The sequence below is a fragment of the Coregonus lavaretus genome (assembly GCF_964263955.1).
Source record: "Coregonus lavaretus genome assembly, chromosome: 1".
In the NCBI taxonomy this organism is placed as follows: Eukaryota; Metazoa; Chordata; class Actinopteri; order Salmoniformes; family Salmonidae; genus Coregonus; species Coregonus lavaretus.
The window spans coordinates 68454367-68526455 of record NC_139988.1 but is presented as its reverse complement, the minus strand read 5'-3'; the positions used below and the strand labels follow the sequence as shown (position 1 = coordinate 68526455).

General features: G+C 42.7%; 1 protein-coding gene across 2 annotated transcripts; it reads right to left on the bottom strand.

Annotated features, from left to right (window-relative positions):
- Window positions 1–11934: 11934 nt before the first annotated feature.
- LOC311136000 (signal transducer and activator of transcription 5B-like) lies at window positions 11935–49534 on the bottom strand. Of its 2 annotated transcripts, none has more exons than XM_084170053.1 (19): window positions 49297–49534; window positions 47406–47547; window positions 46248–46404; window positions 45002–45091; window positions 44612–44792; window positions 43966–44096; window positions 42727–42878; window positions 42292–42447; window positions 36040–36219; window positions 30130–30217; window positions 26750–26872; window positions 26240–26332; window positions 25735–25941; window positions 25032–25126; window positions 22878–23020; window positions 22072–22227; window positions 21929–21980; window positions 21522–21629; window positions 11935–12231 (listed from the first exon to the last, which is right to left on the bottom strand). In XM_084170053.1, exons 2-19 carry the CDS (start codon window positions 47531–47533, stop codon window positions 12108–12110), a joined length of 2364 nt encoding a protein of 787 aa, XP_084026179.1. In that variant the 5' UTR covers window positions 47534–47547; window positions 49297–49534; the 3' UTR covers window positions 11935–12107. The 2 variants fall into 2 exon arrangements, with proteins under 2 accessions (XP_084026179.1, XP_084026178.1); XM_084170052.1 differs by having other exon boundaries at window positions 12023–12234; window positions 49297–49382.
- Window positions 49535–72089: the final 22555 nt, after the last annotated feature.

The window sequence follows — 72089 nt, the reverse complement described above, 5'->3', positions numbered from 1 at the left end:
TGCCCGGGCGGTGTGTTTGGGATCATTGTCATGCTGAAAGACCCAGCCACGTTTCATCTTCAATGCCCTTGCTGATGGAAGGAGGTTTTCACTCAAAATCTCACGATACATGGCCCCATTCATTCTTTCCTTTACACGGATCAGTCGTCCTGGTCCCTTTGCAGAAAAACAGCCCCAAAGCATGATGTTTCCACCCCCATGCTTCACAGTAGGTATGGTGTTCTTTGGATGCAACTCAGCATTCTTTGTCCTCCAAACACGACGAGTTGAGTTTTTACCAAAAAGTTCTATTTTGGTTTCATCTGACCATATGACATTCTCCCAATCCTCTTCTGGATCATACAAATGCACTCTAGCAAACTTCAGACGGGCCTGGACATGTACTGGCTTAAGCAGGGGGACACGTCTGGCACTGCAGGATTTGAGTCCCTGGCGGCGTAGTGTGTTACTGATGGTAGGCTTTGTTACTTTGGTCCCAGCTCTCTGCAGGTCATTCACTAGGTCCCCCCGTGTGGTTCTGGGATTTTTGCTCACCGTTCTTGTGATCATTTTGACCCCACGGGGTGAGATCTTGCGTGGAGCCCCAGATCGAGGGAGATTATCAGTGGTCTTGTATGTCTTCCATTTCCTAATAATTGCTCCCACAGTTGATTTCTTCAAACCAAGCTGCTTACCTATTGCAGATTCAGTCTTCCCAGCCTGGTGCAGGTCTACAATTTTGTTTCTGGTGTCCTTTGACAGCTCTTTGGTCTTGGCCATAGTGGAGTTTGGAGTGTGACTGTTTGAGGTTGTGGACAGGTGTCTTTTATACTGATAACAAGTTCAAACAGGTGCCATTAATACAGGTAACGAGTGGAGGACAGAGGAGCCTCTTAAAGAAGAAGTTACAGGTCTGTGAGAGCCAGAAATCTTGCTTGTTTGTAGGTGACCAAATACTTATTTTCCACCATAATTTGCAAATAATTCATTAAAAATCCTACAATGTGATTTTCAGAATTTTTTTCCCTCAATTTGTCTGTCATAGTTGACGTGTACCTATGATGAAAATTACAGGCCTCTCTCATCTTTTTAAGTGGGAGAACTTGCACAATTGGTGGCTGACTAAATACTTTTTTCCCCCACTGTATTACGTTATGTTACATTACATTACAAATGGAATAGTGGTCGTACAATATCATACGAATTGGAGGTAGAGGTCTTTTCGGATCTCATATTTGAGATCCAAACCGAATTGGATCTGTGAAATTCCCATTAGAGACCGACAGGACCCAGTCATTTTTCCCCCAAAATCAGTATCGATCCGATTTAGTTCTGAGGTATACTAGATCCCGGTGGCGATTTTAGAATGTAAATCTTGGTGGGGCAAAAACGTTTTGTTGTTGTTGATGCATGCCAGCAAAGCCACAACACAACACTAAACAGTACATTAATTGCACTATAACAGTGACAAACGAGGCCACAAACTGTTAGGGCCTACATAAAGTTGTCCCAACAGCAGAGCTTTCTTTTCAGCACCATGGAGTGAATCGTTACCACCGCTACACCTGGCTATCAGCGGAGACTTGTCTGGCAGTGAAACAGTTCATTCAGCCTCATTCACTGCCTTTTTAAAAACCATAGCTAAAATGGCTGACTTGCTTAAACAAATGTGATTACTACTGACTCCATGTGGATTTGTGTAAGTCGATAAGAACCGCATTGTCCTTAAATAATAACGAACGCCGAAATGAGTTTTGACTTTTGAACCATACACAAACATGATTACATTTATGTTCAGTAAATTCATGTTTATTCTTATATCATTAACACTTAGCCCTAAGTATAAGCAAGTGCAAGCAAACGAGCTGCGACGAGGTAGGCCTATTCGTTCAGCACTTTCAAAATGGACACCAACAGAAATTCAGATAGATGTTAGTTCAGATAAATTGAAGATGTTGAGGCCTTAACTACTCTTCTTTAAATCGAGAGAGAGTCTAGGTTAGCCTACCATTTGAAGTATTTTATTAGACTTATGTGGTCTAAAAAGGAAGGAAAATACAATCATGAGGATCCACTTTTATATACAATATACCGACGCACACAGCACATTGCGCAAACAAAACAAACCTCACAATAACTGGAATTATATGGGTCTATTACTGTACTTTTTGTTGAAAACTAATATTTGAATGGGAAGAGACTGTCACTGGCAAACATGGTTACAGATCCAACAACATTAAATACATTGCCTTGCAAAAGTATTCATCCCCCTTGGCGTTTTTCCTATTTTGTTGCATTACAACCTGTAATTTAAATTGATTTTTATTTGGATTTCATGTAATAGACATACACAAAATAGTCCAGATTGGTGAAGTGAAATGAAAAATATAACTTGTTTCAAAAAATATAAAAAAATGTATAACTGAAAAGTGGTGTGTGCATATGTATTCACCCCCTTTGCTATGAAGCCCCTAAATAAGATCTGGTGCAACCAATTACCTTCAGAAGTCACATAATTAGTTAAATAAAGACCACCTGTGTGCAAACTGTGTGTCACATGATCTCAGTATATATACAGTGGGGAGAACAAGTATTTGATACACTGCCGATTTTGCAGGTTTTCCTACTTACAAAGCATGTAGAGGTCTGTAATTTTTATCATAGGTACACTTCAACTGTGAGAGACGGAATCTAAAACAAAAATCCAGAAAATCACATTGTATGATTTTTAAGTAATTAATTTGCATTTTATTGCATGACATAAGTATTTGATCACCTACCAACCAGTAAGAATTCCGGCTCTCACAGACCTGTTAGTTTTTCTTTAAGAAGCCCTCCTGTTCTCCACTCATTACCTGTATTAACTGCACCTGTTTGAACTCGTTACCTGTATAAAATACACCTGTCCACACACTCAATCAAACAGACTCCAACCTCTCCACAATGGCCAAGACCAGAGAGCTGTGTAAGGACATCAGGGATAAAATTGTAGACCTGCACAAGGCTGGGATGGGCTACAGGACAATAGGCAAGCAGCTTGGTGAGAAGGCAACAACAATTATTAGAAAATGGAAGAAGTTCAAGATGACGGTCAATCACCCTCGGTCTGGGGCTCCATGCAAGATCTCACCTCGTGGGGCATCAATGATCATGAGGAAGGTGAGGGATCAGCCCAGAACTACACGGCAGGACCTGGTCAATGACCTGAAGAGAGCTGGGACCACAGTCTCAAAGAAAACCATTAGTAACACACTACGCCGTCATGGATTAAAATCCTGCAGCGCACGCAAGGTCCCCCTGCTCAAGCCAGCGCATGTCCAGGCCCTTTGAAGTTTGCCAATGACCATCTGGATGATCCAGGGGAGGAATGGGAGAAGGTCATGTGGTCTGATGAGACAAAAATAGAGCTTTTTGGTCTAAACTCCACTCGCCGTGTTTGGAGGAAGAAGAATGATGAGTACAACCCCAAGAACACCATCCCAACCGTGAAGCATGGAGGTGGAAACATCATTCTTTGGGGATGCTTTTCTGCAAAGGGGACAGGACGACTGCACCGTATTGAGGGGAGGATGGATGGGGCCATGTATCGCGAGATCTTGGCCAACAACCTCCTTCCCTCAGTAAGAGCATTGAAGATGGGTCGTGGCTGGGTCTTCCAGCATGACAACGACCCGAAACACACAGCCAGGGCAACTAAGGAGTGGCTCCGTAAGAAGCATCTCAAGGTCCTGGAGTGGCCTAGCCAGTCTCCAGACCTGAACCCAATAGAAAATCTTTGGAGGGAGCTGAAAGTCCGTATTGCCCAGCGACAGCCCCGAAACCTGAAGGATCTGGAGAAGGTCTGTATGGAGGAGTGGGCCAAAATCCCTGCTGCAGTGTGTGCAAACCTGGTCAAGACCTACAGGAAACGTATGATCTCTGTAATTGCAAACAAAGGTTTCTGTACCAAATATTAAGTTCTGCTTTTCTGATGTATCAAATACTTATGTCATGCAATAAAATGCAAATTAATTACTTAAAAATCATACAATGTGATTTTCTGGATTTTTGTTTTAGATTCCGTCTCTCACAGTTGACGTGTACCTATGATAAAAATTACAGAGCTCTATATGCTTTGTAAGTAGGAAAACCTGCAAAATCGGCAGTGTATCAAATACTTGTTCTCCCCACTGTACATACACCTGTTCTGAAAGGCCCCAGAGCCTGAAACACCACTAAGCGGCACCATGAAGACCAAGGAGCTCTCCAAACAGGTCAGGGACAAAGTTGTGGAGAAGTACAGATCAGGGTTGGGTTAAACATTTTTTATCCAAAACTTTAAAACATCCCACGGAGCACCATTAAATCCATTATTAAAAAATGGAAAGAATATGGCACCACAACAAACCAGCCACCAAACAAACCACCCACCAAAACTCACAGACCAGGCAAGGATGGCATTAATCAGAGGCAACAAAGAGACCAAAGATAACCCTGAAGGAGATGCAAAGCTCCACAGCGGAGATTGGAGTATCTGTCCATAGGACTACTTTAAGCCATACACTCCACAGAGCTGGCCTTTACGGAAGAGTGGCCAGAAAAAAGCCATTGCTTAAAGAAAAAAATAAGCAAACACGCTTGGTGTTCGCCAAAAGCCATGTGGGATACTCTCCAAACATATGGAAGAAGGTACTCTGGTCAGATTAGACTAAAATTGAGCTTTTTGGCCATCAAGGAAAACACTATGTCTGGCGCAAACCCAACACCTCTCATCACCCCGAGAACACCATGAAGCATGGTGGTGGCAGCATCATGCTGTGGGGATGTTTTTCATCGGCAGGGACTGGGAAACTGGTCAGAATTGAAGGAATGATGGATGGCGTTAAATACAGCGAAATTCTTGAGGGAAAGCTGTTTCAGTCTTCCAGAGATTTGAGACTGGGACGGAGGTTCACCTTCCAGCAGGACAATGACCCTAAGCATACTGCTAAAGCAACACTCGAGTGGTTTAAGGGGAAACATTTAAATGTCTTGGAATGGCCTAGTCAAAGCCCAGACCTCAATCCAATTGAGAATCTGTGGTATGACTTAAAGATTGCTGTACACCAGCGGAACCCATCCAACTTGAAGGAGCTGGAGCAGTTTTGCCTTGAAGAATGGGCAAAAATCCCAGTGGCTAGATGTGTCAAGCTTATAGAGACAAACCCCAAGAGACTTGCAGCTGTAATTGCTGCAAAAGGTGGCTCTACAAAGTATTGACTTTAGGGGGGTGAATAGTTATGCACGCTCAAGTTCTGTTTTTTTGTCTTATTTCTTGTTTGCTTCACAAAAAAATATATTTTGCATCTTCAAAGTGGTAGGCATGTTGTGTAAATCAAATGATAGAAACCCCCAAAAAATCCATTTTAATTCCAGGTTGTAAGGCAAAAAAATAGGAAAAATGCCAAGGGTGGTGAATACTTTCGCAAGCCACTGTACATAATTGTCATGGCTACAGCACTGGATTTAGGGGAGAGGCGCCAGGGGAGGATGATATACTAGCCATGATAATCTCCTCAGTCTTCGTGGTGAGTTCAAACTCATCTGTTCAGAAAGATCACATGTATGGTTTATTGACATTGGTGTCCTGACAACGTCATTGTCAATTTTCAAATAAGAAGAGTAACACACACAAAATAAATAAATAAAACATTGAGAGGAAATTATAGTAGGAAAGCAGAAATGGAATGCTATCTACCATCTGTGTGAAAGTAAACTGCAAAAAAAGTGGAGCAGACAACCTGCATCGCCAAAGATTTCCTCACAGACACAAACTCATGAAACAAAGGTGTTATTGTAGTTACATAGACATAAGGGCTATGTGTTTATATAGGTATAAAGTGTTTCAGAATATCTTAGTACTGTTGTTTCAGATACAAGAAAACAATGAATTATAGCACAGTGACACACTACAACCTCTGGACTGTGCCATGTTCCCTGCATTAGACTATACCAAAAGTATATACTAAAGGCCCACTATCCATGAAAACCAGTACACAAATACATTCGACATAAATACATACACAATGTTGTTTACAGAACACTGCACCGCAGGCCTGCTCAGTTCAGAATCATAGTTTCACTTGCACTTATGAAAAGGGTTGTGCGAGTTTATCTGGTCGCTTCACATCGTGACTAAGCAGTGTTATTTACGATAATCAGCGGGTTCTGATGCCTTATTGCCGATTTACGATGAGGTTGAATGGCGACTAGTGTAGGCGGACTAGAGCTCCGACGTTTTTATAAAAAACGACATTTATCAGCACCCAAAGAATAGCCCGCAATTACACACAACATTGTTCTGTGTAATTAAGGGCTATTCTTTGGGTGCTGAAATCAGTAGTTTTTGATAACTTCATTTCATGTGACGGAGATCCAGTCCGCCCACACTAGTCGCCGCTCAACTCCATCGTTGAGTTTAGTAACTTTTTTGTTGATGTTATATTCACACACACACACACAAATTGTCACTCAAACTTGATTTTTTAAAATTATTTATAAAACTTTTATTTCCGGCTCCTTTCCCCCCCTCCCCAACTTCAATGTAGGGCCCTGAATTTCCTGGTCTTATTACACGGGAAAAACTTGTTGCCCTATACTGTGTATATATATATATAAGCAAACACAAGAAGGTAAAACACAGGACAGATTACATCTATTTCACAAAGCAGGATCAATGTTAGTCAACTAAACTTTGTTTAAGGTATATCTTGTTTGTTGAGTATTCAAAATTAGGTACTGGAGTTTCTTCCATTTTATACTGTAAACAGTTTATTCCATGCACCTGGAAATACTCAATGGGTCGGTTTCCCAGAAACAGATTAAGCATAGTCTTAGAATTAAAAGTAATGTTTCTCCATTGAAAGTACTTAGTCTAGGAGTAGGCTTAATATCGTCTCTAGGTGCACAAACAACAATTTTTTCAATAGTTATGTTATAACTGTAATGATTCTCAAGAACCCATAGTGAAATTTACCTTAACCAGAAAATTGTTATTCCTTTGTTAATCAAGTTAGCTTTCTGACTTCTGGGTTCTACCTTGTGTAATACAACCCAAATATTCAAGACTAAAACACACACTGTTAAGAAAGAGGTGAATTACAAATAAAAGGACAATTTGTACAGTACTCTCCCATATAAGTCTCGACTTGAACAAGAAAAACAAAAAAGGCTGAGAAAAGACTTAAGCAAAGCAACAAAACAAATGGTGTCGTGCGTGGAAAAGCTCATATCCACTGCCCATTTTACATTTGTTAGTAAACTTTTCTAATTCACATATAAATTTGCATGCCAGATATTGGTAGTAAAATAGCATTATGGTGAGAAAATAACAAGAAAATAGCTAGCTTTGAATATATGCAGTAAATCTAGACAGGTAGGCACTATTTCTTCTCTGCCTAACGTGTGGTCACCTCAAAATCGCTGGGATGAACCCTATACCAAAGTATCTTTTCCTGAGACTAGCCACATAGTAGTGAATTGTGATCGATGGGGAGGGTAATAAGGGGTTCAATCTGGGCTATGTTCAGTAGGCAAATGTGGAACATCGCAGACAAAAATGTAATCAATAGAGCTGACATGATTCCTTATGATAAACTGGGTGGTTTGAGCCCTGAATGCTGATTGCTGACAGCCGTGGTATATTAGACCGTATACCACGGGTAAGGAAAAACATTTATTTTTAGTGCTCTAATTACATTGGTAACCAGTTTATAAAAGCAATAAGGTACCTCGGGGGTTTGTGGTATATGGCCAATAATACCACGGCTAAGGGCTGTATCCAGGCACTCCGTGTTGCGTCGAACACAAGAACAGCACTTAGCTGTGGTATATTGGCCATATACCACATCCCCTCGGGTCTTATTCCTTAATTCTAACATGTCAGAGAGGCTTGGGTGTTCTTCATCACATATTTTTTATCTGAACGCTCCACAATGTTGCCCTGCTGAATGCGGCGCTGTAAAGGCGAGGAAGAGCATACTAAAAGGGATGTGGTTATACAATCTCTTGCCTGGACGTTGGTGTTGCCACTTGACAATCGTGGTCAGTGTCTTAAGGCACAGAAAGAGAATGAGAAACGCTACGATACTGCACAAGTGCTTCTGAATACGCAAATAAATAAGGTAGTAGCTGTATGTGGTACTTGAGGAGATAATGGGTGGGTGGTTAAGTGTCACAAACAGGGGTTGCGTTCCTGCAAATATAGGTAACAAAGAACGATTGTATACACAGTTTAAAAATGTCAAGACATGATCACACAGACCATTCAAAATGGATATTCTCAGTGAACGGGTAACACTATTAACGTCTTAAACAGCAAGGTATGATCCGGGCAAATGGTTAATTCCTAAACCTTTTTTTGTTTTGTTTTTAATTCATACTAAATTAGCCAAGCAAAAATAATGCAGGTCATTGGTTATCGCTGGGTTTTATAATGTAGTCTAATTAATTTATGAGTAGCATTTCAATAGTTAATAGTTGTTACTATTTACCAGTTAATTTAAGCAACATGTACTGATACACTAAGTGAAACTAGTTCAGTGTAATAAGAAGCAAGAGGAGTTTGAATTAAGGCTAGTAAACTTGACATTCAAAGGCAGAAGATAGTGTACATGCATTATGCATGTTGTGAGGCAGAATGTACATTGCACATGGCATTTCAAACCAACGGCCCCATTTTGAGGATGCAAAGGGCCAAAATACTGTATTATCATACTTCAAATACTCAGTGATGGAATTTACTTGAAAAATTTTAATTCAGAGGAATCCATTCTGAATGGCAATTTTGTTACGTTGATTTTGAATTTAACAGTGAAGAGATGCAAGTTTCAAATCACTTAATTTGTTACATTCCAAACCTTTAGAAACAAATGCAGCACTGAGCATTTAAAGAAATGTGGTGTGCTTTGACTATAGCGCCTCTCTTTTTGACAATGCCAAAATACCAACCTGAAGAGTGAAGAGCTATAAGGCAAATTGATGCTGGTTTGAGAGACAAGGTAGCTTTCCCTGAAAAAGAGCCTCCCTATCAGCCAATAAAGTTGCATACACAGGATCTGTAGTACAAAGAGTGACTATGACAATCAAGTGCACTGTCTGGATGAGCGCTTCAGACAACAGGGTTACCCAGATGATTGGCTGTATGACGCATGGGACTGTTATAAAAATATGACCCAGCCTCACTCCCAACCATCCCTTCCACCGATACCACGTAGCACCTTCCTAGACAATGTGCCGGACGGTAATTACAGATGTGGCCGATGTACCCAGTGTAACTTTACGAACAAATGCAAATCGTTCAAATCACCCCATCACAGGCAAGGCCATTAAGATTAAGGGTATCATCACGTGTTCTACAAAAAATATGGTTTACCTGATCAAGTGCATTTGTGGTCTATGCTATGTAGGAAAAACTGAACGAGCTCTGAAAACAGAACACAGGAGTAATATCAGGACTCTTGATCAGAGAAACTGTGGCTGCACATTTCATGGAGGCTCGTCACAACAGCTCTCTTAGATACATTGGTACTGAATTGTATTGGAGTCACCGTTTGTCCACCATGTCTGATAAAGGTCTGAACAAAGAGTTTGATATCAGACCATGTCTTACATAACGTAACATATTTATGTAAGACATGGTCTGATATCAAACTCTTTGTTCAGACCTTTATCAGACATGGTGGACAAACGGTGACTCCAATACAATTCAGTACCATATATTACCATTGGTCTTGCCATCCAGGTCTCAAATTGGTAATTTTGTACATATGTACAGTACCAGTCAAAAGTGTGGACACACTTACTCATTCAAGGGTTTTTATTTATTTTTACTATTTTCTACATTGTACAATAATAGTGAAGACATCAAAACTATGAAATAACATATATGGAATCATGTAGTAAGCAAAAAAAGTGTTAAACAAATCAAAATATATTTGAGATTTTTCAAAGTAGCCACCCTTTGCCTTGATGACAGCTTTGCACACTCTTGGCATTCTCTCAACCAGCTTCATGAGGTAGTCACCTAGAATGCATTTCAATTAACAGCTGTGCCTTGTTAAAAGTTAATTTGTGGAATTTCCTTCCATTTTTACATTTTACATTTTAGTCATTTAGCAGACGCTCTTATCCAGAGCGACTTACATGAGCAATTAGGGTTAAGTGCCTTGCTTAAGGGCACATCGACAGATTTTTCACCTAGTTGGCTCAGGGATTAGAACCAGCGACCTTTCGGTTACTGGCACAACGCTCTTACCCACTAAGCTACCTTCCCAAAGAGAAACGACAGTCCATCAATACTTTAAGACATTAAGGTCAGTCAATACGGAACATTTCAAGAACTTTGAACGTTTCTTAAAGTGCAGTCGCAAAAACCATCAAGCGCTATGATGAAACTGGCTCATGAGGACCGCCACAGGAAAGGAAGACCCAGAGTAACCTCTGCTGCAGAGGATAAGTTCATTAGAGTTACCAGCCTCAGAAATTCCAGCCCGAATAAATGCTTCACAGAGTTCAAGTAAAAGTCACATCTCAACATCAACTGTTCAGAGACTGCATGAATCAGGCCTTCATGGTCGAATTGCTGCAAAGAAACCACTACTAAAGGACACCAATAAGAAGAAGAGACTTGCTTGGGCCAAGAAACACAAGCAATGGACATTAGACCAATGGAAAATCTGTCCTTTGGTCTGATGAGTCCAAATTTGAGATATTTTGTTCCAAACGCCATGTCTTTGTGAGACGTGGAGTAGGTGAACGGATGATCTCCGCATGTGTGATTCCCACCGTGAAGCATGGAGGTGGTGGTGGTGTTTTGCTGGCGACACTGTCAGTGAATTATTTACCATTCAAGGCACACTTAACCAGCATGGGACAATCATTTGTTTTTCAACAAGCCAACGACCCAACACACCTCCAGGCTGTGTAAGGGCTATTTGACCAAGAAGGAGAGTGATGGAGTGCTGCATCAGATGACCTGGCCTCCACAATCACCCAACCTCAACCCAATTGTGATTGTTTGGGATGAGTTGGACCGCAGCGTGAAGGAAAAGCAGCCAACAAGTGCTCAGCATATGTGGGAACTCCTTCAAGACTGTTGGAAAAGCATTCCAGGTAAAGCTGGATGAGAGAATACCAAAAGTGTGCCAAACTGTCATCAAGGCAAAGGGTGGCTACGTAGAAGAATCTCAATCTAAAATATATATTTGGATTTGTTTAACACTTTTTTGGTTACTACATGATTCTATATGTGTTATTTCATAGTTTTGATGTCTTCACTATTATTCTACAATGTAGAAAATAGTAAAAATAAAGAAAGAACCTTGAATGAGTAAGTGTGTCCACACTTTTGACTGGTACTGTATATATTATATTTTCTGTGACTGCTACATGTGCCCATCTCATTTATATCTAATTATTAGGAGGTACACAATTGGTTTTGAAATAGGTCACTGTAATTATATCTATGGCCACCGCGCCTCCTGTGCGTAATGGACATATGCCAACGTGATCTTTTTTACTGTTGCCTAGGTTTTAACTCAGCCCGATTTGTATGTATATAATCCTTTATGACCATATGTACCTCTGATTAACTAGGAGCAAAAGTTAATTGAATTGTTTCCACACCCACCATGTGTCATGGTCATGTGAGGTGAAATGTGTACATTTTGGGATGTGAGCACTCCGTCTATTTGACCTGACGAAGACCCGGTTTGGATCTAAATGTTGTCAATAAAGCGGTGAACTGGGATCATAAACAGTGTGCGGGCCTTCCTGTTCTTTAAACATTCTCAGAGTATGGCCATAAGCAGCATAGCTAAACATTTTTGTAAAAAGATAGCTGTATATCGTAACACACCTTCCTACATTTTTCTCAGTACTTACTTCCAAACAAACCTTTCCTACTATGCTTTTTCTTCAACAGGTTTTTTTTTTTTTATATAATCAATTGCCACGTCAAGAAGATCAGAGAAGAATCCAATAGCTCATATATTACTTACATTTCACATTTGGGAATTGACAAAAATAGACAATAAACCAATGGAATCAAAACCATTGGATGTTTTCTGGGTGCTTGCTCTTGTTGGGGTGCAGGGGTCAAAGGTGAAAGTTCAGGACTGTTGGCCGTCCCACTGGTTGGCCATGGGCCGCCGCAGGAGCTCCTCCACGTGTCGGGCCACATCCATGGTGTCTTCCAGGTCAAACTCTCCATCTGCGTCCATCATGGGGTCACTTCTGCTGGGGTGGGAAGGGAGACACACAGACCGCTATCAGTAAGGCATAATGTCTGATAGAATATCTGTACCAAAAGCCGGACATGTAGAGAAAAGGAATCATTAGTGATGGGGGAAAGAATCTATAGTAGCGCAGGGGCATTGAGCTCCGAAGCCTGCTGGTTCTGTTCTACCTGATAATTAATTGCACCCACAGGGTGTCCCACATCTAAATCAGTCCCTGAATAGAGAGAACCAATGTAAAAATGCAGTGGAACTGGCTTCGAAGTCCAGAGTTGTATGAGGGTAGTATGGTACCGCAATATATATATTTTTCCTATTTTATTTCGATACTGTGACTCCAAGTACCGATTTGCCACAGGCAGTATTTCTCATCATATAGCTTGTTCTCCTCTTCTTTTTAAAAATGGTGAGCCAACAGGTTATCTCCATGACTGATCAAAACTTGTTTTTTCATGGCTCTCTCTTGTCCCTCTGCAGCAGACATAGTGAGCAATGTTTGGAACATCGACTCAAAAAAATTGCAGTATCGAATCACAATACATATAGAATCGAGTTACAGTTGAAGTCGGAAGTTTACATACACCTTAGCCAAATACATTTAAACTCAGTTTTTCACAATTCCTGACATTTAATCCTAGTAAGAATTCCCTGTCTTAGGTCAGTTAGGATCACCACTTTATTTTAAGAATGTGAAATGTCAATAATTTTTATTGATTTATTTCACCTTTATTTAACCAGGTAAGCCAGTTGAGAACAAATTGAGTAGAGAGAATGATTTATTTCATCACATTCCCAGTGGGTCAGAAGTTTACATACACTCAATTAGTGTTTGGTAGCATTGCCTTTAAATTGTTTAACTTGGGTCAAACGTTTCGGATAGCCTTCCACAAGCTTCCCACAATAAGTTGGGTGAATTTTGGCCCATTCCTCCTGACAGAGCTGGTGTAACTGAGTCAGGTTTGTAGGGCTCCTTGCTCACACAATCTTTTTCAGTTCTGCCCACACATTTTCTATAGGATTGAGGTCAGGGCTTTGTGATGGCCACTCCAATACCTTGACTTTGTTGTCCTTAAGCCATTTTGCCACAACTTTGGAAGTATGTTTGGGGTCATTGTCCATCTGGAAGACCCATTTGCGACCAAGCTTTAACTTCCTGACTGATGTCTTGAGATGTTGCTTCAATATATCCACATAATTTTCCTTCCTCATGATGCCATCTATTTTGTGAAGTGCACCAGTCCCTCCTGCAGCAAAGTACCACCACAGCATGATGCTGTCACCCCCGTGCTTCACGGTTGGGATGGTGTTCTTCGGCTTGCAAGGAACCCCCTTTTTCCTCCAAACATAACGATGGTCATTATGGCCAAACAGTTCTATTTTTGTTTTATCAGACCAGAGGACATTTCTCCAAAAAGTACGATATTTGTCCCCATGTGCAGTTGCAAACTGTGGTCTGGCTTTTTTATGGCGGTTTTGGAGCAGTGGCTTCTTCCTTGCTGAGCGGCCTTTCAGGTTATGTCGATATAGGACTGGTTTTACTGTAGATATAGATACTTTTGTACCTGTTTCCTCCAGCATCTTCACAAGGTCCTTCGCTGTTGTTCTGGGATTGATTTGCACTTTTCCCACCAAAGTACGTTCATCTCTAGGAGACAGAACGTGTCTCCTTCCTGAGCGGTATAACAGCTGCGTGGTCCTATGGTGTTTATACTTGCGTACTATTGTTTGTACAGATGAACGTGGTACCTCAGGTGTTTGGAAATTGCTCCCAAGGATGAACCAGACTTGTCTACACATTTTTTTTCTGATGTCTTGGCTGATTTATTTTGATTTTCCCATGATGTCAAGCAAAGAGGCACTGAGTTTGAAGGTAGGCCTTGAAATACATCCACAGGTACACCTCCAATTGACTCAAATGATGTCAATTAGCCTATCAGAAGCTTCTAAAGCCATGACATCATTTTCTGGAAAATGTCCAAGCTGTTTAAAGGCACAGTCAACTTAGTGTATGTAAACTTCTGACCCACTGGAATTGTGAAACAGTGAAATATTAGTGAAATAATCTGTCTGTAAACAATTGTTGGAAAAATTACTTGTGTCATGCACAAAGTAGATGTCCTAACCGACTTGCCAAAACTATAGTTTGTTAACAAGAAATGTGTGGAGTGGTTGAAAAACGAGTTTTAATGACTCCAACCTAAGTGTATGTAAACCTCCGACTTCAACTGTACATATAGAATCGCTAAACATATCGTATCGGCACCGAAGTACCATGATAATATTTTGTTGTGAAGTCCCTGGCAATTCCCAGCCCTAGAAATCACGTCAGTCAGTCTGAAAAAGACCATATTAGCAAACCGGTGACTTAGCAAGCATTATGACTGGGCTTCTGGTACAGTTTGTAGTGTGCTAGCCTTGAAACCCAAGGGTAGGGAGTTTGATTCCCACCTGACTTTTTCAGATTTCAAGAGAGAACATAACGTTTATATTGGATTTTCATGACAATTACGCTGGCATACACTATGCTGTCTATGTGAATTTGCGCACGCTACTCTCACACACACAAAATTCACAAGGGTGTCAGTGGGATCCAGCTACAGCAAGACCACTGAAGGCATGACCCGGGAATCGCGTGAAGTGGAGATAGCGTAGCAACCACGCAGTTAATAGGGCTGGGAATCGCCAGGGACCTCACAATTTTATCACGATACTCAGGTGCCGATACAATATGTATTGCGATTCTCACGATTCTATATGTATTGCGATTCGATTGTGATATGATGTTCCAAATAAATTGCTCACTATATGCTGCAGAGAGACAAGAGATAGCATGAGAAAACAAGTTTTGATCAGTCAGGGAAATAAGTCCTGAAAACATGTTAGCTCACTATTTAAAAAGAAGATGGAGAAAAATATATAGGATGAAAAATAGTTCTGGCGCAGGTACAACAGACTAGCGTTAACGAACGCTACCTACAGTAAAACAAATATGTACAATGAGCGTACAAAACATTAAGTACACCTGCTCTTTCCATGACAGACTGACCAGGTGAAAGCTATGAAAGGGGGTGCAACACAATATTAGGAAGGTGTTCTTAATGTTTTGTACACTCAGTATGTGTATACAATATTGAGTTGCACCCCCTTCTGCTCTCAGAACAGCCTCAATTTGTCGGGGCATGGAATCTACAAGGTGTCGAAAGCAGTCCACAGGGATGATGGCCCATGTTGACTCCAGTGCTTCCACAGTTGTGTCAAGTTGGCTGGATGTCCTTTGGGTGGTGGACTATTCTTGATACACACGGGAAACTGTTGAGCGTAAAAAACCCAGAAGCGTTTCAGTTCTTGACAAACCGGTGTGCCTGGCACCTACCATACCCCGTTCAAAGGCGCTTAAATCTTTGTCTTCCCCATTCACCCTCTGAATGGCACACATACAATATGTCTCAATTCTCTCAAGGCTTAAAAATCCTTCTTTAACCTGTCTCCTCCCCTTCATCTACACTGATTGGAGTGGATTTAACAAGTAACATCAATAAGGGATCATAGCTTTCACCTGGTCAGTCTACAGTGCCTTGCAAAAGTATTCATCCCCCTTGGCGTTTTTCCTATTTTGTTGCATTACAACCTATAATTTAAATGGATTTTTATTTGGATTTCATGTAATGGACATACACAAAATAGTCCAAATCGGTGAAGTGAAAAAAATAACTTGTTTAATTTTTATTTTTTATTTTTTTAATTACGGAAATGTGGTGTGTGCATATGTATTCACTCCCTTTGCTATGAAGCCCCTAAATAAGATCTGGTGCAACCAATTACCTTCAGAAGTCACATAATTAGTTAAATAAAGACCACCTGTGTGCAAACTAAGTGTCACATGACCTCAGTATATATACACACACCTGTTCTGAAAGGCCCCAGAGCCTGCAACACCACTAAGCAAGGGGCACCACCAAGTAAGCAGTACCCTGAAGACCAAGGAGCTCTCCAAACAGGTCAGGGACAAAGTTGTGGAGAAGTACAGATCAGGGTTGGGTTATAAAAAATATCAGAAACTTAGAACATCCCACGGAGCACCATTAAATCCATTATTAAAAAATGGAAAGAATATGGCACCACAACAAACCTGCCAAGAGAGGGCCGCCCACCAAAATTCACGGACCAGGCAAGGAGGGCATTAATCAGAGGCAACAAAGAGACCAAAGATAACCCTGAAGGAGCTGCAAAGCTCCACAGCAGAGATTGGAGTATCTGTCCATAGGACTACTTTAAGCCGTACACTCCACAGAGCTGGGCTTTACAGAAGAGTGGCCAGAAAAAAGCAATTGCTTATAGAAAGAAATAAGCAAACACGTTTGGTGTTCGCCAAAAGGCATGTGGGAGACAGCCCAAACATATGGAAGAAGGTACTCTGGTGAGATGAGACTAAAAATGAGCTTTTTGGCCATCAAGGAAAACGCTATGTCTGGCACAAACCCAACACCTCTCATCACACCGAGAACACCATCCCCACAGTGAAGCATGGTGGTGGCAGCATCATGCTGTGGGGATGTTTTTCCATCGGCAGGGATTGGGAAACTGGTCAGAATTGAGTGAATGATGGATGGCGCTAAATACAGGGAAATTCTTGAGAATGGCCTAGTCACAGCCCAGACCTCAATCCAATTGAGAATCTGTGGTACGACTTAAAGATTGCTGTACACCAGCGGAACCCATCCAACTTGAAGGAGCTGGAGCAGTTTTGCCTTGAAGAATGGGCAAAAATCCCAGTGGCTAGATGTGCCAAGCTTATAGAGACATACCCCAAGAGACTTGCAGCTGTAATTGTTGCAAAAGGTGGCTCTACAAAGTATTGACTTTGGGGGGGTGAATAGTTATACATGCTCAAGTTCTGTTTTTCTGTCTTATTTCTTGTTTGTTTCACAATAAAACATATTTTGCATCTTCAAAGTGGTAGGCATGTTGTGTAAATTGAATGATACAACCCCCCCAAAAAATCAATTTTAATTCCAGGTTATAAGGCAACAAAATAGAAAAAATGGCAAAGGGGGGTGAATACTTTCGCAAGCCACTGTATGTCATGAAAAGAGCAGGTGTTTCTAATGTTTTGAACACACACATATACACATATAAATACAGTTGAAGTCGGAAGTTTACATACACTTAGCTTGGAGTCATTAAAACTAGTCTTTCAACCACTCCACACATTTCTTGTTAACAAACTATAGTTTTGGCAAGTCATTTAGGACATCTACTTTGTGCATGAAACAAGTAATTTTTCCAACAATTGTTTATTTCACTTATAATTCACTGTATCACAATTCCAGTGGGTCAGAAGTTTACATACACTAAGTTGACTGTGCCTTTAAACAGCTTGGAAAATTCCTGAAAATGATGAAAACAGATTGTTTCACTTACAAATGACATCATTTGAGTCAATTGGAGGCGTACCTGTGGATGTATTTCAAGGCCTACCTTCAAACTCAGTGCCTCTTTGCTTGACATCATGGGAAAATCAAAAGAAATCAGCCAAGACATCAGAAAAGAAATTGTAGACAAAATAAATTGTACACCTCCACAAGTCTGGTTCATCCTTGGGAGCAATTTCCAAACGCCTGAAGGTACCACGTTGATCTGTACAAACAATAGTATGCAAGTATAAAAACCATGGGCCCTCGCAGCTGTCATACCGCTCAGGAAGGAGACATGTTCTGTCTCCTAGAGATTAACGTATTTTGGTGCGAAAAGTGCAAATCAATCCCAGAACAACAGCAAAGGACCTTGTGAAGATGCTGGAGGAAACCGGTACAGAGGTATCTATATCTACAGTAAAACGAGTCCTATATCGACATAACCTGAAAGGCCGCTCAGCAAGGAAGAAGCCACTGCTCCAAAACCACCATAAAAAAGCCAGACTACGGTTTGCAACTGCACATGGGGACAAAGATCGTATGTCCTCTGGTCTGATGAAACAAAAATAGAACTGTTTAGCCATAACGACCATCGTTATGTTTGGAGGAAAAAAGGGGTTGCTTGCAAGCCGAAGAACACCATCCCAACCGTGAAGCACGGGGGTGGTGCTTTGCTGCAGGAGGGACTGGTGCACTTCACAAAATAGATGGCATCATGAGGGAAGAAAATTATGTGGATATATTGAAGCAACATCTCAAGGCATCAGTCAGGAAGTTAAAGCTTGGTCGCAAATGGGTCTTCCAAATGGACAATGACCCCAAGCATACTTCCAAAGTTGTGGCAAAATGGCTTAAGGACAACAAAGTCAAGGTATTGGAGTGGCCATCACAAAGCACTGACCTCAATCCTATAGAAAATGTGTGGGCAGGACTGAAAAAGCGTGTGCGAGCAAGGAGGCCTACAAACCTGACTCAGTTACACCAGCTCTGTCAGGAGGAATGGGCCAAAATTCACCCAACTTATTGTGGGAAGCTTGTGGAAGTCTACCCGAAACGTTTGACCCAAGTTAAACAATTTAAAGGCAATGCTACCAAATACTGCCTCGACACAATCCTTTGACCGCATGGCTTGGTTTCTGCGCTGACATGCACTTTCAAATGTGGGACTTTATATAGACAGGTGTGTGCCTTTCCAAATCATGTCCAATCGATTGAATTTACCACAGGTGGACTCCAAATCAAGTTTTAGAAACATCTCAAGGATGATCAATGGAAACAGGATGCACCGGAGCTACATTTTGAGTCTCATAGCAAAGGGTCTGAATACTTATGTAAATAAGGTATCGGTTTATAATTTGTAAGACATTTGCAAACATTTTTAAAAACCTGTTTTTGCTTTGTCATTATGGGGTATTGTGTGTAGACTGATGATGATTTTTTTTATTGAATACATTTTAGAATAAGGCTGTGACGTACTACAAAGTGGAAAAAGGGAAGGGGTCTGAATACTTTCCGAACGCACTGTATAAAACACTGTGCTTGCCAACTTGGTTAGCTATGTTACCGTTTTCAACACATCAACTGTTTTAAAAGTATTTTATTTAACCAAGCCATAGGAAAAAAACGTTTAAATCAGTACAGAGTGAATGAACAAAACACTGTGCAATGAAAGCTTCCTGTCAACATCAGACGTTCCATTTAAATGGTATCAAGATAATGCATTCATGACAGGGTTTGTAGCGTAGCGGTTAACGTCACTGCCCTGGGATCTAAAGGTCCTGAGTTCGCCTCTTGGAGGAGAGATTTTGACCCTTCTCTTTTGTGTATAGTTTTGACACCCCCTCCTCCCAGTCCCAACACACACACAGACCTGGGCGCAAACTCAAGCACAGTGTGTGCTTATTTTCAATTATTAGATGGCTCTAATCGACCTGGAGTCGATTGACGTACATTGTAGAATTATAGTGAAGACATCAAAACTATAAAATAACACATATGGAATCATGTAGTAACCCAAAAAGTGTTAAACAAATCAAAATATATTTTACATTTGAGATTCTTCAAAGTAGCCACCCTTTGCCTTGACAGCTTTGAACACTCTTGGCATTCTCTCAACCAGCTTCATGAGGTAGTCACCTGGAATTCATTTATATTAACAGTTGTGCCTTTTTAAAAGTTAATTTGTGGAATTTCTTTCCTTCTTAATGTTTTTGAGCCAATCAGTTGTGTTGTGACAAGGTAGGGGTGGTATACAGAAGATTGCCCTATTTGGTAAAAGACCAAGTCCATATTATGGCAAGAACAGGTCAAATAAGCAAAGAGAAACGACAGTCCATCATTACTTTAAGATAAAAGGTCAGTCAATCCGGAAAATGTCAAGAACTTTGAAAGTTTCTTCAAGTGCAGTCGCAAAAACCATCAAGCGCTATGATGAAACTGGCTCTCATGAGGAACGCCACAGGAAAGGAAGACCCAGTTACCTCTGCTGCAGAGGATAAGTTCATTAGAGTTAACTGCACCTCAGATTGCAGCCCAAATAAATGCTTCACAGAGATCAAGTAACATCAACTGTTCAGAGGAGACTGTGTGAATCAGGCCTTCATGGTGGAATTGCTGCAAAGAAACCACTACTAAAAGACATCAATAATAAGAAGAGACTTGCTTGGGCCAAGAAACACGAGCAATGGACATTAGACCGGTGGAAATCTGTCCTTTGGTCTGGAGTCCAAATTGATTTTTGCTTCCAACCGCCGTGTCTTTGTGAGACACAGAGTAAGTGAACGGATGATGTCCGCATGTGTGGTTCCCACCGTGAAACATGGAGGAGGAGCTGTGATGGTGTGGGGGTGCTTTGCTGGTGACACTGTCAGTGATTTATTTAGAATTCAAGGCACACTTAACCAGCATGGCTTTCACAACATTCTTTAGCAATACGCCATCCCATCTGGTTTGCGCTTAGTGGGACTATCATTTATTTTTCAACAGGACAATGACCCAACACACCTCCAGGCTGTGTAAGGGCTATTTGACCAAGGAGGAGAGTGATGGAGTGCTGCATCAGATGACCTGGCCTCCACAATTACCCGACCTCAACCCAATTGAGATGGTTTGGGATGAGTTGGACCGCAGAGTGAAGGAAAAGCAGCCAACAAGTGCTCAGCATATGTGGGAACTCCTTCAAGACTGTTGGAAAAGCATTCCAGGTGAAGCTGGTTGAGAGAATGCCAAGAGTGTGCAAAGCTGTCATCAAGGCAAAGGGTGGCTACTTTGAAGAATCTGAAATATAAAATATATTTTGATTTGTTTAACACTTTTTTGGTTACTACATGATTCCATATGTGTTATTTCATTGTTTTGATGTCTTCACTATTATTCTACAATGTAGAAAATAGTAAAAATAAAGAAAAACTCTTGAATGAGTAGGTGTGTCCAAACTTTTGACTGGTACTGTATATCTGGGCTAATAACTTGCAAATTTGTGTACACGCGACTATGCACTTTGTTCTGATAAGCGCACCCACTCGCGATAGTGGAAAAATAACGCTCGTAGGCTACCTGACAGAATTATCCTCTGATGCGCTCTACCTACAACATAATTACTGAATCAATCTTGCAAAGTTAGATTTGTTTTGTTTGTTGCATTCAAAGATATGTTGATTCGATCACAAGTCCCATAGAGGGAAACATTGATATAAATATAGTGTAAACTAACGGAGTAATCTCGTGCATCTCTGTGTGGGCTGGTATTTCTTCTGCGCGACAGTCCTGGGGGAGCTGGGTAGCCACAAACAAGCGCATCTTAGAAGGAACTTTATGTAATCTAATGACTATTCACTGCTGTACATCGATACATTCTCATCTGTAGTGTACTTACATGGGAGGGAAAATTGCAAAGTTGTTGGGGTGAGCTACTGACGGGGAGGGTGCCTGGTCCATGTAGGTGGGGTTCCCACTGGACGGCTCAGGGTTGGGAGTAGTGAATCTACAGGGAGGACAGGAAGCATAATCACATTAAAGCTACAGCCTGGGATTTAGGAAGTTGTTTAATGGTTGTTAAAATGTTGGGTATTTACCCATTGATTATTGAAGAATATAACTTAGAAATGCTTCATGAGCGTGGTCTTTATTATAAACCCAAAGTAATTTTTACACAATTGCCAAATTAGAAATCGCCATTGGATAGGGTAGAGGCTTGCGCCAGATTTGGAATTGGGTATTATCAGTTCAGTGTGTGGGTTTAGAAATAGTAAGAGATTGTTATATGCATGACAGTATACGTACTCTGGCACAACCTGCTTGATCTGCGGTTTGACGTAGCCATCCACTGCTTTTGCTGAGAGATAATGAGAACAGAGCCAAGTTTGAGATTAACAACTTATTTAAGAAACAAAAATAAAGTTAAGGTGAAGGATGAGGGTACGTACAGAGAGGAGGGGTGTAGTACTTGGAGAAGACCTCGTCCTTGGGCCGGTCAGGATAGAGGAACATGAGGTGGTTGAGGTCACTGATGCGGTCGGCTAGTGAGCGGATGGAAAAGTCTTTGGTTGTGTACGGCATGAGGTTCCACACCAGCCTCTCCCCTTGAGAACAATATCAGAGAAAAATAAAATGTCAACCTCTATTTAGCCAGATTAGGCTCATTGACATCAATCATTTTTTGAGGGAGAGACCTGGACTACAGCAAGAGAACATCTTAAAAGTCCATTATGTAGCTTTGTGTACAACCCGACATATTACAGATAAAAATGTGAGTTATAGATCTGCCATTGTCATTGAAAGCAAGTGTAAAAAACAGTAGATATATTCTATGTGATATTTCTATGCTTCCACTCCTTAAATGTCATGTTTGGTTCCTCAAGAGCTTTTGAAGGTGATTTAGTGGTCTCCGGAACTGAATAGGTCGGGAACCGCAGCTCTGTACTACAAATTGCTTATTTTGTTTAAAAAAACGAAGAATCCGTTGAACATTTTAGAAACCAGGAAATGGTGGAGCTATTTCCACATATTGCGGCAACAGTTTCACAGATAATTTTTTTTACATCAAGTTACACATTAACATCATATCTATCTGCATTATGTTAGCCGTTTGTCAACCAAATGAATATCGGCAACAATGTTTTTCCTGGCTCAATTACCTACACTCGATCACGATGTGGACAACCATGCATGGGCTCATGTTTTGGTCCGAAAACACTCTGCCTACTCCTAGGTGGGTAGTATAGTACAGTACCTGCTTTATTGGGGTTCTCTGCCACCCAGGCGATGGTGATGCCCCCGATCTCAGAGTCACTGAAGCGGAGCAGGAAGGTCCCGTTGGGCTTGGACATCAGCATGTCCTGGGCCTGCTGTTTGTTCACAAAGCCCATGATCGCCCTGCATATCACATACACGCAGTATGTAAACATACACGCATAAGTGTACGCAGTACATGCACACACACACACAGTATGAAAGTTAACGTGCACGCACACACACACACACACACAAACGGGTGTGTAAACACACACACACACAATATGTAAAAAACAACAGGCACACACACACGTTGCGCTATTTCATTCCACAATTCTTAAGATGTGTTTCACAATAAGACTATGGTCAAAAGGCTGCTCATCCAACCCCTTCCTTTCATCAACACCAACAATACAGTCTAATAATCGGGTTAATGGAAAGGCTGAGGCTGCGCGAGCGAGCGAATCGAACCGCCCCACAGATGTTACAATGTGTATGGGCTGTAAATCCGATTGCTGTTTATTATAGACAGCTTACAACAGAGAAAGGCAGTTTATAGTTACAGTTTGTCAAAGTTTGTACACCAGACAAAGACGGCCGATCATGTGTGGGGTGAGTGAGAACAGGAAGGAGGGGAAAGCGACAGAGCGAATAGCAGGTACGTACAGTGAGGGAAAAAAGTATTTGATCCCCTGCTGATTTTGTACGTTTGCCCACTGACAAAGACATGATCAGTCTATAATTTTAATGGTAGGTTTATTTGAACAGTGAGAGACAGAATAACAACAACAAAAATCCAGAAAACGCATGTCAAAAATGTTATAAATTGATTTGCATTTTAATGAGGGAAATAAGTATTTGACCCCTATGCAAAACATTACTTAGTACTTGGTGGCAAAACCCTTGTTGGCAATCACAGAGGTCAGACGTTTCTTGTAGTTGGCCACCAGGTTTGCACACATCTCAGGAGGGATTTTGTCCCACTCCTCTTTGCAGATCTTCTCCAAGTCATTAAGGTTTCGAGGCTGACGTTTGGCAACTCGAACCTTCAGCTCCCTCCACAGATTTTCTATGGGATTAAGGTCTGGAGACTGGCTAGGCCACTCCAGGACCTTAATGTGCTTCTTCTTGAGCCACTCCTTTGTTGCCTTGGCCGTGTGTTTTGGGTCATTGTCATGCTGGAATACCCATCCACGACCCATTTTAACTGCCCTGGCTGAGGGAAGGAGGTTCTCACCCAAGATTTGACAGTACATGGCCCTGTCCATCGCCCCTTTGATGCGGTGAAGTTGTCCTGTCCCCTTAGCAGAAAAACACTTCACGGCGTAGTGTGTTACCAATTGTTTTCTTGGTGACTATGGTCCCAGCTGCCTTGAGATCATTGACAAGATCCTCCCGTGTAGTTCTGGGCTGATTCCACACCGTTCTCATGATCATTGCAACTCCACGAGGTGAGATCTTGCATGGAGCCCCAGGCCGAGGGAGATTGACAGGTCTTTTGTGTTTCTTCCATTTGCGAATAATCGCACCAACTTTTGTCACCTTCTCACCAAGCTGCTTGGCGATGGTCTTGTAGCCCATTCCAGCCTTGTGTAGGTCTACAATCTTGTCCCTGACATCCTTGGAGAGCTCTTTGGTCTTGGCCATGGTGGAGAGTTTGGAATCTGATTGATTGATTGCTTCTGTGGACAGGTGTCTTTTATACAGGTAACAAGCTGAGATTAGGAGCACTCCCTTTGTGTGCTCCTAATCTCAGCTCGTTACCTGTATAAAAGACACCTGGGAGCCAGAAATCTTTCTGATTGAGAGGGGGTCAAATACTTATTTCCCTCATTCAAATGCAAATCAATTTATAACATTTGTGACATGCGTTTTTCTGGATTTTTTTGTTGTTATTCTGTTTCTCACTGTTCAAATAAACCTACCATTAAAATTATAGACTGATCATTTCTTTGTCAGTGGGCAAACGTACAAAATCAGCAGGGGATCAAATACTTTTTTCCCCTCACTGTACATTTTCTTGTGTGTAAAGTAGAAAATCCCGCACAAGTGTAAAAGGTACGGTTGTTAAACTATAGGGAAGAGGCGTCCAGAGAATTCGGCCACACAGCCACTCTAATGGAAATGCTCTGACTTGAAGCACTCCTCTCACCCGTCATTCCAGTGGGGCTTCAGGTGTTTCTTCATGAGCTCCATGACTCCATCAAACCACTGCCAGAAGGTGAAGTTCCTCCCAGGCAAGCTCTCCTGTGGATAGAATAGATAATTAAACCTGGTTCACAATACCATTGGGTTTTCTTCTAATACAAATACTATTTTACATTTACATTTTAGTCATTTAGCAGACGCTCTTATCCAGAGCGACTTACAGTTAGTGAGTGCATACATTTTGACACAGGTATTGCTGTTAGTCTTAAAGATGGAATCCGCAGTATGGGGAAACAGCGCCACAGGCCGCCCCACCACCACTGTTATTGTTTATGATGCCGTGTTGAGGAGCGTTGTTGAGAATGGTTAAAAAAAAGACAATACATACTGCTCTTATATCGTGTGTGCAATGATGTCAGAGGGGAAAAAACTGTGTTCGTTGTTTGCAGTAAATCATTTTTGTTGTAATATCGCAAACTGGCGTGGCTGTTTCATCATCATGGATTACAGCTTTAAGTCTGTGGCAACATCCCTATTCCAGTGGTTTAATGGTCATGTTGCGGTAGTAGTCAGTGGTGAAACGGTTGAACTTGTTTGAACTGGGGCCAGGACATGGTCAGGTTGTGGAGGTAGTCAGTAAAAAGTAGTCGTTAGTAATAGACAGTGCACTGGTAAAACAATATAAAAGTCAAACCAAACAGTTGTACCCGGTTGAACTGGGCCCAGGACATGGTCATGTTGCGGTAGTCGTCTGGGTTTATGCTGCCGCTGCTGAAGGCCTTCTGGGCCAGGAAGACCAGGTTGTCGTCGGAGAGGCCGCGGGCACTGTGCATCTCTGCCTTGTATTTCATGTCCAGGGCCTCACACAGCTGGGGCCACAGCACCTTGTCAGGCACTATGAATGGCACCCTGCCCTGGGGGATTGGGGATGGAGGAGGAAGAGAGAGAAAGGGAACAGAGAATAAACAAGGGAGACGAAAGCAGTGTGTGTGTATGAGAGGGAGAGAAGCGGGAGAAGGAGAGAGAGTTGGAACAGCAAGGGGGGAAAGCAAAGGGGTGAAATCAGGGAAAGCGAGAAAAAGGGATAAGAATGACGTATACACAGGAGTTGTTCTGAGCCTTTCCAACTCTTACGTAAACTACAGTGGCAGATAAGAGATGTGCAAAAGAGGCGTATGCAAAGTGTCTTCCGGTAAAGGCCAATAAACTCACCGGCTCTGCAAAAGCATTGTCCCACAGGACCGTTGCCGTGGCGTTGTTGTCTTGACTACCGTGAACTATCACAACCACAGGGAGAGATAATGTCTGGAGACAGAAGCAAGAATAAAACAGTTTGACTGACTGCATTAATTGATTAATTAGACTAATTTAGGTCATCATACTCAAAGTTCACTACAGAATGAAAGACATCAAATCTGATCAAAATGATCCCGTGTTCTCTCAATCCTGTTGCCCCATTAAATTGTGTTCCCCCTTCATTTAAGGACACAAAGACAATATTTCTACCAAATGTCATGGTATCATATAACATGATCTTTGTAATAGCATTATGATGAGGTATGTTAGAGATTTGCTTCCATTTTTGTCTTAAAACTGCATCCAAAACATTAGAAGGGACCACAGACTACACAGAATTGAACACAACACAGGATCATTTTGATCTGGATGAAATGTTTTGACAAACTGGGCCATGGTGTTTCTAGAAGTGGATTTTCCTGTTACCTTGACATGGAACACCAGCTCGTTGCCCCCCACGCTGAACTGGGACTCAAACATGACTGTGAACTTCTCCTCTGTGACTGACTCAGCCCCGCGACGGTCCGACCGTTTGATCCGCTTCAGGGACTACAGGAGAGACCACAACAACCTCTGCTTATCGACCACAACCACACAAATGCTACAACATTTTGACCACATGTACATATCACAATTTGGCAAAATCACCAATGGTTTTGGAGTAAAATGCCCCTTAAATCCAATTACAATACATCAGTAATGTAATTGTATTTATTAGTATAAATCATTCTAACCTAGCGGTTAGAGTGTTGGGCCAGTAACGAATCCCCGAGCTGACAAGGTGAAAAATCTGTCAATGCACTTAAACCTAATTGCTCCAGGGTCGCCGTTGATAATGGCAGACCCTGGCCGTGACCCCACTCTCCGAGGGTGTCTCAGGGGGAGTTGGGATATGCAAAAAACACATTTCCTATTCACACATGCATATCAACCCTTTACACTCGTACCCATATATAGCTGCGGAAAAAATTAAGAGACCACTGCAAAATTATCAGTTTCTCTGGTTTTACTATTTATAGGTATGTGTTTGGGTAAAAATAACATTTTTGTTTTATTCTATAAACTACTAACAACATTTCTCCCAAATAAAAATATTGTCATTTAGAGCATTTATTTGCAGAAAATGACAACTGGTCAAAATAACAAAAAAAGTGTTGTCAGACCTCGAATAATGCAAAGAAAATAACTTAATGTTCATTTTAAAACAACACAATAGTAATGTTTTAACTTAGGAAGAGTTCAGATATCAATATTTGGTGGAATAACCCTGATTTTCAATCACAGCTTTCATGAGTCTTGGCATGCTCTCCATCAGTCTTTCACATTGATGTCAGGTGACTTTATGCCACTCATGGCGCAAAAATTCAAGCAGCTCAGCTTTGTTTGATGGCTTGTGACCATCCATCTTCCTCTTGATCACATTTCAGAAGTTTTCAATGGGGTTCAGGTCTGGAGATTGGGCTGGCCATGACAGGGTCTTGATCTGGTGGTCCTCCATCCACACCTTGATTGACCTGGCTGTGTAGCATGGCGCATTGTCCTGCTGGAAAAACCAATCCTCAGAGTTGGGGAACAATGTCAGGACAACCTTGTACGTGGCTTGATTCATGCGTCATTCACAAAGACAAATCTGCCGATTCCAGCCTTGCTGAAGCACCCCCAGATCACCAATCCTCCACCAAATTTCACAGTGGGTGCGAGACACTGTGGCTTGTAGGCCTCTCCAGGTCTCCGTCTAACCATTAGACGATCAGGTGTTGGGCAAAGCTGAAAATTGGACTAATCAGAGAAGACCTTACTCCAGTCCTCTACGGTCCAATCCTTATGGTCTTTTGCAAACCTCAGCCTGGCTCTTCTTTGCTTCTCATTGATGAAGGGCTTTTTTCTAGCTTTGCACGACTCCAGCCCTGCCCCTAGGAGCCTGTTTCGAACCGTCCTCGCCGTGCACTTCACCCCAGCTGCCGTTTGCCATTATTTTTGTAGGTCACTTGATGTCATCCTACGGTTGTTGAGTGACATTCGAATGAGTTGGCGGTCATCCCGGTCAGTAGAGAGTCGTTTTCGCCCTCTGCCGGTCTGTAGCTTTGTTGTCCCCAATGTCTGCTGCTTGACCTTGTTCTTATGAACCTGACGCTCACTGTATCCCTCTGCCAGTAAAGCCAGAATTGAACCCTTCTTTTCCTCACTCAAAACTTTCCTTTTCAACTCTTTTGGTATGGTCAATAGTTCTTTTTTGATTAATATTACTTTTGAGGTACTATTAGCACTGTTTTTGCCTTCCAGCTGGTCCTATTGCAAGAGGATAGTGATGACCACAGCAGTGGTTTTTATACTTTTCCTCGTTAAATAAGATTTGGTTCATGTGATCACCTAATCAGTACCTAATTCAGTAGAATGAGGTGTGCCTGTGTTGGAATTCAACAGACACTGGAATGGAATGGCTGTCATACATGTAGAGATGCTGATTAAAGGAAAATATGCAGTGGTCTCTTAATTCTTTCCAGAGCTGTATGTGTTGAAATTGGCAGATTTGGGCACTGATAAGCCCCTAAATTGGAATGCACTGGCTGTACAGTAAAATGCTATAAATGAAGTCAGAGCTTAGGCTCTGCGCTTCACAGCACTGTATGGGTTTTGACTGACAGCCGTTCTGAACATGAGCACCGCTTGCGACAAGAACTTGCCCCCATCCCTCCCGCTAATAGGACAACTTTTGCACATTTGTTGTCTGAGAGATGGAAATGCTGTAAATTAAGAGGACAATGTATTTTGAAAGATGAGACATTGAGGATTATAATAAATCCCACTTTGACGTCATACAAGCAAGCCAAACACCTGTGAGTCCAAATATGTACTTCCCTTTTCCATATCATAAAACATAAACAGTTTCAACGTTTATGATCACCATGTTTGATGTACAGTTACAAGATGACATGGCATCATACCCTGTGTTGTTCTGAACAGAATTAACCTGTTTGTCTATTGTAAAGAAGATTAGCTGCGGAACACGCACCAGAATGCACTCGATTCCTTTCTATCCGCACCAAAATTACGCTCAGTTTCTCTGATTTGCCCTGTGAAAGCCTAACACTAAGATCGTATTTTATAACTTAGCTAGTCATGTTGGCAATAAAACAAGCCTTCAAATGCTGCCCACCTGACCCAGATCGCGATTTATAACGGCCCGTTTTTGGATAGTGTAAACAACAGTAATTGTGTGATGACAGAGATGCAGGGCTGTGTTCCAAACAAAACAACTACAAGTGTGCTTGCTCTTGTTCCTCAACGGCACATAGTGGAGCTCTTCTTTGAGTCATAAAAGTGCATTGAAATTACTTAACTGTGCACAATTTGGAGAGGGGTGTGGCCACTTGGAGAAACCAGTTAGTCCTCTCACTCAAACCCTTGTCATATGTTGCACCTACCCCACATTTTCCAGGAATATTCTTATCATGTTACTGAATGTATCCAGAGTATTTTCAGATTTCGTTATCAACAAATGCGGCAAAAAGTACAGTAAATGTAAAATGAACATAAAATCAACTGTGTAATGTTTGGATTCAGTCTTGTGTCAGGTGAACTGTTGTGTCCTCAACTTTGGAGATTATGGGAGAATTATTAGACCAAACTGTTCCCTTTCAATTGCTACCAAGCTTATGCATATGCTATTCATATTTCTTCTGTAAGAAAGATTTCAATTGAGCCCTATGCATATAGGCCAATTCCTACAAGTGTAAAGGGTTAATACATCTGTACATGTATGACATAGGACAAATAAGCACCAACACATCTTTTTTTCTACTCACCATGTTCCTGAAGTGGGCACTGAGGGTTCCTGTGGTCCGGTGGTATTCCATCACACAGTTGTTGTTGAGAATTTCTCCACTGCTGTCACTGCAACACAGACAGATAAATAATCCTTAAAACTTGTTTGGTTGCGGGCGACAGTAGACGTTTCAAATTTTGTGTGTGTGTTTGTGTACACGCGTGCATTTGTGTAAGTACAAATGTGTATATTTTTGGTCAACTTTTGGTTGTGGGTGATAGTAGTGGCCCTAGAATTGTATTGAGTAGAAGTTTCACATTATTTTCTGTGTGTGTGTGTGTGTGTGTGTGTGTGTATGCGTGTGTGTAGGGCCGTAACCAACTATGAGGGCACCGTGGAACGGACATCTAATTTGTTCCTAAAAAAAACATTTTTTGTTGTTGAACTCAGTCTGGGTTTGAACTTACTGTTGAGAGTTTGAATACTAGAATACACAAGGTGTAATTTCGAAACTTGGTTGTGCTTCAGCAGTTTTCCTCGTTATATATCAAATCTTATGTGTCACATTCGTAAACAACAGGTGTAGACTAACATGCTGTCCACACCGCCCGCATGCGCTGCAAAATAAATGTACACATACATGTTATTCAATCATTGCACCCACACTGCTTGCGCGTCTGCATTGCCCGGTGCTAAAATAGAATTTGTTTTTTGTGACGCTTGACGCACTGCAAGTCCCGCCTCTCCCATCTCCTCATTGGTTTTTAGGAGCATATTCCCACGTGGGTGATTGAAAGATGAACTGAGGTCCACACTCCAGTCCAGTTGGTGGTGGTAATGCACCTTAAAGTTGGTTGCCAACCGCCATATAAAGTCCAAAGAAGAAGAAGAAGCCGCCTGAAGGAGAGATTACTAGAAACAAACTCGGTTTACCCTTTTATCTGTGTATTAATTGTTGGAGTAGAGGACCTTATGCATTTCAGGTAAAATAACACCCCAATGTTTATATCCTAGGACAAATTAGCTAGCAACAGCAAGCTAGCTAGCTAAATTGCCATAAATGTTTAATGCTTTTCGACCCGTCCCCAAATTAATATAGTTGGTTCAGAGTTCTTCTTGATATTTCAACCTGCGTGTCCTGATCGCGTCTGTTGTGGGTGGACAAAAATCAAGATGCGAGCGAGCAGTGTGGTCAGCATGTAACAGTGAAATGCTTCCTGACAATGCAGAAAAAGTATAACTAGGCTATATACACACGGGGTACGAGTACCAAGTCGATGTGCAGGGGTACGAGGTAATTGAGGTAGATATAACTAGGAATATGGGGCGGCAGGTAGCTTAGTGGTTAAGAGCGTTGTGCCAGTAACCGAAAGGTCGCTGGTTCTAATCCCCGAGCCGACTAGGTGAAAAATCTGTCGATGTGCCCTTGAGCAAGGCACTTAACCCTAATTGCTCCTGTAAGTCACTCTGGATAAGAGCGTCTGCTAAATGACTAAAATGTAAATGTAAAATGAATACAGTGACTAGGCAACAGGATAGAAAATAAACAGAAGTAGCAGCATATGTGAGGAGTCAAAAAAGTAAGAGCCAAAATGGTCAATGCAGATAGTTAAATAGTTAAGTAAATAGCTACCCGGACTAACTATTTAGTAGTTTTAGGGCTTGGGGATAGAAACTGTTCAGGGTCCTGTTGGTTCCAGACTTGCCGTGCGGTAGCAGAGAGAACAGTCTATGACTTGGGTGGCTGGAGTCTGACCATTTTTAGGGCCTTTCGCCTGATATACCCTCTGTAGCGCCTTGCGGTCAGATGCCAAGTAGTTGCCATACCAAGCGGTGATTAAGCCAGTCAAGATGCTCTCAATGGTGCAGCTGTAGAACTTTGAGGATCTGAGGGCCCATGCCAAATCTTTTCAGCCTCCTAAGGGGTAAGAGGCGTTGTCGTGCCCTCTTCACGACTGTGTTGGTGTGTGTGGACAATGATAGATCCTTAGTGATGTGGACACCGAGGAACATGAAGCTCTCGACCCGCGCCACTACAGCCCCATCGATGTGAATGGGGGTGAGCTCGGCCCTCCGTTTCCTGTAGTCCACGATCAGCTCCTTTGACTTGCTGATAAGGGAGAGGTAGTTATCCTGGCACCCCTGGTGCAGGAGGGGATTAAGCATGCACCCCTGAGGCGCCTCCGTGTTGAGGGTCAGCGTGGCGGATGTGTTGTTGCCTACCCTCACCACCTGGGGGCAGCCTGTCAGGAAGTCAAGGATCCAGTTGCAGAGGGAGGTGTTCAGTCCCAGGGTCCTTAGCTTAGTGATGAGCTTGGAGGGCAGTAAGGTGTTGAACACTAAGTTGTAGTCAATTAACAGTATTCTCACATTGGTGTTCCTCTTGTCAAGGTGGGAGAGGGCAGTGTGAAGTGCAAGAGAGATTGCGTCATCTGTGGATCTGTTGGGGCGGTATGCGAATTGGAGTGGGTCCAGGGTGTCTGGGATAATGGCATTGATGTGAGCCATGAACCAGCCTTTCAAAGCATTTCATGGCTACATGTGCTACGGGGCAATAGTCATGTAGACAGGTTACCTTGGCGTTCTTGGGCATAGGGACTATGGTGGTCTGCTTGAAACATGTAGGTATTACAGACTGGGTCAGGGAAAGGTTGAAAATGTCAGTGAAGACACTTGCCAGCTGGCCAGCGCATGTTCAGAGTACGCGTCCTGGTAATCCGCCTAGCCCTGCGACCTTGTAAATGTTAACCTATTTAAAGGTCTTACTCACATCAGCTACGGAGACAGTGATCACACAGTCATCTGGAACAGCTGGTGCTCTCATGCATGGTTGGGTGTTGCTTGCCTCGAAACGAGGCATTTAGCTCGTCTGGTAGGCTCGCGTCACTGGACAGCTCGGGCTGCGTTTCCCTTCGTAGTTTGCAAGCCCTGCTATATCTGACGAGCGTCAGAGCCAGCGTAGTAGGATTTGATCTTAGTCCTGTTGTGATGCTTTGCCTGTTTGATGGCTCAGAGGTCGAATCAGGATTTCATACAAGCGTCCGGATTAGTGTCCCGCTCCTTGAAAGCAGTAACTCTAGCCTTTAGCTCAGTGGGTCTGTTGCCTGTAATCCCTGGCTTCTGGTTGGGATATGTGCGTAAGGTCACTGTGGTGACGACGTCATCAATGCACTTACTTAATGATGCCGGTGCCTGATGTGGTAAACTCCTCAATTCCATCGGATGAATCCCAGAACATATTCCAGTCCGTGCTAGCGAAACAGTCCTGTAGCTTAGCATCTGCCTCATCGGACCACTTCCGTATTGAGTGTGTCACTGGTACTTCCTGTTTGAGTTTTTGCTTGTAAGCAGGAATCAGGAGGATAGAGTTATGGTCAGATTTCCCAAATGGAAGGCGAGGGAGAACTTTGTATGCGATTGTGTGTGTGGGGTAATAATAATACATTTTACATAGCGCTTTTCATTACAAAGAGAAACTCAAAGACGCTGTAAAAACAAACAAAACAAATGTAGAGATCTGGCAGGTCTTGTGCCATGGTCTTCCACAGCTTCAGATGATAACGTGTTGTTCAGCAAGGCAATTCAGAAAGGCTGGGCAGTAGCTTAAGCAGAAGGAGCATCAATGGCACAGAAAGGGAGCAGCATCAATTAGTTATTAGACAGGGTCGTAGCTCTTCATCTGGCACCTTGTTTGTTGACTCCTCCTCCTCTTCTGTAGGTAGGCTGGATAGGGTGCTACCCTTCAGTAGTGGACATCTTGGTGATGCTTCGGTAGCTATAAGCGCCAGAAAGACCCCCACACTTCGGCAGTAGTCAGGAAACTACAGTAGAGGGCATCTCTCAACCTCTCACACCGCAGTCCACATTGTTCATCCAACCAGGGCAGGTGGGGAACAAAAGTGCTGTATTGATGAATCATTAAAATGATCGCATAGCCAGCTAGCTAACTACCTAGACAAGCCAAACAGACTGACTTGCCATTAGTCCAGCAGCTCCACATAATGAGTAAAGGTGATATTTACTTTTGTATCCTCTAGTTGCACAGGTGACATGCTGGAAGAAATTAGGTTTGACGGATTTCAGTTTCCCTTCATTAAAATCACCTGCCACTAGGTGTGGCGCATCTGGATGAGCATTTTCCTGTTTGCTTCAGGCCCTATACAGCTTGTTGAGTGTGGTCTTAGTGCCAGCATCGGTTTGTGGTGGTACATAGACAGCTACGTAAGATATAGATGAAAACTCTTGGTCTCTATGGTCTACAGCTTATCATGAGGTTTTTCTAACTCGAGACTTCCTTAATATTAGAGATGGTGCACCAGCTGTATTTGTTGGACAATTAAAAATGGTCAATACACTGCATTTCAAACATTCAGGAATAATTCATTAATTCAGGACTTGTAAAATTATACCTAGAGTAAATATAATCCTTTAACCATAAGACCCACTAATAAGTTAATAATTTAATCAAAATAGTTTAACCTAATTTTTTTGCAATAATCACTGATCTGGCTTCTAAGTCTGTCTATGAAAATGCCCTTTTTGCAAAAAAATGTACCAGAACCATCCATGCACAATGCACATCCACTAATAATGTCCAACTTCTGGTAGCATTATAGAAAGTTATCACAGGTCTCAAATAATCTCTCAAGCACAAGCCCAGTGAAGTGAGTAGCCAGCTAATCTTTATATTTAATGTGTAGCCAACTTGGATCTATTTGCTTGCTAACAATGTAGAATAGTTGAACTGTTATGAATACACCCTCCTGTCCGTCTCCAACTGTTTGAACAGCTAGCACATAAGTCTGTGGCAAAAATTCTGCTAGCGGTACCGCAATACTGCATGCGACAGAAACTGAGCATAAATTGTCCACAATCAGGTTAATTGATAAACCCGTCTTAGTAGGGTCTGCTCTGATCTAAATTTTGGGAGTTGAGACGTAAAAAGGGTATCATTACAAAGGTTAAGTTCTCCTCTATTACAGTAAAATACACTGAGTGTACAAAACATTAGGAACACATTCCTAATATTGATTTGCACCCCCTTTGCCCTCAGAACAGCCTCAATTCGTCGGGGCATGTCCTCAACAAGGTGTCAAAAGTGTTCCAAAGGAATGCTGGCCCATGTTGACTCCAATGCTTCTCACAGTTGTGTCAAGTTGGATGGATGTCCTTTGGGTGGTGGACCATTCTTGATACACACGGGAAACTGTTGAGTGTGAAAAACCCAGCAGCGTTGCAGTTCTTAACACACTCAAACCAGTGTGCCTGGCACCTACTACTATACCCAGTTCAAAGGCACTTAAATATTTTGTCTTGCCTATTCACCCTCTGAATGGCACATACACAATCCATGTCTCAAAGCTTAAAAATCATTCTTTAACCGGTCTACACTGATTGAAGTGGATTTTAACGTGTGCGATTATAATCCAACCTCCTGTGATCCAAATTGAGGTTAGTGGTCGCTGTTATGATGTCCAGAAGCTCTTTCCGGTGATAGTAAACGATGGCGGAAACATTATGTACAAAAAAAGTTACGATCAGTGCAAAAACATCAATAACAGAATTGGTCAGGAAACCGTAAAACAGCAGCTATCCATTGCTGCTCCAGTCTAAACAAATCATTGACAGTCACCCAATTAGCCCATGTCAGTAAAAATAAATAAAATGGATTGGTAAATTAGTCTAGGTCGTCTAGCTAGCCAGCTATCTACACTTGTAGTAATCATGGATGAATTACAGACCGGGCATGATTTTGTTAGTCACTCTCACTCAGATATATTAACATGGCATAAGTCATGGCAAAATGTGTAAAATTGCAGGAAATAAGCTTTAAAACTGCAAACATTTCTACCCACCCCTATATCAAAATACCCCCTATCCGGACCTCACCAAAACTCACACCCTGACTACGGCCCTGTGTGTGTGTCAGAGGGTGTGTGTGGTGTCTCACTTGCGGGTGCTCTCATTCTTGAGCAGGGCCTTGGCCTGCTGCTCGCTGACGATGACTGCCTTGACCTGCGGGGGGTTCATGTGCACGTTGAGCTTCCCGCCCACCAGTAGGCGCACAGTAGCCGCAAACTTAGTCTGGGTCTTCAGCACCTGGGGCGGCTGCTTCTCGATTATAAACGTACTGATAGGGGAGGGAGGGATTGAGGGAGGAGGGGACGAGGGAGGGAGGGCGGGGGAGAGGTTAATGGGTGGAGGGATGGATGTAGCAAGGGAGGAAAGAAGGAAAGATGGTTGGGTAGAAAAAAAGAGAGAGAAAGTGGGTAAATACTGTATTTAAATGATTAGAGGCTGCATACATAGAAGAGAAAAGGACATTATCTACAGATTGTAGCGGTGTAACGGTACACGTATTCGTATCAAAGCAATTGGTATGGGGACCTCAGTTTGTTCCGCACTGTGAACCTGAATGAATACATAAATAATATATACACACATACAGTGCCTTCGGAAAGTATTCAGACCCCTTGACGTTTTCCACATTGTTATGTTACTGCCTTATTCTAAAATTGATTACAGAAATAAAAATCCTCAATCTACACACAATACCCCATCATGACAAAGCGGAAAACAACTTTTTAGAAATTTTAGCAAATATATTAAAAATTAACTGAAATACCTTATTTACATAAGTATTCGTACCCTTTGCTATGAGACTCGAAATTGAGCTCAGGTACATCCTGTTTCCATTGATCATCCTTGAGATGTTTCTACAACTTGATTGGAGTCCACCTGTGGTAAATTTAATTGACTGGACATGATTTGGAAAAGCACACCTGTATACACAAAGGTCCAACAGTTGACAGTGCATGTAAGAGCAAAAACCAAGCCAAGAGGTCGAAGGAATTGTCCGTAGCGCTCCGAGACCGGATTGTGTCGAGGCACAGATCTGGGGAAGGGTACCAAAAAAATTATGCAGCATTGAAGGTCCCCCAAAACACAGTGTCCTCCATCATTCTTAAATGGAAGAAGTTTGGAACCACCAAGGCTCTTCCTAGAGCTGGCCGCAAAGTCAAACTGAGCAATCGGGCGAGAAGGGCCTTGGTCAGGGAGATGACCAAGAACCTGATGGTCACTCTGACAGAGCTCCAGAGTTCCTCCGTTGAGATGGGAGAAACTTCCAGAAGGACAACCATCTCTGCAGCACTCCACCAAATCAGGCCTTTATGGTAGAGTTGCCAGACGGAAGCCACTACTCAGTAAAAGTCACATGACAGCACACACAGAGTTTGCCAAAAGGCACCTAAAGACTCTCAGACCATGAGAAACAAGATGCTCTGGTCTTATGAAATCCAGATTGAACTCTTTGGCCTAATTGCCAAGCATCACGTCTGGAGGAAACCTGGCACCATCCCTACAGTGAAGCATTTGTGGCGGCGTTTTTCAGCAGCAGGGACTGGGAGACTAGTCAGGATCGAGGGAAAGATGAATGGAGCAAAGTACAGTAAGATCCTTGATGAAAACCTGCTCCAGAGCGCTCAGGACCACAGACTGGGGCAAAAGGTTCACCTTCCAACAGGACAACGACCCTAAGAACACAGCCAAGACAATGCAGGCTTTGGGACAAGTCACTGAATGTCCTTGAGTGGCCCAGCCAGAGCCCGGACTTGAACCCGATCGAACATCTCTGGAGAGACCAGAAAATAGCTGTGCAGCAACCTGACAGAGCTTGAGAGGATCTGCAGAGAAGAATGGGAGAAACTCCCCAAATACATGTGCGCCAAGCTTATAGCGTCATACCCAAAAAGACTTGAGGCTGTAATCGCAGCCAAAGGTGCTTCAACAAAGTACTGAGTAAAAGGGTCTGAATACGTATGTACATTTGATATTTCAGTTTATTTGTAATACATTTGCAAACATTTCTAAAACCTATTTTTGCTTTGTCATTATGGGGTATTGTGTAAATTGATGAGGGAAAAAAACGATTTAATCCATTTTAGAATAAGGCTGTAACGTAACAAAATTTGGAAAAAGTCAAGGGGTCTGAATACTTTCCGAAGGCTTTGTATGTATGTACAGTCGTGGTCAAAAGTTTTGAGAATGACACAAGTATTGGTCTTCACAAAGTTCGCTGCGTCAGTGTTATGAGATATTGTTGTCAGATGTTACTATGGTATACTGAAGTATAATTACAAGCATTCCATAAGTGTCAAAGGCTTTTATTGACAATTACATTAAGTTTATGCAAAGAGTCAATATTTGCAGTGTTGACCCTTCTTTTTCAAGATCTCTGCAATCCGCCCTGGCATGCTGTCAATTAACTTCTGGGCCACATCCTGACTGATGGCAGCCCATTCTTGCATAATCAATGCTTGGAGTTTGTCAGAATTTGTGGGTTTTTGTTTGTCCACCCGCCTCTTGAGGATCGACCACAAGTTCTCAATGGGATTAAGGTCTGGGGAGTTTCCTGGCCATGGCCCCAAAAGTTCGATGTTCTGTTCCCGGAGCCACTTAGTTATCACTTTTGTCTTATGACAAGGTGCTCCATCATGCTGAAAAGGCATTGGTCGTCTAACTGTTCTTGGATGGTTAGGAGAAGTTGTTCTTAGGCAAAATTGTGAGTGAGCCCACTCCCTTGGCTGAGAAGCAACCCCACACATGAATGGTCTCAGGATGCTTTACTGTTGGCATGACACAGGACTGATGGTAGCGCTCACCTTGTCTTCTCCGGACAAGGTGTTTTCCGGATGCCCCAAACAATCGGAAAGGGGATTCATCAGAGAAAATGACTTAACCCCAGTCCTCCACAGTCCAATCCCTGTACCTTTTGCAGATGCATCTGTCCCTGATGTTTTTCCTGGAGAGAAGTGTTTTTTTTGCTGCCCTTCTTGACACCAGGCCATCCTCCAAAAGTCTTCGCCTCACTGTGCGTGCAGATGCACTCACACCTGCCTGCTGCCATTCCTGAGCAAGCTCTGCACTGGTGGTGCCCCGATCCCGCAGCTCAATCAACTTTAGGAGACGGTCCTGGCGCTTGCTGGACTTTCTTGGGCGCCCTCTCTCCTTGAAGTTCTTGATGATCCGATAAATGGTTGATTTAGGTGCAATCTTACTAGCAGCAATATCCTTGCCTGTGAAGCCCTTTTTATGCAAAGCAATGATGACAGAACGTGTTTCCTTGCAGGTAACCATGGTTAACAGAGGAAGAACAATGATTTCAAGGACCACCCTCCTTTAAAAGCTTCCAGTCTGCTATTCTAACTCAATCAGCATGACAGAGTGATCTCCAACCTTGTCCTCATCAACACTCTCACCTGTGTTAACGAGAGAATCACTGACGTGATGGCAGCTGGTCCTTTTGTGGCAGGGCTGAAATGCAGTGGAAATGTTTTTTGGGGAATAAGTTCATTTTCATGGCAAAGAGGGACTTTGCAAATAATTGCAAATCATCTGATCACTCTTCATGATATTATGGAGTATATGCAAATAGCCATCATCAAAACTGAGGCAGCAGACTTTGTGAAAATTAGTATTTGTGTCATTCTCAAATCTTTTGACCACGACTGTATACAGTACCAGTCAAAAGTTTGGACACCTACTCATTCAAGGGTTTTTCTTTATTTTTACTATTTTCTACATTGTAGAATAATAGTGAAGACATCAAAACTATGAAATAACACATATGGAATCATGTAGTAACCAAAAAAAGTGTTAAAACAAATCAAAATATTCTGGCTATTCTGTTAAAACAACTAGAGCCTACACCCCAGTACTCCTACCGCCATAGCAAGATGGAAAGGCAAAAAAAAGGATTACTTAATTTCCCTTCTGCATTCAAGCAGCCCTTCGCAGCCGATTCTGATCGGACCAAAGAAATTAAAAGAGCGATAGGTATGTTTATAGCTGCGGATATGCGCCCATTCTCTGTGGTTTAGAAGAATAGGGGGTTTCAGCACCTCGTGAAAGCGCTCGAGCCACGTTACGAACTTCGCCCTTTCGCACTGATTTCAGCAAACATGCAGTACCCGCTCTATATAAGCAAGCTAAAGCCGAAGTTGTCAATGAATTGGCCAATGCACCCTGTGTTATGCTTATTGCAGATGGATGGACCTCCAGGGCTACTTAACAGTGACAGCCCATCACATTACCCCAGAGTGTGAAATGAGAAGTACGTGCTACAGACACACCCCCTTTATGAGTCACACAAGTGCACATATTTTTCTCTTTGTAAGAGAACATTATAGCATAGGCCTATGCAATGTCAGCCATGTTTACATTTTGATTTCACACCCATATTGCACTTTATTTTTGTGTTGTTCATTTAAGAAAATACAAAGTGTTCGTATTCCTGATTGTGCTCTTATCATGCATTATATGACTCATGATCACATACTGAACAAAAATATAAACTCAACATGTAAAGTGTAGGTCCCATGTTTCATGAGCTGAAATAGAAGATTCCAGAAATGTGTTTACATCCCCCTGTTAGTGAGCATTTCTCATTTGCCAAGATAATCCATCCACCTGACAGGTGTGGCTTATCAAGAAGCTAGTTAAACAGCATGATAATTACACAGGTGCACCTTGTGCTGGGGACAAAAAAAGGCCACTCTAAAATGTGCAGTTTTGTCACACATAATGCCGCAATTGGCATGCTGCCTGCAGGAATGTCCGCCAGAGCTGTTGCCAGAGAATGTAATGTTAATTTCTCTACCATAAGCAGCCTTCGTCGTCGTTTTAGAACATTTGGCTGTACGTCCAACCGGCCTCACAACCACACACCACGTGTAACCACACCAGCCCAGGACCTCAACATCCGGCTTCTTCACCTGCGGGATTGTCTGAGACCAGCCACCCGAACAGCTGATGAAACTGTGGGTTTGTACAACTGAAGAATTTCTCCACAAACTGTCAGAAACCTTCTCATCTGCGTGCTCGCCGTCCTCACCAGGGTCTTGACCTGACTGCAGTTCGGCATCGTAACCGACTTCAGTGGGCAAATGCTCACCTTCAATAGCCACTGGCACGCTGGAGAAGTGTGCTCTTCATAGATTAATCCCCGTTTCAACTGTACCGGGCAGATGGCAGACAGCATAGCATGTATGGCGTCATGTGGGCGAGCGGTTTGCTGATATCAACGTTGTGAACAGAGTGCCCCATGGTGGCGATGGGGTTATGGTATGGGCATTCATAAGCTACGGACAACGAACACAATTGCATATTATCGATGGCAATTTGAATGACGAGATCCTGAGGCCCATTGTCGTACCATTCATCCGCCGCAATCACCTCATGTTTCAGCATAATGCACGGCCCCATGTCGAAAGGACCTGTACACAATTCCTGGAAGCTGAAAATGTCACAGTTCTTCCATGGCCAACATACTCACCAGACATGTCACCCATTGAGCATGTTTGGGATGCTCTGTACGACAGCGTGTTCCAGTTTCTGCCAATATCCAGCAACTTCGCACAGCCATTGAAGAGGAGTGGGACAACATTCCACAGTCCACAATCAACAGTTTGATCAACTCTATGCGAAGGAGATGTGCGAGGCAAATGGTGGTTACACCAGAAACTGACTGGTTTTCTGATCCACGTCCCTACCTTTAAAAAAAATAAGGTATATGTGACCAACAGATGTATATCTGTATTCCCAGTCATGTGAAATCCATAGATTAGGGTCTAATGAATTTATTTAAATCGACTCATTTCTTTATATGAACTGTAACTAAGTAAAATCTTTGAAATTGTTGCATGTTGCGTTTATATTTTTGTTCAGTGTATATAGAATCAGGACCAACACTTTGTATTTTCTTAAATAAACAAAAATTAACTACAGTAACTGTTGGCATTTAATTTTCCCGTTGTACCGAAACGTGACCCCAAAACCGCAATGCGTACCGAACCGTGGTTTTGGTGAACCGTTACACCCCTAACAGATTGAGATACTCTATGTTCTGACTGGCAAGGCAATTACATTTCCACATCATGGGCTAAACTCAATGTAACGCCATTTCCAAAAGCAGTGCAAAGATGCCATTAGACTGGAATTGGAGGCAAATTATAACAATTACAAGCACACAGAACTATCGGGCTATACTGGCCCGAGCATGCAGTTCTGCAAACTTGTACAGAAGCACATCATGATCAGCACATTAACAAACCTGTACTCTTTGCATTATTGTGGATAACCTGACAAACAAACACACACACACCCCCATCTCCCACTACCTCCCCCACACACACAGCCCTACCTGGTGACGAGGGCGGAGATGATGTCGGTGATGTCAGAGTTGAGCTTGGTGAGCAGCTCCTCCATTGGGCCAGGCAGAGGCAGCTGCTGGGTCAGGTGTTCAGCCCGCCGGATCTGCTGCCGGTTCTGCCAGATCAGGTCCGCCAGCTTCTCACACCTGGAGAGCGAAACAAGAACAAGCACCCAAGAACACACACACACAAGCAGAGATGCACACACACACACCAAAACAGGATCAGAGTGAGGGATGGGGAGAGCTGTTTATGTTTTCATTTGTAAAGGAGAGTGGAGAGAGCGAGCGAGAGAGAGTGAGAGAGAGAGACAAAGTGGCACACCAGCACCAGGAGCGCTAACCCACCCCGCAACCCAAGAGGAGCATCGCCATCATCGACTACAATGGACAGCTAGGAGTGGGTTTGTGTGTGGTGGGACTGACCAGGACTGCAAGACATCCAGTCCCCCCTCAGTGGGCCCCCCGTTGCCAGCCAGCTGCTGTCGTCTCTTCCACTGGATCAGCTCCTCGTCCAGGATCAGCGTCTGCTGCTTCCTCAGCTGGCCCAGAGTCTTCTGGTGCTTCTCCGCCAGGTCCTACACACATACACACACAGAAAATCACAAGCAAACACACAAATGGAGAGATACACATGCAAGCTAGGTTTCCATCCAATTGGCGACAGATTTTCATGTGAATATTCTAGAATCTGCATAAAGAAAATATGTTCATTTTCCCACCAGTGGTGTGTTTCCACCAAACTGATTTGTTGCGAATTTAAAGAAGTCAGTGCGAGATGACAGTGCACACAAAACATACTTTTTCGCTTACATTTTCATGTACCGAATAAAAATCTAAAGTTCAATGTGTTTCCATCGCATTTTCAACTCTACTGATAGTTGGAACAATAACTGTTGCGTTAAATAGAAAATGTGCCTTCTCTGGTCTTGGCACGTGTGCTCTAGCCAACAGCTCGCAAATACAGTGGGTGTAGGCTAGTCTACATGAGACTATTATGGATAAGAGCAAGAATTTGTCAAACAATGATCATCATGTCACCAGAATAAGACCCTTGATATTTATTGGAAAGGAGCATCAAGCTCATAACCACCCTGTGAAGTTCATCAGAACTGATTATTATTATTATTATTATTTTATCATCCTTTGTATTGTACCCCCTTTTTCTCCCCAATTTTGATCTTGTCCCATCGCTGCAACTCCCCAACGGGCTCGGGAGGCGAAGGTCGAGTCATGTGTCCTCCGAAACATGACCCGCCAAACCACGCCCGCTTAACCACGCCAGCCGCACCAATGTGTCGGAGGAAACATTGTTCAACTGACGACCGAGGTCAGCTTGCAGGCGTCCTGGCCCGCCACAAGGAGTCGCTAGAGCGCAATGAGCCAAGTAAAGCCCCCCCGGCCAAACTCTCCCCTAACCCGGACGACGCTGGGCCAATTGTGCCCTATGGGACTCCCGATCACGACCGGTTGTGATACAGCCCGGGATAGAACCCGCGTCTGTAGTGACGCCTCTAGCACTGCGATGCAGTACCTTAGACCACTGACCACTGCGCCACTCGGGAGGCCCCATCAGAACTTCTTTCATCTGTAGCCTAATAAACTGCATGTCTGTTTCTGCAGTGTGTATGTATGTGTATGAGTGTGTGTGTATGTTCAGCATACCAGTCTGTATTTCTGCAGTGTGTTGGCCTCCCTGGTGAGCCAAGCCTCCACGGTGGCTCTCTTGGCCTGCAGGCTGGTCTCCCTCTGGGCTCGCTCTTCCGCCGGCACGGCCGACAGACTGCTCAACTGGGCTACAGAGAGGAGGGGGAGGGTGAAGGAGGGGGAGAAGGAAGAGGAGGGGGGGAAGGAAGGGGAGGTGGAGGGTTGAGGGGGGGGGGGGGTTGGAATGGAGGAAGAAGAGTGGAGGAGTGAAGAAGGGGGTTGAAGGAGGAGGGAGTAAAGGAGAGGGAGAAGTGGAGGTGATGGAGGCATGGGTCAATACATCTAATTTTCCCCATTACATACACCCACCTGCAGAGCTACTATACTGAGTATGCAGGCTTTTGCTCTAACAGGGCTGATCCACCAACATGATTCTGCTAATCAAGGCCCTGAGGCGCGGTCGATTAGTTGAATCTGGGTCGTGTTCATTCATTAGGAACAACATGGAAGAAAACAGTGAAATGGGGACGAACTACCTGAACTTGTCCAACAACAAATGCTTGTTTTGGTTGCGAAGCATTTTGCTACAGTGTGCCCAAGTGGGTTAGTCCCTCTAGGAAAGCATTGAGAAGCGCTGCTGTAATACTGGCAGTCAGCGTCTCACCCTGGATGCGCAGGTTCTCCTGGTACTGAATGATGAAATACTCCTGGTTGTGCTGCAGCTTGCGCAGCTCGTTCTCCGTCTCCTGCGTGGCCACGCGCAGCTCCTCGAACGTCTGGTTGATCTGCTGGTGCCTCTGGGACAGGCTGTCCATGGTCCCGCCACCCCCGCCGCCCCCGATGGCCTGCCAATGGGGAGAGAGGCTGGTGAGCGAGCTGTCCAATTGGATGACAGCGCTCCGGCAGGATGAAGTATAGTTAAGGCCGCCAGGGGCCCGTTCGACAGAGTGCGACATCACAGAACAAAGCATTTTATACAACTGATATGATTTTCTGTCTTCTAGAATAGTGAGTCATTTCAGCTCTATACACTCTGTGTGTGGGTAAGACTCACATTGGTGGCCTCCTGCACCAGCCTCTGCTCCGTGTGGAGGATATGTTTGATGCAGCGCACCAGCTCAAGAGGACAGCGGTCATACGTGCTCTGAGGAAGGAAAGGATGCATTTGTCATACAAAACACACACACACACACAGAAACAGCTGCAGACACAAAAACAAAATGCACACAAACAAAACACAAGATTTCAAAACTCTTCCGCAGAGGATACGCAGAGGATGCACTTCAGTATCCTTCACTGAAGGAGGTAATTGAGAAGGGGAGAAAACTCCACAGTTCGCCTACTAACGAATTGACACACTTCTCAACCATTTATCGGTTTCCAGAGGAGAGGAGGATGGAGGAGTCAAAGAGAGGACAGACTTTTGTCTAATTGAGAATCTCCCACACACACACACAGGAAGAAACAGCTGCACTGTGACGAAGTGGACACAGCTGCTCTCGTCACGACGCCACCCCAGTAGCATGGGCTGCTGATCCAATACGGAGGCCTGCACTACCAGGGGAGTGAGAACATATTGCATACAACAAGGCTAACTCAATCAGATCAATCAACTGAAAAGGGTTTTGTGGGCTATCATCCGTGTTGGCGCCAGGAGTTTGTAACACTGCCACTTGACCCTTGATGCAGTGACCATTTTGTACCACGTTGTGAAGATAAAGAGTGCTACAGAGAAAACCCTTTGGAATTTTCCTAATCTTCTGCTTCATTTCAAGGTGCCAAAAATTAATTGTGAGCCAATGCCAGATTAGCCACCTCCCGCTGTAACAGTGCTGGGCCGTGTCAATCAGGCACCAAACGGAAGAAAACCCAGACCTGTCCATTTAGAGAATCTTGTTTCCCTATTTCATTGCAAAGTGTTGGTGACTTAATGAACACGAACCAGAGAATAATGGATGTACTAGTGTAGGTGTCTCTCCCATAGAGGTAGAGTGTTATAACAAGAGACAAGGAACAACATGGTCGCCCACGCATTTCTATGGAACCTGCTCAATGGCGTGTCAACCTAAAACAGAGATGTTAGGTTCGCGTCGAGATGCTATAAAATATTTCTAGATCCGTTTTTTGGGGGGGACGATTAGGCACGCAGTTTTTTTGAGGGGGGCCGATTAGGCATGCAGTCTTGTCTCCTGTGCTAGAGAACCAGACGACATGTAATTAAAGCTGCAGTACACCAGAGTTCTGCTACTACTTCAGGTGCACACACTCGCAGGCAAAGCCTGGCCCCTTTGGTCTCTCACCTTGAGCTGGCTGGCGTAGTGTCCCAGTTTGATCTTGAGCAGGAAGCCGTCCTCCCCCACCTGGTGCTCGGCCTTCCTCTGTAGCTCCTGCACCAGGCCGTCCAGCAGACGCTTGGCCTTCAGCTCATCCTGGGGGTTCTCTAGCTCCACAGAGTCCCTGGGGGCCCGCGTCAAGGGTCAAATAGACAACATCAGATGTACTAAGTTGGGGGACATGGGTTTATACTATCCATGCCTCTATCTCCATCTCTCTCAATGTAACACACACAGGTTATCTTTTTTTCTGTGTACCCTTCTGTGCATTTCGCACAACACTGTATTCTCACATGCACACAAGGACTACAGATGCAAACTAGCTCCATAGCTTATTCCAGCACACACATATTGATGTGAAACTTAAATTATGATAAATATGCTACTGTCCCTGTCAAATAGCCTAAATTCCTTAGAAACACACACACACACACACACATTTAACCTAAAATTCTTTCTCTGGGTTTCCAGGTCCCGAAAAGACCATCATTTTTTTAACATCAACCACCAAATGTGCATACAAGACAGACTCCTTTTCTTGTACATTCACACACCCTAACGTTTGACCTTAAATTCTCCACTGTTCGGAAGTGAACTAAAACTGTCAAGACCCACTCAAGACTACAGAGAAGTGGACGAATAAGCAAAAAAAATACGGTATCAAATTCTAAATGTAACACATGCCATCGCTATCCCTTTTGTGCACACACGCATGCATGCAATTCATATTTCACCTTTTTCTCAGTCAGAGCACTTTTCTCAGTGCAATGACTTTTGTGGCTAAGTCAAAGCTTCAATCAGTTTAAGCTTATCCAACATCAAATGCAATGTCATCTTAGGGAGTAGTGAAAAATTATACTCTGCATAAGCAGTGCATATCATGCCCTTGATAAGCAAGGCCAATGCAAATTCAAGTCTCAAGCACAATACCTGTTTGTGGGCCGTTTAAGCACCTATTTCAGAGTGTGTGCATGATTTGTCCACAATGTGTTTAAAAAAAAAAACGTTAGCTTATATTAAAACATGCATGAGGCCTGCAGCCATTAATATGATCAATAAGACTAACCTGGATAAATAAAACAGGGAAAAGGGAGAAAAGTAATGAGAAAAGTGGTGTAAACCCACCAGAGCTGCCCCTCGATCCACTGGGCTAGGTAGTGGCGCACCTCTATGGGGAAGTGCTGTCCGTAGAGAGACTGCATCTGGTGCAGTGCATCCCCCTGTAGCTGCTGGGCTTGGATCCACACCGCCATCCTCCTTTAGCCCCCTGCCCGATGCACACAAAGACACAGGAAGGAGGAGAGGGAGAGAGGAGAGGTAGACGCAGAGAAGTGGAGAGAAGAGGGAGAGTGGAGGGGAGAGGCGGAGGAGGGATGAAGAGGATGGGAGAGTGGGTAGAGGAGAGCAGGGGAGAGTGGGTAGAGGAGAGGGAGAGCAGAGGAGATAGGGTGAGTGAAGGGGAGAGGAAGAAGGAGGGTGAGTGGGTAGAGGAGAGGAAAAGATTAGGAAGAAAGTCAAAATTGCGTGTGGGGTAACAATAAAATAAATACGCTATGTCCTATCCTGGTGAAACTCTACACCCCGGGCTGTCACAGGCAGAATGAGAGGGGCCAGCAGCTGCCAGACACTCAGAATGCTCCTTGGAAGGATATGTTGTTGACCAACCACCTCATTAAATCAGGATATGCCCAAACCTTACTCCAGCCAAGCCATCGCCAAAGCATTGGTTTAACAGGTGATGGGAAGTGTGCCATTGACTAGGCCTACACCCACTCCCAACACTCCTTTCCACATCTGGTGCCAGCACTCAGTCAGGAGTGGAATGACAACATAGCTAGTAGTCTTAGGCCAGAGTAGGCTCTAGCGATGCAACCCAGACTTTTGCTGTGGGTAGAAGACACACATATCTGTTTGCAGTGTCAATGGAATGTGGGTGCTGCCATTCCTCAAAAACAATATTTGCATTTTCAAATGTATGGTCAAGAAACACTGTTCTCGCTTCTGTATTTTGCCTTACAAACTGCTGACATGAATGCAAAAGCTTGAGAGACTAGTTAGTAGTATCCATTAAGCCCAACAAGAAGTCTTCAAACCCTTTAGCAGAAAACTATTGTTTGCATGTTGTCTCATAAAAATCAAACAGCACATCCATCCATGGCAAACACGCAATTCATGCAGCTAGTTATCAATACAAGTAAGGGTTTTTGGACAGTCTAAAAACCCTTAAATGTATGATAGCTAGCTGTCCAAAAACCCTTACTTGTATTGATAAGTAAGCTGCATGAATGGCGTGTTTGCCATGTTTACAATGTACTGACACTGATGTATAATATAATACGAATGGGTGTGAGACAGCGTTGGACATGTAGCTAGCTTCATAGCACCACGTCATGGAATGTCAATTTTGCAAGCATTTGATTAGGCTTTTCGGGTTTAGCCAGCTGATTGACAGTTCTACTTTTGTAGCGATAAACAGTTTAGCTAGTTATAGCTAAGCACAAGTTATTTCGTGATCTGGCCAACTAACTTAGTTGCCTACTGTAACTAGTGTCTTTGCTTTAACTGTAACTTTACTGCTAGCATCGTTTGGAAGGGCTCGTAGTCAAGCGTTTCACGGTTAAGTCTACACGCGTTGTATTCGGCGCATGTGAGATATATTTTTTATTAGATTCTAAGCTAGGTAGCTAACTAGCAAACTAGCCAGCCGTCTAACTTAGTTAGCCAGCTAACTATTTAACTAAGTGAGTATTGTTAAAGTACTTAGCCAGGCTAGGTAACGTTATCTAGTTTATGTTTGCCAGTGCAAACATGTATGTTGCTAGCAGCTACTGTAGCTAACTAGCTATCTGATAACGTTAGTTGGACGACACATATAACCAACTAGATAGTTAGTAGTTATGACCTTAGAAATACAATACAAATGGTGCATTAGGTTGCAGGCTAGCTAACGATAGTCAAGTTAGTTTACAAATATTTCGAAATGCGAAGAAAAGCATGTGTGCAATCAGTCGCTTACCTATTTCCAGACAGCAAATCTGATTTAGATCATAGGGCACAGGAAACACCAAAACTAAGCCCTCCAAACGTTTTGTGTTTAACGTTAGCTAGCTAGCTAATGTTACCCAGATATGTTGCTGTTTGTCATATCGAACCATAACCGGTATAGTAATGGCCAGTTTTCTCTTTGCTTGGCAAGAAAATCAACTAGCAACCAGCTGTTGCTGCTACTATGTAGCTAGCTAACTAACGTTAACATCAAACTATTAGCATGCACCACCCACTTCCGGGGGGAATGCTCGTTTTGGTTATAGCAGCGCTACCTCCTCCGTCTTATAGCTAGCTAAAATAGGCTATTTATATAAGCTAGTTAATACACACCTACATTTACATTTTAGTCATTTAGCAGACGCTCTTATCCAGAGCGACTTACAGTTATTGCCTTGCTTTGTAACAACAACTGTACCATGTAGACCCTAAATACATGGGTAAGGGTAGGGACATATTGTTATGTATTTCTGCTATAGTCTAATAAAACAGAGACAATTCTTTGTTGTGAGTTTTCTGTATTTATTCTCGGTCCAGCTTTATCAGACTCAGATCCTACAGCCTCAGCTCTGGTTTCTCCTACTACGCGGTAGTGGTGGGTCGTTCGCGAACGAACGGATCTTTTTGGGGAACGTCGGGAACCGAATCGCATCGGTCAAAGAGCCATTCAGTTGGCTCCCTGATTTGCATAGTGCTCAAAACAACGTTTTTCTGCAGATAAGTTACAAAATAATTATCCAAAGAGGATGAATCCTCACTGCAGAAACAATAAGCACTTGGAAGAGGCTACCACCAAACATTTCGCTCCCTGCTTTTACATGACCATACATTCTGGTCTCGATTTGAGCGATTTTATTACCGTTCTGGTTAGCGATTGTATCAACTGTATGGTTTTGTTGTCGCCCGACGGTTATTTTATGATCTATTGTCGCCCTGGATGTCTGCCTAGTTGAGGGCCTCTCTTCGGCCTCCTGTTACCTGCCGCACTGCTCCCCGCCTGGTCTGTCTCTCCCAGTCTGGTAGGCCTACAGGTGCCCCCCGCTCTCGCTCTCCAAGGGCTTTATTGGCATGGGAAATGTATGTTAACATTGCCAAAGCAAGTGAAGTCGATAGTAAACAAAAGTGAAATAAACAAATAAACAGTAAACATTACACTCAGAAGTTCCAAAATAATAAAGCCATTTAAAATGTCATATTATGTGTATATAGTGTTGTAACAATGTGCAAATTGTTAAAGTACAAATGGGAAAATAAATAAACATAAATATGGGTTGTATTTACAATGGTGTTTGTTCTTCACTGGTTGCCCTTTTCTTGTGGCAACAGGTCACAAATCTTGCTGCTGTGATGGCACACTGTGGTTTTTCACCCAGTAGATAAGGGAGTTTATCAAAATTGGGTTTGTTTTTTAATTCTTTGTGGATCTCTGTAATCTGAGGGAAATATGTGTCTCTAATATGGTCATACATTTGGCAGGAGGTTAGGAAGTGCAGCTCAGTTTCCACCTCATTTTGTGGGCAGTGTGTACATAGCCTGTCTTCTCTTGAGAGCCAGGCCTTTCTCAATAGCAAGGCTATGCTCACTGAGTCTGTACATAGTCAAAGCTTTTCTTAAGTTTGGGTCAGTCACAGTGGTCAGGTATTCTGCCGCTGTGTACTCTCTGTTTAGGGCCAAATAGCATTCTAGTTTGCTCTGTTTGTTTTGTTAATTCTTTCCAATGTGTCAAGTAATTCTCTTTTTGTTTTCTCATGATTTGGTTGGGTCTAATTGTGCTCTCATACACCGCATACGTTTTTAATGATCTGCTGTTGAACTATTTGATTAGTGATTCTTGCTATGTTTGTATTATTATTTAGGAACCCTTTTATTTGAAGTCATAGCTCATTTAATATGAGGGTTTAGCATTGTGTTGGCTACATATCGTAGATTGTTCTGTTAACTTTATGTGCTTAGAGCTGTGTTTTCTCTCATGTTAATTGCTAGGGCAATAAACAAACATGCTGCTTTTGCTCATTTTGCTGTTGTCTACTTGGTTTTTACAATGTTGGCGATACTTTTAGAGTCAATCTGCTCTGTGAATGAGGAAATATATTACTGTTTCTCCCTCGTGCCTTGGGAGAAACAACATGCTTGCTCTGTAAATGCACGCAAGAATCCTGCACATTTCTACCAAACAACATGGGAGAAATCGGACTCTTGCACTTACATGTCAGGACTGTTCTCTTGGTACTTAACCATGTTTCTGGACTTTACACATCTCCTGAAATATGTGGCGTTAAAGACTCTGGTAACTGTGGATTGTCGTTCAAGTGCTGTCTGTAAATCTAAATGTTGTAACCCTCGATCTAGACGTACCAGTTTCTTGCTGCTTCTACTGTCTGGAAATGTGCAATCTAACCCAGGTCCTGACATTTTTACCCCTGCAGAATTAAGTAGTTAGAGTGGCCGGAAGTTTCTGCATATGAATGTAAGAAGTCTTCTGCCGAAGCTTGATTTTGTGAATATATGGATAAAAACTGCCGACCCTGACGTATTTATGCTTTCTGAAACCTGGCTCAAAAAATCTATTACAGACAAAAATATTGGCATAAATGGTTACAATGTTTTTCGTGCAGATCGTAAATCTAAGGGTGTAGTATCTGAAAGTCTATGATTTTGCTGATGTTTGCAAGTGGTGTGATAGATGAACTTTACTCTGCTTTGCTGAAACATCTGGAAAGCATTACTACATAGGCTTCTTGGAATAGAGGACATTTGGAGATATGTGGAGGCCAGGGATTGGTCTTTCAAAAACCACCCATCTTATGGATATAAGGATATAAATACCATGTTTTGAACAAAGGAGGGGAGAATAACATATTAGAGATTGGGTCAGTTGTTCTCCGGATTTCTGCAGGAGTCTGTAAATTGATACTGTAATCTTTGATGTAATAAACCATTATAATCAAGGACAGTGTCAGACGATTTCTTGTCATCACAGCATATCAGCATCGTTGTCTTGGCACCACACTGTATACGTAAAAGACAAATTCTCTGTTACTAAACCTAAGCAATTTGAATATCTGTCTTTGAACCTAAACCTTGGCGCATCTTTAAATATTGTTGTATCTTGTTGTTATAGACTTCCATCTGCTACTGCACGCTCTCTGGATTGTATTTTCGAATAGTTATCACAGTATGTCAACTCTGAGTTTGTCTTGATGGGTGATCTGAATCAGGATTGGTTAACATCTAGATCTGATCAACTCAAAATTCTATGCAATACCTTATAATCTCACTCAGATTGTCAACAGTGGAACTACGTTGAATATAAAGTATCCTCTGAAATCCTCTTTGATTGATTTGATCTTAACCAATACTCCTCATCTTTTTAATGCTTCTGGGATTTTTGCAAATGACATTGGTGATCAATGTGCTATTACCTGTGTGAGAGAAGGTAAAAGTCCTAAGCGATCTCCACGTGTCATTACAAAAAGAAACTGGAAGCAGTTTGATATTCAAGGTTTTTTACATGACGTATTTAGCATTGAATAGAATAGAATAAATCCCTGATGTTGAATTAGCCTTTCTAACTTCCACAACGTATTCCAGGATGTATGCAATAGGCATGCCCCTTTCAAAAAATGCAGGATTAAGGGCAGAGAGAGCCCTTGGTTTACTGATGAACTTACTCAAATCATAAGGGTACAGAATGCTATGTGGGCTAAAGCAAGAGGGTCTGGTTCGGCGGATGATTGGATGGCTTTTAAACGTCTTTGAAATCTGAGTGTGGCTATGACCTGAAAACTGAAAGCAGACCACTACCTTAAATCTACAAAGGATAATTTAAAAAAATAATCCCTCCAAATTTTGGCAAGTAGTAAAAGGTTTGGAGTGCAAAAAAGATACACAGCTTCTCAAACAATTGTTGGTAGACACACAGATTGTAACTGAGAGAACCTCTATTCTGAAAGCCTTAAATCAACATTTTCTAGATGCAGGCAGTTTATTTGAAAAGGTTGAAAGTCTAAATGAGACCCCTGTGAATTTACCTGACACCCCTATACACTCCTTCACTAGGTTCTCCTTCTCATCCTTCTCTGTTTCAGAAGTGTGTAAAGCCCTGAAAGATATTGATGGAAAGAAATCCCCTAGCCCTGATGATTTAGACCCCCGCCTCCTACACCTAGCTGCAGACATCATTGCTCCCCTTGTACATGTATTTTTAACCTCACGCTTGACGTTAAGGAAATCCGCTTTTGTACTGCCTCTCCTGAAAGGTGGAGATCCTTCGCTACTTGACAACTATCGACCCATATCAAAATTGTCTGTACTGTCAAAAGGTACTGGAGTCCTTAGTTAGTAGGCAGCTGAAGGCCTACCTCCAAGAAAACAACATCTTAAATGGAATGCAATCAGGTTTTAGGTCTGGCCACAGCACTGTTTCAGCAACATTGAAGGTTTTAAATGATATCCACTGTGCTCTTGACAAGAAGATACATTGTGTGTCTGTCTTTATTGATTTGTCGAAGGCGTTTGACACTGTGGACCATGCTGTGTTGGTGCAAAGGTTAAGATGTTGTGGAATTACTGGTCATGCTCTAGATTGGTTTATAAATTACCTATCAAATTGTACACAATGTGTAATGGCGGATGGTTGTAAATCTGTGTCCATAGAGTTGTGCTCAGGTGTTCCGCAAGGTTCTATTTTGGGCCCACTGTTGTTCATTTTGTATATCAACAACATTGGGGATCGTATTGAAACAGCGGATGTTCATTTTTATGCAGATGATACTGTTCTTTATTCAAGTGGTAGTAGTTTATCTTTAGCTTTTGAAAATGCCCAAAGAGCATTTAACACCATACAACAGAATCTGTATGATTTGAAGCTGGTTCTGAATTCAGGTAAAACTAAATGCATGGTATTTTCAAATGCCAGGCATGTTACTAATCATGTCATTGCTACATTGGATGGACATACTATAGAGCAAGTCAAAGTGTACAAATATTTGGGAGTGTGGGTGGATGACAAGCTGAGCTTCACTGTGGAGAACTTGATAAGGAAGCTCAAGCTGATAATAGGTTTTGTTACCAGCATAAGGCTTGTTTTACTATGGAGGACAGGAAGGAGCTGGTACGATGTACATTACTGGTGATTTTAGATTTGTTATACATATGCAGGCCTCAACCACGACCCTGAGAGCACTTGATTCAGTATATCATGCGGCCCTCAGGTTCATTACCAATCAAAAACGTCTTACACATCCTTGTGATCTCTACAGCGCCGTTGGCTGGTCGTCATTGACCTTGCGTAGGCTTAAACACTGGTATACACTGATTTATAAGGCCATATTGGATAAAATGCCACTTTCTCTGTTCTTTTTTAATCAGGTCGGTAAATAAAAATCAATTACAGTCCCGTTCTCATTTGCTTTTAACAGTACCAAGAATTAGAAATGGTCATGGTAGAAATAGTTTTGGTTACTCAGCTCTGTGGTCCTGGAATTCTCTCCTGAACATTTAAAAATGTGATGATCTAGTCACGTTGGTGGAGTTTAAACACTTGGTCGATGTAAATATCATGGAAGAGTGTAATTGTCTTTAGGACAGCTGTTTTTTAGTTACGACATTCGTGTTTCTTTATGTAATATGTAATTGTTGTACTGTATGTGTGTCTATAGTTTTGTTCAATGTTGTGTTTTGTCTGAAACTTTGTTCCCCCTGCTGCTGTTGGACCAGGTCTCTCTTGAAAAAAATGATTTTCTCAATGAGAAAAACCTGTATAAATAAAGGTTAAATAAAAATACAATAAAAATAATAATAATAAATAGTGGGGAGAGCGCGTCAATCTGGTCCACGCTGATGTCGTCAGTGCGTAAAAAACAAAGAACTTTTTTTTTTCATGGTTCTAGGCCGATTTTTAAGCATTTTGAACGAAGAGCCGTTTGGTAGCCAAATGAGCCGGCTCTTTTACGTGACCGGAGCCAAATGAGCCGGCTCACCGATACGACTAGGAATGCCCATCACTACTTCTCGGGAAGGTACTAGAATAGCCTCCAGACTCTTCACTTGGCTTCGTTACAGTTCCCCCTCAAATGGGGACAGTGGTGTAAACTATAAAGTACTTAAGTAAAAATACTTTAAAATACTACTTAAGTCGTTTTTTGAGGTATCTGTACTTTGCTATTTATATTTTTTACAACTTTTACTTCACTACATTCCTAAAGAACATAATGTACTTTTTACTCCATACAATTTCCCTGACACCCAAAAGTACTCGTTACATTTTGAATGCTTAGCAGAACAGGAAAATGGTCCAATTCAGGCACTTATCAAGAGAGCGTACCTGGTCATCTCTACTGCTTCTGATCTGGCAGACTCACTAACCACAAATGCTTGGTTTGTAAATTATGTATGAGTGTTGGTTATCCATAAATAAATACAAAACAAGAACATTGTGCCATCTGGTTTGCTTAATATAAGGAATTTGAAATTATTTATACTTTTTCTTTTGAGACTTACGTTTCATTAAAACCAAATACTTTTAGACTTCGTATTCCTGCGGAGGGGGTGGGGTCTTCCTGTGGGGGGACAGCGAATGGGGTCTTCCTGGAGCATACATCTATACATCTACATTATATATATATTTTTTTTTTGTGGCGGCCAAGATTTAGCGGCGGTGCAGCAGCAGTCTCTAAGGTGCAGGGTAGAGTACCGGGTGGTAGCCGGCTAGAACAGTGACTAAGGTTCAGGGCAGGGTACTGTGTGTGTGCGTGTATGTGTGTGTGTTGTGTCGGTATGCGTGTGTATGTTGTGTGTGTGTGGATGTGCATATGTAGTGTATGTGAATGTGTGTGTGAGTGAGTGTGTGTATATAGTGAGTGCCTTTGGAAACTATTCAGACCCCCTGAGTTTTTCAACATTTTGTTAAAAAAAAAAAAAAATGTTACAGCCTTATTCTAAAATTGATTACATTATTTTTTCCCCTAATCAATCTACACACAATAATCCTTAATGACAAAGCAAAAACAGGTTTAGACATTTTTGCAAATTGATTAAAAATAAAAAACAGATACCTTATTTACGTAAGTATTCAGACCCTTTGCTATGAGACTCGAAATTGAGCTCAAAAGCATCCTGTTTCCATTGATCATCCTTGAGATGTTTCTACAACTTCATTGGAGTCCACCTGTGGTAAATTCAATTGATTGGACATGATTTGGAAAGGCACACACCTGTCTATATAAAGGTCCCACAGTTGACAGTGCATGTCAGAGCAATAACAAAGCCATTAGGTCGAAGGAATTGTCTGTAGAGCTCAGAGACGGGATTGCGTTGAGGCACAGATCTGGAGAAGGGTACCAAAACATTTCTGCAGCGTTGAAGGTCCCCAAGAACACAGTGGCCTCCATCATTCTTAAATGGAAGAAGTTTGTAACCACCAAGACTCTTCCTAGAGCTGGCCTCCCGGCCAAACCGAGCAATCGGGGGAGAAGGGCCTTGGTCAGGGAGGTGACCAAGAACGCGATGGTCACTCTGATAGAGCTCCAGAGATCCTCTGTGGAGATGGGAGAACCTTCCAGAAGGACAACCAACTCTGCAGCACTCCACCAGTCAGGCCTTTATGGTAGAGTGGCCAGACGGAAGCCACTCCTCAGTAAATGGCACATGACAGCCCGCTTTGAGTTTGCCAAAAGGCACCTAAAGGACTCAGACCATGAGAAACAAGATTCTCTGGTCTGATGAAACCAAGATTGAACTCTTTGGCCTGAATGCCAAGCGTCACGTCTGGAGGAAACCTGGCACCATCCCTCCGATGAAGCATGGTGGTGGCAGCATCATACTGTGAGGATGTTTTTCAGCGGCAGGGACTGGGAGACTAGTCAGGATCGAGGGAAAGATAAAGGGAGCAAAGCAGAGAGAGATCCTTGATGAAAACCTGCTCCAGAGCGCTCAGGACCTCAGACTGGGGCGAAGGTTCACCTTCCAACAGAACAACGACCCTAAGCACACAGCCAAGACAACGCAGGAGGGGCTTCGGGACAAGTCTCTGAATGTCCTTGAGTGGCCCAGCCAGAGCCCGGACTTGAACCCAATCAAACATCTCTGGAGAGGCCTGAAAATAGCTGTGCAGCGACGCTCCCCATCCCACCTGACAGAGCTTGAGAGGATCTGCAGAGAAGAATGGGAGAATCTCCCCAAATACAGGTATGCCAAGCTTGTAGCATCATACCCAAGAAGACTCAAGGCTGTAATCGCTGCCAAAGGTGCTTCAACAAAGTACTGAGTAAAGGGTCTGAATATTTATGTAAATGTGATATTTCATTTTTTTATTATTTTTGCAAAATATTCTTCAAAACTTTTTTTTGCTTTGTCATTATGGGGTATTGATGAGGGGGGAAAAAACTATTTAATCAATTTTAGAATAATGCTAACGTAACAAAATGTGGAAAAAGTCAAGGAGCCTGAATACTTTCTGAATAGCCTTGTGAATGTGCATAGAGTCAGTGCAATTCTTCAGACCTTCCTCTGATACCGCCTGATATAGAGGTCCTGCATGGCAGGGAGCTCAGCCCCAGTGATGTACTGGGCCATCTGCACCATCCTCTGTAGCGCTTTGCGGTCGAGGGCAGCGTTTTTGCCATTCGAAGCGGTAATGCAGCCAGTCAAGATGCTCTCGATGGTGCAGCTGTAGAACCTTTTGAGGATCTGAGGTCCCATACCAAATCTTTTCAGCCTCCTGAGGGGGAAGAGGCACTGTCGTGCCCTCTTTACGAATGTGCGGGTGTGTGTGGACAATGTTAGGTCCTTAGTGATGTGGATGCCAAGGAACTTGAAGCTCTCGACCCGCTCCACTACAGCCCCGTCGATGTAGATGGGCCGTGCTCTCCCCTCTTCCTCCTCTAGTTCATTATCAGCTCATAGGTCTTAATTACGTTGAGGGAGAGGTTGTTGTCCTGGCACCACACTGCCAAGCCTCTGACCTCCTCGCCATCGGTGATCAGGCCTACCACCGTTGTGTGGTCAGAAAACTTTAAGATGGTTTTGGAGTCGTGTGTGGCCACGCAGTCATGGGTGAACAGGGAGTACAGGAGGGGACTAAGCACGCACCCCTGAAGGGCCCCCGTGTTAAGGGTCAGTGTGGCGGAGGTGTTGTTGCCTAGCCCGTCAGAAAGCCTAGGATCCAGTTGCAAAGGGAGGTGTTCAGTCCCAGGGTCCCGAGCTTGGTGATGAGCTTGGAGGGGACTATGATGTTGAACGCTGAGCTGAAGTCTATGAACAGCATTCTCACATAGTTATTTCCCTTCTTGTCCAGGTGAGAGAGGGCAGTATCTGTTGGATCTGTTGCAGTGGTATGCGAATTGGAGTGCGTCCAGGGTGTCTGGGATGATGTGTGTCGTGACCAGCCTTTCAAAGCACTTCATAATTACATACAGTTGAAGTCAGAAGTTTACATACACTTAGGTTGGAGTCATTAAAACTTGTTTTTCAACCACTCCACAAATTTCTTGTTAACAAACTATAGTTTTGGCAAGTCGGTTAGGACATCTACTTTGTGCATGACACAAGTAATTTTTCCAACAATTGTTTACAGACAGATTATTTCACTTATAATTCAATGTATCACAATTCCAGTGGGTCAAAAGTTTACATACACTAAGTTGACTGTGCCTTTAAACAGCTTGGAACATTCCAGAAGATGATGTCATGGCTTTAGAAGCTTCTGATAGGCTAATTGACATAATTTGAGTCAATTGGAGGTGTACCTGTGGATGTATTTCAAGGCCAACCTTCAAACTCAGTGCCTCTTTGCTTGACATCATGGGTAAATCAAAAGAAATCAGCCAAGACCTCCACAAGTCTGGTTCATCCTTGGGAGCAATTTCCAAACGCCTGAAGGTACCACGTTCATCTGTACAAACAATAGTACGCAAGTATAAACACCATGGTACCATGCAGCCGTCATACCGCTCAGGAAGGAGACGCGTTCTGTCTCCTAGAGATGAACGTACTTTGGTGCGAAAAGTGCAAATCAATCCCAGAACAACAGCAAAGGACCTTGTGAAGATGCTGGAGGAAACAGGTACAAAAGTATCTATATCCACAGTAAAACGAGTCCTATATCGACCTGAAAGGCCGCTCAGCAAGGAAGAAGCCACTGCTCCAAAACCGCCATAAAAAAGCCAGACTACGGTTTGCAACTGCACATGGGGACAAAGATCAAACTTTTTGGAGAAATGTCCTCTGGTCTATAGAACTGTTTGGCCATAATGACCATCGTTATGTTTGGAGGAAAAAGGAGGTAGCTTGCAAGCCGAAGAACATCATCCGTGAAGCACGGGGGTGGCAGCATCATGCTGTGGGGGTGCTTTGCTGCAGGAGGGACTGGTGCATTTCCCAAAATAGATGGCATCATGAGGAAGGAAAATTATGTGGATATATTGAAGCAACATCTCAAGACATCAGTCAGGAAGTTAAAGCTTGGTCGCAAATGGGTCTTCCAAATGGACAATGACCCCAAGCATACTTACAAAGTTGTGGCAAAATGGCTTAAGGACAACAAAGTCAAGGTATTGGAGTGGCCATCATCAAAGTCCTGACCTCAATCCTATAGAAAATGTGTGGGGAGAACTGAAAAAGCGTGTGCGAGCAAGGAGGCCTACAAACCTGACACAGTTACACCAGCTCTGTCAGGAGGAATGGGCCAAAATTCACCCAACTTATTGTGGGAAGCTTGTGGAAGGCTACCCAAAACGTTTGACCCAAGTTAAACAATTTAAAGGCAATGCTACCAAATACTAATTGAGTGTATGTAAACTTCTGACCCACTGGGAATGTGATGAAAGAAATCAAAGCTGAAATAAATCTCTACTATTATTCTGACATTTCACATTCTTAAAATTAAGTGGTGATCCTAACTGACCTAAGACAGGGAATTTTTACTAGGATTAAATGTCAGGAATTGTGAAAAACTGAGTTTAAATGAATTTGGCTAAGGTGTATGTAAACTTCCGACTTCAACTGTAAGTGAATGCTACAGGGTGATAGTCATCCAGGCAGGTTACCTTGGAGTTCTAGGGAAACTGGGACAATGGTGGTCAGCTTGAAACACTTGGCTATGAACACAGCATAAAATGAATGGGCGAGTTCATTTTGCATGGTCCGGTGCCCTGAGCGGGTGGAGATTTCACTCAAGGACCAATGGAATGGACTAAAATGTACAACTCCACCAATCTGAGGACACCAGGCCATGCAAAACAAACTTGCCCACTACAATCACATTTCACCCGGTGTAGTCCGCCCACCCCGGCAGCTTAATTGAATCCCTTCAGTGCGCCTGTAACCTGAGCGGAGGCGTGGATAAACCACATCCCTACCAGTAGTAAAATGGCTGTGTTGGTTATGGACAGAGCCCTCCATAAGTGTTTAGACAGAGTAACTAAAGTTGTTGATGACGGTTCATGTCGTCATTAGTATAGGTTAAGTTCAGAACAAGCCATTGTGTTTTCTATCATAGAAAAAACTATTTTTTCTGGACCTCCCTCTTACCTTGCTCAGGTCATTGTGACCCATCCAAGGCCCTGCCACAGTCCCATTAAACAGATAAAGTTCTAGTGAAGGTTGGGAGGGCTCTATTTGTTTGACCTGCATTCTCTGTATGCATTCACTGGCTGTTATAGAATAGGGATAAATGATGATCCAGAGCTATTGATCTTGAAAATCACAGACCACTGTGAGAATGTTCACTTTCTCTGGCTGTGACAGACCACTCATGCCCTCTGCTGGACATACCTGCTATCTGACATCTGAGTTCACACAGAGCCAGGAAGCCACCGTCGACAGAATACAAGCCAGTCCTAATCCTCAGAAAACTAAATTTACTGTATCTCTGGTTCTCTCGCTACGTTTGTTAGCGTGTGCATCAAAATGGCAGAGGCCATGGATTTGATCAGCTGTTCAATCAGTCTGGACCTACTGAAGGATCCAGTGACTATTCCCTGTGGACACAGCTACTGTATGGGCTGTATTTAGGGCTGCTTGGATCAGGAAGGGAAAGAGTCAGTTGCACAACTGAATGCATTCAACCAAAATGTGTCTTCTGCATTTAACCCTACCTCGGGGGCAGGGGGGGCTGCCCTAATCGATGCCCACATCATCGGCGCCCGGGGAGCAGTTGTGGGCCTAGGTGGCAGGCCAAAGCTCCATCCCACCAAAACAAACAGCTCTTACACCAAAAGGGCATTATCATAATTTTTCACAATTTTACAGGATTATTCCAACCTCATAGCATACTGAACAAAAATATAGACGCAACATTTAAAGTGTTGGTCCCATGTTTCATGAGCTGAAATAAAAGATCCCAGAAATGTACCATATTTCTTTCAAATTCTGTGCACACATTTCTTTATATCCCTGTTAGTAAGCATTTCTCCTTTGCCAATATAATCCATTCACCTTACAGGTGTGGCATATCAAGAAGCTGATTAAACAGCATGACCATTACACAGGTGCACCTTGTGCTAGGGAAAATAAAAGGCCACTTTAGACTGAGCAGTTTTGTCACACAACACAATGCCACAGATGTCTCAAGTTGAGGGAGCCTGCAATTGGCATGCTGACTGCAAGAATGTCCACCAGAGCTGTTCGCAGATCATTGAATGTTAATTTCTCTACCTTAAACTGCCTTCAACATTGTTTTAGAGAATTTGGCAGTATGTCCAACCGGCCTCACAACCACAGACCACGTGTAACCAGTGGTGGAAAAAGTACCCAATGGTCATACTTGAGTAAAAGTAAAAATACCTTAATAGAAAATGACTCAAGTAAAAGTGAAAGTCACCCAGTAAAATCCTACTTGAGTAAAAGTCTAAAAGTATTTGGCTTTAAATATACTTAAGGATCAAAAGTAAATGTAATTGCTCAAATATACTTAAGTAAAAGTATAAATAATTTCTAATTCCTTATATTAAGCAATCCAGACGTCACTATTTTCTTATTTTTTACATTTACGGATAGCCAGGGGCACGCTCCAACACTCAGATATCATTTAAAAATGAAGCATGTGTTTATTGAGTCTGCCAGATCAGAGGCAGTAGGGATGACCAGGAATGTTCTCTTGATAAGTGTGTGAATTACACAATTTTCCTGTCCTGCTAAGCATTCAAAATGTAACGAGTACTTTTGGGAGTATTTCTGTAATAAAGCCCTTTTGTGGGGTTACAACTCATTCTGATTGGCTTGGCCAGGCTCCCCAGTGGGTGGGCCTGGCTGCACAATGGGTGGGCCTCTCCCAGGCCCACCCATGGCTGCACCCCTGCCCAGTCATGTGAAATCCATAGATTAGGGCCAAATTTATTTATTTCAATTGACTGATTTCCTTATATGAACTGTAACTCAGTAAAATCTTTGACATTTTGCATGTTGCGTTTATATTTATGTTCAGTATATATTGACATTATATAGGCATACGTACACTATATATACGAAAGTATGTGGCCACCCCTTCAAATTAGTGGATTCGGCTATTTCAGCCATACCCGTTGCTGACAGGTGTATAAAATCGAGCACACAGCCATGAAATCTCCATAGACAAACATTGTCAGTAGAATGGCCTTACTGAAGAACTGTGACTTTCAACATGGCACCGTTATAGGATGCCACCTTTCCAACAAGTCAGTTGGTCAAAGTTCTGCCCAGCTAGAGCTGCCGGTCAACTGTAAGTGCTGTTATTGTGAAGTGGAAAGGTCTAGGAGCAACAATGGCTCAGCCGCGAAGTGGTAGGCCACACAAGCTCACAGAACAGAACCGCAGAGTGAAGCGCGTAGCGTGTAAAAATAGTCTGTCCTCGGTTGCAACACTCACTACCGAGTTCCAAACTGCCTCTGGAAGCAACGTCAGCACATTAACTGTTTGTCGGGAGCTTCATGGAATGGGTTTCCATCGCCGAGCAGCCGCACAGAAGCCTAAAATCACCATGCGCAATGCCAATCGTCAGCTGGAGTGGTGTAAAGCTCACCGCCATTGGACTCTGGAGCAGTGGAAACACCTTCTCTGGAGTGGTGAATCACGCTTCACCATCTGGCAGTCCGACGGACTAACCTGGGTTTGGCGGATGCCAGGAGAACGCTACCTGCCCCAATGCATAGTGCCAACTGTAAAGTTTGGTGGAGGAGGAAAAATGGTCTGGGGCTGTTTTTCATGGTTCGGGCTAGGCTCCTTAGTTCCAGTGAAGGGAAATCTTAACGCTAAAGCATATAATGACATTCTAGACGATTCTCTGCTTCCAACTTTGTGGGAATGCCTTTTCCTGTTTCAGCATGACAATACCCCCCATGCACAAAGCGAGGGTCACACAGAAATGGTTTGTCGATCGGTGTGGAAGAACTTGACTGGTCTGCACAGAGCCCTGACCTCAAGCCCATCAAACACCTTTGGGATGAATTGGAACGCCGACTGCGAGCCAGGCCTAATCGCCCAACATCAGCGCCCGACCTCACTGATGCTCGTAGCTGAATGGAAACAAGTCCCCACAGCAATGTTCCGACATCTAGTGGAAAGCCTTCCCAGAAGAGTGGAGGCTGTTATAGCAGCAAAGGGGGGACCAACTCCATATTAATGCCCATGATTTTGGAATGAGATGTTCAACGAGCAGGTGTCCACATACTTGGTAATGTACTTACATATACAGGCTGGTCACAGCCCTCTGCACAGCCAGCAGTAGAGGAGAGTTGATCTTTCCTGAGCTGATGCGCTCTGTTGAGAGAAGGCACTGAGTTGAAGGAGCTGATCAGAGCCCAGGAGAACGCTGAAGTGAGTCAGGCTGAAGGACTCATGGAGCAGGAGGTTGCTGAGTTGATAAGGAGAGATGGTGAGATGAGGCTCTCACACACAGAGTATGACATCCATTTTTCTCCAGGTGACATCACTAACTTAGATGTACCTTAAAATGACAATCTATAGACTTCTTTCCCAGTGAAATGTGCGTAAACTTAAAGTAACGTTTGTCTTTCTTAATAACTTCTACCCGTTTCCCTCTCTGTAGAGTTTCCAGTCTCTCTGTGTGTCTCCTGGATCTGAGGCTTTACCCATCATCACTGTCTATCCACATGTCTCTTTGGAGCATGTGAAGAAATCAATGTGAACTGAAAGATTGACTACAGGATGTATGCAAGGAGGAAATGGACAAAATATCTGGGAAATTTTACAAAAATGAATTTCAAGAACATGAAACAATACGTTTTTCCCCTCGTCATAGAACAAAATCTAATACAAGCAATAGTATATTGCATAGATATTCTTAATTATTTTTAAATAGTTGTTAATACTTTAATTTACCTAATTATCTTCTTATAGTACATCTCCCCTTTAGTTACCTGTATAAAGATTGATTGTGGAGTTCAGATTGAACACCCTGCTGAGCCCACCATGATTGTGGAGTTCAGATTGAACACCCTGCTGAGCCCACCAGAGGACTTATTAGAATGCAAGTAAACACACACACACGTGAATGTGAAATCACTGTACCTGCACCACGAGGCAGGAACTCGGCCCTTCTACATTGTCACTGACACAATAACCCTCCTCCACAGAGTCCAGACCACATTCACTCATCCACTCTATCCTGTTTTATATCATGTCTATAAAGGATCTGTGAAGATACTGACACCTATTCATTGATAAAGCTATCGTCTGCGGGTATCAATGCATTGTAAGCTTTACTGGGAGGCCTTGTTGATGTAGTAAAAAGATTGATTTGAGATCATTGAGTACAGTGTGATATATTTGCATGTACAGAGGTGTAAATCAAACCAAGTGTAACATAACTGATTGAATGGCTATTTCTACCCTGTAGCTATCTGCAACTTACCACAGGCTAGATAAGTTACATAGTTAACAAGAATCACTTTACTACAACCCAATACATTTTTCTTGGTCCTGTGCAGTTGTAAATCAAGCAAATACAAGTGTGAACACCAACCGTTCTTTAAATTTCAACTTATTTTAGAAGAAATAGTGAATCATGCAAGGGTGTCAATATATTTGACCGCAACTGTAACTACTATCTAAATACATTAGTAATAGGGACACATTGTAAAGTAGTACCATTCATGTTGTTCTAGACCAATAAAACTATGCCAATTATTTGTTGTGTTATATTATTAAGATTTCTATTGCACAGGATCTTTAAATAGTCTTTTTCTTTGCTGTATGAGTCCTCATATGCCCTGTCAGGTGCTCCTGTTGACTAAAGCGCTTGTCATAGTTGTTGCACTCATAGAGTTTCTCTCCGGTGTGAATTAGCTGATGATGGCTTAGTTTAGTCGATGTCATGAAGCACTTCCCACATCCAGGGCACGGAAATTGTTTCTCTCAATGAGTTCGCCGCTGGTGGCATTTGAGATCACTGGTCATTCTAAAGTGTTTTTCACACAAAAGGCACAAGTGTGGTTTATCTTCAGTGCGAGTTTGTTGGTGTTGTTTTAGAGCAGGTGCTGTTTTAAAGCATTTTTCAGACCAAGTGCATTTATGTGATTTCTCCCGTGTGCACACTCTCATGATTTCTCAGTTCTGACTTTACATTAAAGCATAGGCCACATACTGTACGCGTGTGATTTCTCCCCTGTGTGAATCGTGATATAGTCTGTGAGGCTTGCCTTCCTACCAAAGTACAGTGCATTCGGAAAGTATTCAGACCCCTTGACTTTTTCCACATTTTGTTACATTACTCCTTATTCACATCAAGCTACACACAAAGCGAAAAACAAATGTAGAAATGTTTGCACATTTAAAAACAAAAACACCTTATTTACATAAGTATTCAGACCCTTTGCTATGAGACTCGAAATTAAGCTCAGGTGCATCCTGTTTCCATTGATCATCCTTGATGTTTCTACAACTTGATTGGAGTCCACCTGTGGTAAATTCAATTGATTGGACATTATTTGGAAAGGCACACACCTGTCTATATGAGGTTCCACGGTTGACAATGCATGTCAGAGCAAAAACCAAGCCATGAGGTCGACGATCGTTGAGAGACGGATTAGACCAAACAATAAACACTGACAAAACAACAAAAGGCAACGAACCATGACGTCGGAAGGCTATACACTAACAAGCCAAACACACCGAAACACAAACAAGATCCCACAACCCAGGCAGGAAAACTGGCTGCCTAAGTATGATCCCCAATCAGAGACAACGAGCGACAGCTGCCTCTGATTGGGAACCACACCCGGCCAAACATAGAAATACAAAACATAGAGTTTCACACCCTGACCAAACTACCTAGAGAATAACAGTCTCTCCAGGTCAGGGCGTGACACCTGAAAATAGTTGTGCAGCAACGCTCCCCATCCAACCTGACAGAGCTTGAGAGGATCTGCAGAGAAGAATGGGATAAACTCCCCAAATACAGGTGTGCCAAGCTTGTCGTGTCATACCCAAGAAGACTCAAGGCTGTAATTTCTGCCAAAGGGGCTTCAACAATGTACTGAGTACTTATGTAAATGTTATATTTCAGTTTTTAATTTTTAATAAATGTGCAAAGAATTCTAAAAACCTGTTTTTGCTTTGTCAGTATGTAGATTGATGGAGAATAAAAAATAAAAAAACAGTTTTAGAATAAGGCTAACGTAACAAAATGTGGAAAAAGTCAAGGGGTCTGAAAACTTTTCGAATGCATTGTATTTGCCACATTCTGTGCACTGATATTATTTCTCCCCTGTGTATATCCTTAAATGCATGTTCAGGGCGCTTTTTCAGCAGTAGTGCTTGCTGCAATCATTGCACCGAAATGTCTTCTCTCAAGTGTGAGTGCGCTGGTGTTTTTTGTTGTTGATAATTTGCTGATGGATAACATTCTCCACACAAAGGGCACTGAAATAATTTCTCCCCTGTGTGAAGTCTTTGAAGTATTCTTAAACCGAATGCTGTGCTTATGCCTTTTCTGCATACAGGACAGGTATATTCTCTCTCTGATTTGTATCTCACCTTCCCGGTGTGAATATTTATATGTTTCTTCAGGTTTCCCTTACTTCTGAAACCTTTCCCACAGTCTTTGCATCGAAACGATTTATCCTCTGTGTGAATAATTCCATTTGCTTATAAAGTGTACAGTGGGAAAAAAAAGTATTTAGTCAGCCACCAATTGTGCAAGTTCTCCCACTTAAAAAGATGAGAGAGGCCTGTAATTTTCATCATAGGTACACGTCAACTATGACAGACAAATTGAGAAAAAAAATTCCTGAAAATCCCATTGTAGGATTTTTAATGAATTTATTTGCAAATTATGGTGGAAAATAAGTATTTGGTCACCTACAAACAAGCAAGATTTCTGGCTCTCACAGACCTGTAACTTCTTCTTTAAGAGGCTCCTCTGTCCTCCACTCGTTACCTGTATTAATGGCACCTGTTTGAACTTGTTATCAGTATAAAAGACACCTGTCCACAACCTCAAACAGTCACACTCCAAACTCCACAATGGCCAAGACCAAAGAGCTGTCAAAGGACACCAGAAACAAAATTGTAGACTTGCACCAGGCTGGGAAGACTGAATCTGCAATAGGTAAGCAGCTTGGTTTGAAGAAATCAACTGTGGGAGCAATTATTAGGAAATGGAAGACATACAAGACCACTGATAATCTCCCTCAATCTGGGGCTCCACGCAAGATCTCACCCCGTGGGGTCAAAATGATCACAAGAACGGTGAGCAAAAATCCCAGAACCACACGGGGGGACCTAGTGAATGACCTGCAGAGAGCTGGGACCAAAGTAACAAAGCCTACCATTAGTAACACACTACGCCGCCAGGGACTCAAATCCTGCAGTGCGAGACGTGTCCCCCTGCTTAAGCCAGTACATGTCCAGGCCCGTCTGAAGTGCATTTGGATGATCCAGAAGAGGATTGGGAGAATGTCATATGGTCAGATGAAACCAAAATATAACTTTTTGGTAAAAACTCAACTCGTCATGTTTGGAGGACAAAGAATGCTGAGTTGCATCCAAAGAACACCATACCTACTGTGAAGCATGGGGGTGGAAACATCATGCTTTTGGGCTGTTTTTCTGCAAAGGGACCAGGACGACTGATCCGTGTAAAGGAAAGAATGAATGGGGCCATGTATCGTGAGATTTTGAGTGAAAACCTCCTTCCATCAGCAAGGGCATTGAAGATGAAACGTGGCTGGGTCTTTCAGCATGACAATGATCCCAAACACACCGCCCGGGCAACGAAGGAGTGGCTTCGTAAGAAGCATTTCAAGGTCCTGGAGTGGCCTAGCCAGTCTCCAGATCTCAACCCCATAGAAAATCTTTGGAGGGAGTTGAAAGTCTGTGTTGCCCAGCGACAGCCCCAAAACATCACTGCTCTAGAGGAGATCTGCATGGAGGAATGGGCCAAAATACAAGCAACAGTGTGTGAAAACCTTGTGAAGACTTACAGAAAACGTTTGACCTGTGTCATTGCCAACAAAGGGTATATAACAAAGTATTGAGAAACTTTTGTTATTGACCAAATACTTATTTTCCACCATAATTTGCAAATAAATTCATTAAAAATCCTACAATGTGATTTTCTGGATTTTTTTTTCTCATTTTGTCTGTCATAGTTGACGTGTACCTATGATGAAAATTACAGGCCTCTCTCATCTTTTTAAGTGGGAGAACTTGCACAATTGGTGACTGACTAAATACTTTTTTTCCCCACTGTATGCTGTCCAAAAAAAAGTGTATGCTGGTCTCTCCCGTGTGTTAGATCTTAATGGCACTTTCAGCTCACTGGTTTCCTGCCATTGGTAGACATATAGAAGCTTTGTTCTTTCTTTGCCTGAGTTGATTAGAGTGGCTTTAGTTGAGATAAGTCCTCCACTTGCCAACCCATCAACACAATCACCGTTTTCACTCTTTACTGCAGAACAGTTTGGGTTTACTGCAGAGAGGGGCTGAGAGTCACTGGTTGGTTCTGATACCCCGTAGTCCTCTCCATCCATTTCTATTTTGATCTCTGCACTTGTGTTGTTGGGTAGACAGTCCCTCTCTCGGTTTTCTTCACTTTGGGTTTGGTAAAGATGTGAAGCCTGAGATGGGTCCTAATTATTAATCAGATTCACTTTTCACGCTGGCAGGCATGAATAAGAACACAGGTTTCAGAGACCTGTTCCTCTTTAATCAGTGTGGGCTCTGGGTCCTCCTGCTTCATATTGGGGCTCCCCTTCTGATCACAGTGCAGCTGATGGGCTAGAGGGAAGGATGGAAAAGTGAGTATCATTGAAGAAACAATAAAAAATGTGACACATCTAGGACAGAATAATGGATAACCTGCATGCTCGGTAAAACAATTCATTCACAATACTCATATTGTGCTGGCAATAGCATGCATGCGCTACTGGCTGGAACATGGACCACTCCAAGTGGCAATGTGAATATAATTTTTCCTTTAAATTCCATATTACCGTATTGGTCCGAATATAAGACGGCCTTTTTTCCCCTCGAAATAGGTCCAAAAAAGTCGGGTCGTCTTATATTCGGGGTCTAGTATTCAGAGCGCAGTTTCTCTTCTTCGGCGCTCCCTTTAAATGTCAATACACATTCGCGGGCACAGATGGCGCCAAAAATTCGTTCCGGACGGAGGGAAGAGGCGTCCTTAACAACCAGCCCGTTACCGGTGTTTAAAGATGGAAAGACAGGCTGACCATTTAGAGACAAGTGGCTCAAAAGTGGGCCAGGTCAATAAACAACAGCGGAGGAGCTATGATGCCAATTTCAAAATAATGGTTGTCAATAAGGCAGAGTCATCTAACAACTGCCAAGCTGCCAAGACATTCGGGGTCACTGAGTGTAATGTAAGAAGATGGCGAGCAGAAAAACAACGTCTAAAAGATGCTAACAGTCAGCGAAAATCCTTCCGTGGTCCTCAAAGTGGTCGTTTCATTGAGGTTGACCGGAGGGTTTTTGAATATGTCAGGGAAAAAAGAAGTGAGGGAATGCCCATTACCAGAGCTGTCATCCAGGTTAAGGCCCTGGAAATCGCCAGAGAGCTCAACATCACTGGATTTAAAGCCAGCCTCGGCTGGTGTCGTAGGATGATGCGGCGTAATGGACTGTCACTTAGACGGAGAACGAGTTTGGCCCAACGCCTGCCGTCAGACTTCGGAGAGAAGCTGCTTTCGTTTCAGCGCTTTGTTATCAACCTGAGGAAGAAGCACTCCTACCCGCTGGATCAGATCGGCAATGCTGATCAGACACCCGTTTATTTCGACATGCCAACATCGGTGACTGTCAATAGAAAGGGAGATGTTGCTTTATTATTGCTTGATATTAATTTTGAATCATACTGTACATAGTTTGCCTTTGTGTTTAATTCACTGTGTTTTTAATATTGTTATTTTAAAATAAAATGAAGTTCTTTGTTCGGCAAATCTAGTCTGCAAATCTGTTTTTCTAAATGTTTGTGTTGAAAAACGGGGGGTCGTCTTATAATCAGGGTCGTCTTATATTCGGACCAATACGGTACTATATTATATAATATTAAGACTGAAGTCTCCCAGGCTGTTTAAATTTTGTATGGAGGTCAATGAGTGTCGAATTTAGTCAACATAAAACGTAATTGCTAATTTGCTACATTAGGTTTCGGAATGTTTAGGTTGTTACCAATGTATTGATACAGTATTAGTGGATGCACATGGCATTCCGGCAACTTCGAGAAAAACTATTTTTTATTGGAGTTGTGCCACAAGCGTATCTGCCCTCTCATTGGCTAGAATGTTTCTGCCTGATCCCGCCTGCCTTCCGCCTTTGCGGACATTTATTTCCATTGTTAGATGGGTCAGTCCAGTATCTTGTCAGTATATAGATAGTCTTTGACTATAAGTAGACAGCTCACAGCTCACAAATGAAAAACAATGCCAAAACACTAAATGTCAAGGTTGAATAAAAAATATTTTTATTATGTACAGTATAACAAACACACCACACAGGTGACACTTCCTATTGGTGGTGGATGGCAGCAGCAATAATACACAGAAAGGAGGCATAGAGAGGAAGTGTGTGAGATATGTTGTGTCGGGTATCCAGACACCCCAGTCAACAAATTGTTGAAAATGTAATGTGATTAAATGTAATCCCCAAACCTAGAATTGCTCAGAATCAACTTCTCCGACCTTTGCTCCACTCACAGCCTCTAACGAACGATAAAGCAAAAAAATACAATATCCTCAGATGTGCCTCAATACAATAGACTGATACATGACGTTTGTAATCTTCATCACATAGCACATCCTCTATCATTTCCTCTTGTGGGTTCCATAATAGATCTGGGCATGGCGATATAGGATGTCATCTGTCTGTGTTCCAACACAGACCATCGTAGGCCATTTCTGGATACCTGCAATAGAATGCAGGAATACAGGGGAGCTACACTGGGGCGTCTGGAAAACAATCGTTTTGTAGCTGCTACACGTTGTCAAGTGTTCTCAGGTGTGAGCCGCATGTCAAATTAAAAAAAAAACAATTTATTGACAAAGTAATACCATGCCTACTGGATTTATACAGTATTCCCTGGATTGTTTACATTGAGCTACGTACTGTAGTAACAGCCAGTGTTTCCTACTCCTCAGTAAGGAAAGTAATAATAATAATAATAATAATAATAATAATAATAGCTATTGGCTGTCCTAAAAGTTGCTAGAAGTCACTAAATGATGTAATCACCTAATTTGCATAATTGTCCATGTGCATGTAATTGTGATGGACGCTGTAGGAGAGAGGAATAACGTCGTGGGAGAGACA

Bases quoted from the DNA above. Each gene is read 5' to 3' on its own strand.
- LOC311136000 (XM_084170052.1), bottom strand. From the start codon at position 47,533: ATGGCGGTGTGGATCCAAGCCCAGCAGCTACAGGGGGATGCACTGCAC. The intron at 26,873-30,129 runs GTGAGTAGAAAA...TCTCTCCTGTAG, and splicing joins GTGCCCACTTCAGGAACATG to TCCCTGAAGCGGATCAAACG. The intron at 25,942-26,239 runs GTGAGTTTATTG...CCAATCCCCCAG, and splicing joins ACAATGCTTTTGCAGAGCCG to GGCAGGGTGCCATTCATAGT.